A 65,208-nucleotide genomic window follows, 5' to 3' on the forward strand; every position below is an offset into this window, starting at 1 on the left:
GTCGAGCAGGAACAAGCGTCGTCCGAGTGCTTTCTTGAGCGAAACCGTGCAGCGCTTCGTAAGATCTTCGTGTGGTGTGTACCTTTTTGAAGAAAAAAGTACCCCCATTTGGATGTAGCCCCCGAGCCTCTTGCTGTTTGGCACAAGGAGCTTGAGGGTCTTTTCTTGAAATCTCCCTGATTCTTTGTCAAAAGGCTCCCGAGCATATACCCGGTTTCTTTGTTGAAAAGAGCTCTGATTTAGCTATGTTCGGGTTCTTTTTGTCGAAAAGAGCTCGGATATAGCTATGTTCGGGTTCTTTTTATCTTGTGGCTTTGAAGTCATCTGTCTTGAAGAAGTGTTCTGAGTGACGTGCACTTTTTCGAAGGAAAAAAGTGCACTCACTGAGTGTAGCCCCCGAGCCTCTTGCTATTTGGAACAAAAAGTTGGAGGGTCTTGAATCTGAGTTGTTCGAAAGAACTGTATACCTTTCCTTTTGCAGCCCCCGAGCATATATCCAGGTTGTTTTGTTCAGCAAGAACTCAGATGCAGGGTCTTGGCGTATTCTCTGGTAGTCTGCTGTTGTCAGATGTAGTTGTATGGTGGTGGTTGAGTGTAAATGCCTTTTGTTCATGGGTTGTACTGTGTTGATATATTCTTCTGAATATGCTCGTCTTCGAGTACTGTTCCCTCTCGCCTGAGTCTTCCATTATTGAGCCCTGTCTTTTCACTATGTCCTTTGTTAGGCTTGTTTCGTTGGTACTCCTAGTCCATGTGCACCGCTCCTTCGATCTATAAATACCCTCCCGGAGTGCTTATTTTCATCCATTGAACATTCTGTTGAAACCTTCGTAGTCATAAATATGGTAGTTTGTGAAGTAGAGCAACCCCCGGACGTGTTTTGTAGTTCCTGTGTGTCTTGTCGTAGCTGGAGGAAGTCTTGTGATAGGGATTAGAGGTAGGCTAATCCCGCAGCAGCAATGTACCAGGATGTACGTGGCGGTAGTTGAAGGAAGTCTTGTGATGTGGGCTTCGTTCCTTCATCTGGCAGTTCTGGGTTGATCCTCGTCGCCTGTCCTAAGACTGTCCGGTGTAGATCAACACCATATTCAGCATCACATCAGTCTTGGGTAGATAGATGCCTGCCGACCTTCTCTGCTCTATGTTGTCCCACCGTGCTGCTGATTTCCGCCTTGGATGCACTGCATCCGTCCTTTGAAGAAAACAGTGTAGCCGAGGGCGGTTTGTCCTACCGAGTAGCAATTTGGGACATGTAGTCATTCCAGAGCCTAGCCGTGTCCGGGTTCCTCTTTGCTACTTTGCTTTTCGTGGTACCGAGTTCGTTGAGTCTTGTGAGATTTGTAATCTTCTATTTTTGAAGTCGCTTGTAGTGGAAAGAATCTTGTCTTCTAAGTTGTCATTTATTTTTCTGCTGTAGTTTTGGTTGTTCATGAGATTCCTGAGTTCTTTCCATAAGAATCGAGTTCTTATGTTCCTTGTGAGGTAGCCCTTCTTTTCTTCATGGTTGACGGGTTGTTTTTTGCAGTAATCTGATAACTCCACCGTAGTGCTGGATGGATAAGTCTGAAATCTGCCCGTTGAATTATACCGTTGTGTGGATTTGTGCCCTCCGTCATTTTAGCTGTGTCAGTAAATGGACCGTTGCGTTCTCACACGGTGCTTTAACGGGCCTGGTGGGCCATTTTTATCGCTGTAAAATCTATTTAAAGACCCTTCATCTTCTTTTTCTTTACTGCCCTTCTCTTGCCTTGAAAACCCTAGCTTTCAGAAATCCGCCGCCGCCATCTTAGCACCGCCGTCCAAATCTTCTCTTCCCCTAGTTCCTTCTTGCCTCCGTTAGTACATGGGTAGGAAGAAGGCTACGAGCAAGTCTCAGGCAACCTTCATGGACGAGGAGTCCTCTCTTTCCGTGATCGAGAACCAGGAGTTCATGGCCATGAGGGCTGCTAGAAAGCTTGGCCGGCTCCGACAACAACTAAAGACCAGCTTTGTGAGCTTGCCAGCGATGGTCTGATCCAGAGCAAGGGCATTACTGAATGGAGAGTTCTAGGTGAGCATCGGGTCCCTGCTCCAGGTCCTGGTGAGATTATCCTTTTTGTCTCCTTTATCCGTGCCGGTCTTTGCCTTCCTGCTTCCGCCTTTCTTCATCAATTTCTTGGTTATTTTGGGGTTAGTTTGAACCATCTAACTCCCAATGCCGTCCTCCATCTTTCTATTTTCGTACATCTCTGTGAAGCTTTCCTTGGAATTCCTCCTTCTCTTTCTCTTTTCCGTCACTTCTTTCGCTTGAAGCCTCAACCCCGCCGTGAAGACACCAACGCTCTTGGTGGCTGTGGGATTCAGTTTCGCTAGGGTCTTAAAAGCAAGTTCTTTGACTATGACCTGGTTGATTCTGTGAGAGATTGGCGTGCTGATTGGTTCTATGCTGCCAATTTGATTCCTTCTCTTGTCGTACATTCTGGATCTGGTCCCTCGGTTAATGACTGGTGGGAAAAGAACTCTCTGACGCCAGCTGAGGTTTAGGCGATCCAGCCATTTCTCGATAGGATAAGTACTCTAAAACAGTAGGGTTTGACCGGCTTTGGTATTGTCTCGAGCTTTCTTCGTCACCGTGTTCAGCCTCTGAAGGAGCGAGAGAACCTTGGCTTCGAGTACTCTGGGGCTGAGGATCCTTCACGCATGGTCCCTGCCCTTGAGTTGACCGATGAGGAGGTACTCGAGCATCTCCAGAAGATGCTGAAAGGAGCAAGCGTCGTCCCACTTACTATCTCCGAGTACTCTGCCAACAACCCGCCTCCAGCTATAAGTCGTTTTCTCTTCGTACGGGTACTTTCTGTATTTCTTTTGGTGTATCCATTTTTGCTTAATTTTCCTTGTCTTGTTGTTTTATTCTTTTTGTAGGAATTGGGGCGCAACTTTGTTGACCCGATCCCCCTTGATGTCCTCCCTGCCATGGTGAATCCTGGGGAGAACCTTGTTGGGGCTTCTGTAACCAGTAAGTTCCCAATCGCCACAGCGTTTTCTGGAGTTTCTTCTGGATTTGTTGATGTATATGAAGAATATATTCCTCGTCCAGTCCCTCGAGGTCCTCGTAGTGTCTCGAAGAGGGGGCGAGCGGATGGTTCTTCATCTGGTTTACCTGCTTCCAAGAAGTCTCGCCAGCCAAGTACTCATCCAGGTACTCCAGTTGTAGCTAGCATGGTCTTAGTTGAGCATATTAATACACTATGTCCCTTTGTCTTCTTGTTTTTGTCTTGAACTGAGTACTTTTGTTCTTTTTTCAGCTGGTGCTATGGTGGCCTTGGTCGAGACTGTGGAAGAAGAGGGCGATGATGCACCCCTTATCACGCGGCGGTGAGTTATTTTCTTATTTTGCTACTGCTGAATCCCTCCTCTTTGTTTTGACTTTGGTCTTGATCTTTTTATAGTAAGCGATCATCGGGTACGAGTTCTTCTGAGGCTCCTGTACCGGGTTCTTCTATGGCTCTGGTGCCGGGTTCTTCCGTAGCTCTGGTACCGAGTTCTTCTAGGGCTCTAGTACCGGCTATACCGCTCCTGCCGCCTAGTGGCGGGGACGTTTTTGCTGCCGTGGTTCCTCCTATGAGGTCTTCTTTTTGTTTTACAAAGAAGAAGATAGCTGGGTGAGTGGATTCTGGTTTCGTCTCTTTGCTTCTGTTCTCCTTTTCTCTTGTTCTTATTGGCGAGTTCTTTTATCAACTTTCAGGCCTTCGTCTTCTCTCGTCCCTCCGTCGACTTCTTGCCAGCCCTCTGTTGTGCCACCGAGTACTGAGCCTCAGGACTCGCAGCGCACTGTTAGTGAAGTGGTTGTGGGGGCGACAAGGCCTTCTGGTGACGATGCTGCTGCTGTCTTGGTTGCCCCGAAGGTGACCGTGGCCATTACGGTGGACTCATCTAGGGAGGCAGCCGGGACTTCCCAAGATGTGTCTTTGGCCTTGTCTTCTCCGCATCGGTCATCTTCTCCCTCCGCTCCTCTTTCTACTGAAGATGTGGTTCATCAATTTGATGCCACTCATCGGTTGTTAGAGTTGACCGCTTCTTGGGGAGACTTCGCGACCTTTGCGACTTCTTTTGGAGAAAAACTCCAAGTAAGTTTTTTGAAGTTCTTTCTTTGGATGTCCATATTTCTCCTGTTCTTATGCGTTCTTTCTCTCTTTCTTTTTTGTTCAGTCCTTCTCTCGGGACCATAATAGCTTCTTCTTCTCGTCGGAAACCGAGAAGAAGTTGTCTTCTGAGTTGAGCGCCCTAAAGGCAGAGCTAGATCTCTGCTAGGCCGAGATGGAGGCTGAGCGCAAAACGCATCAGAAGGAGGAACAAGGTCTTCGTGCCTAGGTTGTTAAGGCTGAGAAGCAGAGGGATGCTGCTATCTAGGAGGCTTTAAAGAATTTGGAGGCCATGAAGAACTTGGAGGCCGTGAAGAAGGAGTGCAACGATATTGCGGGTTCTTTTTGTTTCCTTCTGCATTCAAACTCTCCTTTCTGCTGACTTGTTGTTTGTTGCCTTGTCCAACTCTCCAAGTTGAAAAGCAGAAGCTCTCGGAGGGCGTTGATGAAATGAAGACTCTTGTTCGTTCTAGTCACAACAAGGCTGAGGAGGTAATTACTCATGCTAAGGAAGAACTTGCGCTTGCTATGTTGATTAGGCATGGAGCTGATAGAGATCTTGTGCAGGCCCAAAAAACTATTGAAGACTTGTCTGGCAAGTTGACGACGGCTACTGAAAACTGGAAAGCTTTGTGGAAATCCTTTCGTTCAGTAGCCGACGTTCTCCGAACTCCAGCGGATGATGGGCAATCTTGGGCTTAGTTAATTCCTCGAATTCCGACTCGTTTCTAAGAGTTCGTGAAGAGGTGCGCCCAACTGTGTACCAAGAATGTCCTGGCCCAGGTCCGGGTTCTTGCTTCAGTGGCTCCTTTGTCCAAGATAGCAGAGGAAGCCGATAGTCAAGAATACATTGATGCCGTTGAGAGGATGGAGCCTGAGGTTGAAGACTTAGCTAGTAGAATTGTAGATAATCTTAATATTGTTATCTCTTCTCCTGATGATGACGCTTGATGTATTTGACCTTTATGCCCGTGCCTTGTAGTATGACATTATACTTCTTTTTGAATGAAGATTTTTTGTTGATGTCTTCTTTGCCTGGATGTCTTGTTTATTCCTTGGATGATTTGTCCAATTGGTCAGAGTTACTTGACTTGCCGAATACTTTGTCTTGCTTTCGTCTTTGCCTTGTAAACAACTCTGCGCGCTATCTTGACAAACTTTCTTGATTTGTCGAGTACTTTTCTATCCCCTGTAAACAACTCGTTATATATAGATCTTTGTGTTGACAACCTTTCTTGATCTGTCGAGTGCTTGTCTGGCCTTCTTTTGTGCCATGTAAACAACTCGTTATATGTAGATCTTTGTGTTGACAACCTTTCTTGATCTGTCGAGTGCTTGTCTGGCCTTCTTTTGTGCCATGTAAACAACTCGTTATATGTAGATCTTTGTGTTCTTAGGTATCTCCAGTGTAGCCCTCGAGCCTCTTGCTATTTGGAACAAGTAGCTGGAGGGTCTTGTCTTGAAATTGTGTGGTCTATGCTCAGGCTTAGTTTCAGTCATTTTGCTTTTTGTTTCGGGTGTTAGCTTGTTAGCTACCCTCATCGGTGGGCTCAAGCATCTTTTTAGCTATTTTGCTTCGGCCGGGATGCTCAGGCGTATTTTCAGCCATTTTGCTTTTTATTTCTGGTGTTAGCTTGTTAGCTACCCTCATCGGCGGGCTCAAGCGTCTTTTCAGCTATTTTGCTCTCGGACGGGATGCTCAGGCGTCTTTTCAGCAATTTTGCTTTTTATTTCGGGTGTTAGCTTGTTAGCTACCCTCATCGGCGGGCTCAAGCGTCTTTTTAGCTATTTTGCTCTCGGTCGGGATGCTCAGGTGTCTTTTCAGCCATTTTGCTTTTTATTTCGGATGTTAGCTTGTTAGCTACCCTTATCGGCGGGCTCAAGCGTCTTTTCAGCTATTTTGCTCTCGGCCGGGATGCTCAGGCGTCTTTTTAGCCATTTTGCTTTTAAGAAACAACTCGGGGAAAGCCATGATGAGACATATGTTTGTCGAGAAAGAATCATCTTTATTGATCATGAATATTGATGTGTCACAATGATACATATGTTTTTGGTGAGCGCTATCTTTGTTGATCATGAACGTTGATCTCTTGTGTCTTGTATACATATTTTCCCTTGAGTTGTTTTCATGCGTAGAATCTTCATAGCTGACTGATGTGCCATGTATTGTTGACTTCTTTTTCGTCTTCAGTTATGAGCTTGTATGTGCCCAGTTCGATGACTTTTGTGATGATAAAAGGACCTTCCCATGGACTGAGTAGTTTGTGGCGTCCGTCGGTTTTTTGTATTCTTCTTAGTACTAGGTCTCCGACTTGTAATGGTCGAGACTAGGTATTCTTGTTGTAGTGGCGCCTTAGTCCTTGGAGGTATCTTGCTGATTGCAGGGTAGCGTTTACTCTGACTTCTTATGTACTGTCAAGTTCTAATCTTCGGGTGTGTTCTGCTTCTCCTTCGTCGTATTGCTCTATCCTTGGTGATGTCCAGATCAAGTCTACGGGTAGTATGGCTTCTGATTCGTACACCAGGAAGAAAGGTGAGTATCCAGTGGCTCTGCTTATTTGAGTCCGTAGCCCCCATACAACCTTGGGTAATTCTTCAATCCATTTTGATCCATAGTCTACTAGTTCTTCATACAGTCTTGGTTTTAATCCAGCTAGTATGAGTCCATTTGCCCTTTCGACCTGTCCGTTGGCCTCTGGGTGTGCGACTGATGCATAATCTATTTTAAAACCGCAGTCCTGTGCCCAACTTTTGAATTCTGTGGCCGTGAAGGGAGAACTCAAATCCGTGATGATTCGATTGGGTATGCCGAAGCGGTGCATAATGTCTTGGATGAACTCAACTGCTTTGGCTGCGCTGTATTTTGCTAGTGGTTTGAATTCAATCCATTTGGTGAACTTATCAATTGCCACGAAGATGTACTCGAATCCGCCTTTTGCTTTCTTGAGAGGTCCTACTTGATCTAGCCCCCAGCAGGAGAAGGGCCAAGCAGGTGGTATGCAGATGAGGTTGTGGGCTGGCACATGAGCCTATCTTGCGAACATCTGACAACTTTTGCATCTTCTGATGAGTTCTTCTACGTTTTTCAAAGTGGTTGGCCAGTAGAAACTGGTGCAAAATGCTTTGCCGACTTGTGTTCTTGAAGCGGCGTGATTTCCACAGCAACCTGAGTGTATTTCGTCTAGGATGTGTTTGCCTTCTTCAAATAAGACGCATTTTAGGAGTACTCTTGATGATGTGGCTCTTCTGTAGAGCTTGTCTCCTACTAGGATGTAATTCTTGCTTCTGTGAACAACTCGTGTGGCTTCCTATTTTTTCGCTGGCAACTTATTCTCTTTCATGTAATCAATAAAAACCTAGGTCCATGAAGTGGTGATTACCAAGATCTGGGTGTCTTTGGCTGAGATTTGAGGGGTTATTTCACCGGGTTGTTTGATAGAGGGGGCTGATAACTCCTCTATGAACACACCGGGTGGGACTTCTGCCCTATCTGATCCAAGCTTGGCAAGGACATCTGCTGCAATGTTGGAATCCCGCAGGACATGTAGAATTTCTAATCCTTGGAAATGTTTTTCGAGTTTTCGGATTTCAGCACAGTAAGCACCCATGTTTTCTTTGGTGCAATCCCAATCTTTGTTGACTTGGTTGATGACTACTGCCGAATCACCGTATACGAGTAATCGCTTGATTCCGAGGGTAATTACCACTCGTAGCCCGTGGATGAGAGCTTCATATTATGCTTCATTGTTGGTAGCTTGCCATAATATCTGAAGGACATACTTGAGTTGTTTTCTGTCTGGAGAAATTAGGAGGACGCCTGCATCGGCTCCGCCTAGCTTGAGTGATCCATCAAAGTACATCTTCCAATGATCAAGAATGGTGCTTGACACGGGTTGTTGAATTTCTGTCCATTCGGCAACAAAATCAGCAAGGGCTTGAGATTTAATTACTTTCCGCGGGGTGAAATCAATGTTGAGAGCACCGAGTTCAACCGCCCACTTAGATATGTGCCCTGTTGCGTCTCTGTTGTGTAAGATGTCTCCGAGTGGGAAATCTGTCACCACGGTAATCTGGTGGCTTTCAAAATAGTGACGAAGCTTGCGTGAGGTGATCAGTAGTGCGTAGAGTAGTTTTTGCACATGCGGGTACCGGATTTTTGATTCTGACAGTACTTCGCTGATGTAGTATACTGGGCGTTGTACTTTATACACGCGCCCTTCTTCTTCTCTTTCTACTACTATCGCCGTGCTGACTATAGTAGAAGTTGCTGTAATGTATAGCATCATGTCTTCGTCTTTCTTTTGATGTGTGAGGACTGGTGAGGAGGTGAGGTATGCCTTAAGTTTCTTGAAAGCTTCATTGGCTTCTTCCATCCACTCGAACTTGTCTGTCTTCTTTAGTAGTTTAAAGAAAGGTAACCCTTTTTCGCCGAGTCTTGATATGAAACGGTTGAGTGCCGCCATGCAGCCTATTAGTTTTTGTACATCTTTGACGCTTCGAGGAGGGCCCATCTCTGTTATGGCTCGAATTTGCTTGGCGCTTGCTTCGATTCCGCGATGACTGACCAAGAATCCGAGTAGTTGTCCGGAAGGAACTCCGAATACACACTTGTTTGGGTTCAATTTCCACCTCCACCTTTTTAGATTCTCGAAGGTTTGTTTTAAGTCTTCAATCCGTGCATCCGGGTTCTTTGTTTTTTACAACCACATCATCCACGTATGCTTCTACGTTTTCACCGATCTGATCACCAAGGCATGTTTGGATAGCTCTTTGGTAAGTGGCTCCAGCATTCTTGAGTCCAAACGACATGGTCTTGTAGCAGTAGGCGCCGAACGGAGTGATGAAAGATGTCTTGCTTTGGTCCTATTCTTTTAATGCGATCTGGTGATATTCGGAATAGCAATCAAGAAAGGATAATAGGGCAGATCCTGCTGTTGAGTCAACTATCTGATCAATGCGTGGTAGCCCGAATGGATCTTTCGGACAGTGTTTGTTGAGATCTGTGTAGTCGACACACATGTGCCACTCGTCCGTATTATTTTTCTATACTAGAACTGGGTTTGCTAGCCAATCTGGATGAAGGATTTCTCTGATGAATCCGGCTGCCATTAGTTTTGTAATTTCCTTTTTAATTGCTGCCTTCTTGTCGGGAGAGAATCGTCGTAGTCGTTGTTTCATAGGCCTAGAGCCTTCATTGATATCAATTCTGTGCTCAGCCAACTCTCTTGGGACCCCTAGCATGTCGGCCGGCTTCCAAGCAAAGATATCCTTGTTGTCCCGAAGAAAGTTGGTGAGCGCGAGTTCCTATTTTGCTGATAGGTGTGCACTGATGGTTGCCGTTTTTGAGGGATCGTCGGTGCCCAAGTCGATTTGCTTGACGTCGACTTCTTTTGGTGGTGCTAGGATGGTTGGTCTTTTAGCCGGTATCTCTAGTTCTTCTTGGCTTATTTCTGCGGCGATAGTGGCTATTTCTTTTCTTCCATCGTTTGCCTGTGCTTTTGCTGCAATTTGGATTGCCTGAACATCACAGTCAAATGCGCGCTTTAAATCACTTCAGAGAGAAAGAACACCATTAGGCCCTAGCATCTTGAGCAGTAGGTACGGATAATGCGGTATTGCCATGAATTTTGCTAGCGCTGGGCGCCCGAGGATTGCATGGTATGATGAATCGAAGTCCGCAACCTCAAACTTGATGAACTCTGTACGGTAGTTCGAGGGAGTTCTAAAAGTAACTGGTAGAGTAATCTGTCCGAGTGGCATGGCTGCCTTGTCGGGTACTATTCCATAAAAAGGTGTACTTGTTGGTGTAATCACCCCGGCGAGTTGTAGTCCTATCTTCCTTAGCGTTTCTGAAAAGATGATGTTGAGTCCGGCTCCCCCGTCGATTAGTACCTTGGTGACAGTCATACCGGCAATAGTTGGATCTAGAACCAGTGGGTAATGGCCTGCGTTTCCTACGCTGGTCCATTGGTCTTATCTTAAAAATTGGATTGGATACTCTGACCAATTGAGATATCTTGGTGTAGCAGGTTCTGCTGCCATGATGGTTCGTAACGCTAGTGTTTCTTGATGTTTGCTTCTAGAATCTGGAACCCTGGCAAAGATTACTGCCACTGTCCCTCTGGATTTTTAGAATCCCTTGTCTTCATGGTTGTCTCCTTCTTTTTTCTGATTGTCTTCTTTATTGTTTCCCTTGCTATCTTTTCTAGTGTATCTTTCGTTGAAGGTGTAGCAATTTCTGATGGTGTGCTTTCCATTGGGGTGCAAGGGGCAACGTATGTTCTCAATGTCGTCATATCTTCTGGGCTTGGTAAATTTCTTTGATTTGTCAGCCGTTGCTATTGTGTTGTCTGGACCACGCTTTCTCTCCTGATGTCTGTTGTTTTGAGGGTTTTGCATATCCGGGTTGTCTCTGTTGTTTCTATCCGGGAATCTTTCCCTTGTTTTTTCCTCTGCAGTAATCATATTTTCCACTATCCATCTGAATTCTTCATTGTTTCTTGGGTTTTCTTTGCAGAAGTCTTGAAATTGCCACCTGACCATGATTTCGTGTGAGAAAGCTTCGATTACTTCTCGTTGGGTGATGTCATGTACTTGAGCTCGTAGTTCGCCAAATCATCGATAGTAATTTCTTAGACTTTCCCCTCCCTTCTACTTGAGTCCTTTTAACTCTATGTGGGTGATTGGATGTGTAATAATTCCTGTGAAATTTTCGCAGAAAGCTCTTTGCAAGTCTTCCCAATTTCTGATTGATCCTAGATTCAATTTGTCAAACCATTGAAGTGGCATGGTTTCTAGGGCCATGGGAAAGAACAAGGTTTTGATGTCATTGTCTCCTCTGGCCAATTCAATCGATTGTGAGTAAATCCTGAGCCATTGCTTTGGTTCAGTCTTGCCATCATACTTGGAGTGGTTGGATGGCTTGAACTTGTGAGGTAGTCGTATTGAAGCAAGTCTGTTTGCAAAACAGGGGAATCTATCATGCGTTCTGGCTTCTGTATATTCTGATTCTGCGCCCCCTTCTTGCCAACTGTCGTCTTGGTGAGAGTAGTTTTGCGTGGCTGTCCGAGTAGGTGCTTTGCTTCTGGCCTTTCTTGGTTGTTCGACTCGGTTGTTTTGACTATGATTTCTTCGGCTCTCTTCGTTGTGACTTCCACTTGGTCCAAGTCTTTTGAAAGCGGACTTCCTTTGATTTTGATCTTTCTGTTCATGAGATGTTGCCCTTCCATCGTGCGTTCTAAAGACTGTTGATCGAAGAAATTCCCAGAGCTGTTCTTGTTTTTCATTGGGATATGAAGTCGCCCTGAGTTCTTCTAGTGCTTCTCGGATCTTATCGTAGGGTGTATTCGCTGCTCGTCCTTCTTCGACCTCTTGTTCTAATTTTCTTCTATTATACTCGGCTAGGTCTGATTCATATTTGATCCAAGTGTCCTTTCGCTGCTTAGCATGGCGTTGACGTCCTTGTTTCAATTTGTTTTTTCTTTCTCTCGCTTGCCTTTGACTCTCAGTCTCACCATCGTGCCCCTGGATAAATGGTGATATGTTGGATTTGGATTCATCTGAAGACCTCACGTCGGGTACTTCTGGGGGGTTCAATGGTGATCAAGGACGGCGAATCATGAATACTTCTCTAGCGTGAGTTGTTCTATCATCGTCGTTGATTTCCGTACTGCCAGAGCTGTTGATAACTTCAGTAGAGGTTTCAAGGTCATAGATCGAATCTCCTTCTTGGTAGGGTAGAGTTGTTGTTGTCGTATTGTCGACTAGTTGGGTGCCGTCATCCTTAGGAACGGTACCTGGCCAGTGAACGATGCAGTCTTGAGATGTTATAGTTAAAACGAGACCTTCCTAGGCTCCCTTCAGTGGCATTCTGAGCATCAGATCGAGGAATCCTTTGGGCCGTGTCTGATAAGACGTTGCCATGTTGTGGAGTCCGAATGGAAGAGGACCCGACTTCTTTGAAGTACTCTGAGTATACTCCGAGTAGTATTCTTGATAGGTTGACGTTATGTCCCGAAGCTTTGTCAGGAAAGAACTCGGTTTTCCAAAAGAACTCAGATAAGACTTCGTCTCGGAAGCGGAATTTGAGTTTGAATCGGATGCGTGAAGTCATGGAATCCGAGTTGGATTGGACATTACGAGCTGCGCGAATCTTCCGGCAAGCTGATCTGTTGTTGTCGCCGAAATGGAAAAGTTCTGATGATGATCTGAATCTTCGAGGAGACGGCTTTGGAGCTTGCCATCATCGCCTGCCTTGCAGATTCATGAACCGAAGATGAAAGTTGATCCTGTCGAGAAGATCATGCTGTCAAGGTCCATCGAGCTCTCGAATGCAAAGTCACCAAAAGCCCCTACCTGGCACGCCAGCTTTCGATGTTTGACCACCGATAGCCTGCCACGGGGGTCCCCGGGGCAGTATGTTCGGGCTTCAGCGTATGCGGAACTCGACGGTTAACGCAAGAGGTAGTCGATTTATCCTGGTTCGGGCCCTCGATCTTTGATCGAGTAATAGCCCTACGTCCAGTCGGTGTTAGCCTTTGCGTTGGATTGATTGTAAAGTGTTGTGTTGTACAATTGTTGTCTGAACCCCCGATCCAAGGAGCCATGTCTTCCTTTATATAGTCAGGAGGCCAAAGTCCTAGTCGGTTTACAATGAGAGTTTCTAGTAGGATTACAGAATAATACTACTACTAAGATTACAGGGGAAGAATCTTAGTTAGGCTAGTTCTTCTCCCTTCCTTGCGGGGTATCCCGTGGGTCCTGCACCGACACAAACCAAGTTAAATATCTTTGGCAAATATTCTAAGTTTGAACCAAATTTGAGAGTATGATCATCACCCCATTGATTGACATTGATAATCTTAACCTATCTACATTTTGAACCTTTGTGGTCATTGATGACAAAGGGGGAGAAAATATTGTACAAAGATAGTGAAAAGATAAAGGGGGAGAATTTCACATAGAATTTCACATAGGGGGAGAAAAACAAAGATACAAAAAGATATTAGTACATGGGGACAAAATAGTGAACAAAGATAGTATAAAGATATGACAAAGGAAAGGGATCAATTAAAATCTTGAGCACACAAGTAGGGGGAGCAAGCTCATGAACTTGTATGGTGCATTTGAATGTGCATTTCATATGTTTGCTTGCATGGCACAAGTTTTACATTTAAATATCCATGCTTGTGTGGTGTATGCTAGTTGTAAGATTGAATAATGAAATGAAAATCTAGCATGCATAGGTCATCTAGTGATTTTATTTCCAAGTAAGTTTTTACAAGTGGTATCTAGCTATCAAGTAGTATCTAGCTAACCATGGTGCTAAGGATGGTATAATAGTGCACTCCGATTGGTATCACGCTTCAAAGGTCCATCTTTTATACCTTAGCATCATTTGGTAGACATTGACTCCTATATTTCTTATCTAATCATATGTGCAAGCTACAATCCAAACTCTTAGCAAATATGTAGGGGGAGCAATTGCTACCATATGGAGTTCATGAAACTTGTCCATATCCTTTTACATATGGTAAATATGTTTGGGCAAGCAACATGATTTCAATTGAATTTTAATTCATATATTTGTATAAGGGTTGTCATCAATTACCAAAAAGGGAGGGATTGAAAGCTCTAGTTTAGTTTTGGTGAATTGATGAAACCCTAAGTGCTAACCTAGTTTATCAAGTGATCATGAGATAGGTAGCACACTCCAAGTAGTGAAGCAAATGAAGATCATAACATGATGATGATGATGCCATGGTGATGATCAAGTGCTTGGACTTGGAAAGAAGAAAGAGAAAAACAAAAAGCTCAAGGCAAAGGTATAAATTGTAGGAGCTATTTTATTTTGGTGATCAAGACACTTAGAGAGTGTGATCACATTTAGGTTCGATAGCCGTACTATTAAGAGGGGTGAAACTCGTATCGAAATGCGGTTGTCAAAGTGCCACTAGATGCTCTAACTCATTGCATATCCATTTAGGATCTAGTGAAATGCTAACACCCTTGAAAATGTTTGTGAAAATATGCTAACACATGTGAACAAGGTGATACACTTGGTAGTTGGCACATTTGAGCAAGGGTGAAGAAGTTAGAGGTGAAAAGGAGTTACTCTCACTGGTCACAAGGTGACTGGACGCTGGTCTCAAAGGGACCGGCGCGTCCGGTCAGTTGTAGCAGCGTGGATGCTGGTGTCGGACAACTGATCGAACGCTGGATCACTCAGCGACCGGACGCTGGAAGGCTGCATCATGTCGTGTTGTCGGACAGCGCAGAAGAAAGTCACCGTGTGATCAGACGCTGGCTGTGTCGGGTCAAGCATGACCGGACGCGTCCGGTCGAAGAAATTTGTTTCTGGAACCTTACTGGAAACGACCGGACGCTGGAGGCTCAGCGTCCGGTCACTTTGACCTGCTGCGTCCGGTCGACTGTTGACCGTTGAGATCGAGCGAACATTATTGAAAGAGAGGGGACACGTGGCGTGTATCATGTGACCGGACGCTGAGGGCTATCGTCCGGTCAATCCGACCGGAGCGTCCGGTCACCCTAAGTTGTGCCCAGTGAAGGGGTACAACGGCTCTATTTCATGGGGGCTTTTATTTAAGCCCCATGGCCAGTTGAAGCTCATACCTTTGGCCATTTTCATCGAGATAGCAACCTTGTGAGCTTAGCCAAAGCCCTCCCACTGATCTCCATCATTGATTCATCATCTTTGTGAGATTCGGAGAGAATCCAAGTGCATTGCTTGAGTATTTGCATCTAGAGGCACTTGGTGTTCGTGTTTCGCTGCGGGATTCGCTTGTTACTCTTGGTGGTTGCCGCCACCTAGACGGCTTGGAGCAGCGAGGATCGTCGAGCGGAGGTTGGTGATTGTCTCCGGCTCTGATCGTGGTGATTGTGAGGGGTTCTTGACCTTTTCCCGGCGGAGAGCCAAAAGGTACTCTAGTGGATTGCTCGTGGCTTGTGTGATCCTCATCTTGTGTTGGTTGTGCGACACCCTATTCAAGGTTTGGCGTGTGAAGCCAATTAGCGCGTGAACCTCCAAGTGAGTGAATCGCCACAACGAGGACTAGCTTGCCGACAAGCAAGTGAACCTCGGTAAAAAATCATTGTGTTCATCATTGATTCTGAGGTGATTGGTCTTCATTGTTATTCATCCTTATGATTGATTGGCTCCTTCATCTACACGGCGGTATAACTATCTTGCTTACTCTCTTTATATTACCGCAAACTAGTTGCCAAGCTCTTTAGTGTAGCTAGTTGTGAGAGCTTGTTAGTTTGGTTAGTGTGGCTCTTTAGTTAGCCTTTGAGAGCACACTAATTTAGTGTAGTGACATAGCTATTGTGTGGATAGAAACTATATCAACTAGAATTGTGGTAGGTGGCTTGCATTATTAGAAGGCTAGCGCAACACTTACTTCGCCTCATAATTGTCTAACCGGTTTGCTAAGTGTTGTTGTAGAAATTTTTATTAGGTTATTCACCCCCTCTAGCCATTAGGACCTTTCACATGGTTCCACAAGTTAGGATGAATACAATGGGACCATCCCTAGTACTTGGTAGTCAGTGGGTTAGAAAGAAAATAGGTGGAAGGAAGTACCCCGTTGCCACCCTTAAAAAATGAGGGGTCAACTGCGACGCCTCCTGTGGTCGAGTCACGGCCTAGGCCAGTGTGGGTTTGAAGGTCGCGCCAAGCGAAATATGACCGCTTCAGGTCATTCAACTTGTTCTGCAGCTGTTTCTTGTCATAACCCAGCTTTGTTTTGTTTTCGAATGCTGGATACAGATTTGACCACCCGACGGATGTGAGGCCTCGTTGGTTCCAGTGCAAGAGGTTTTTCTATTCTATGACTAATTCCAGAAAGGTCCTCCTCAAGGTGGCTTTATCCCAGTTAGCACGGTCAGTGGACATCTGTTGCCATTTGCAAAATGTATGGTATGATGAATGCAGCATACAAGAAAATTTGCAGCACTTATAAGAGTATCAAACATGGGAGTTAGGGCGTAAGAGATGGGGACTTGCCTTGCTAGAAGTCTTCGCGCGTTTTGAACGGTGGATGCAGTGCCTGCCTTCAGGAGAGGAGTAGGATGAAGCGGACGACGCTGCCCGTGTGGCGGATCCGACGAAAAGGCTGGCGAATCCGACGAACTGAGAGGCGGATCCATTGGCGGCGGGCGGGCTCACCTGCAATAGGAGCACGTGGGGGTCAGATCCAGTCGGGGGTGGGGGGGGGGGGGGGGACGACGGCGGCGTCGGATCCGGATGGCGGGTACGACGGCGGTGTCAGAACAGGTGGGGAGGGAGGGAGGTAACCTCGATCTGGGGGTACCTGCTTGCGGTCGGACGAGCGTCAACGTCGACGGGTTGAAGGGGGGGATGCGGCGCTCTAGTTCGACGAACTTGATGCTTTCGACGGTGCCGGGATAGGAACGGAGAAGCGGAGCTCACGCCGGCGACGACCTGCTCGGCAGAAACCCTAGGCATGGGGGGCGCGGGGGACGGGTGAGGGAGGGAGGAGAACGCAGCCGTTCGGAGTGAGTGAGTGAGGAACTGACGGGCGCGGCGAAAACCAGGTTGGCTTTACAGCGGTCGGCTGGACTTGGACCGTCGAACGGCTGGGCTGAGGAGCCCAGCCAGCCGATTTAGCCCCAGCTGATTAGCCCAGCCAGCCGATTTAGCCCCAGCTGATTGTTGCTTGCTGGCCACTCCAAGGACACGCACGCACGCATCATGTCAGCCCAGCTGCACTGCCCTTGGCCCTTGCGACTTGCGAGCTGGAAGTGGTAGAGCCTGGAATTCCGGCTTTTCACTGACCCCCAAAATCTCTGCCCCTTCATGCAGTAGTACTAGACATTAGTGCGTACAGTAGAAAAAAAAATACTCCGTAGATGGTAAATGCAGGCTTCCCGTATGCGTTCACTGAACAAAGCTCTTCCAAGGACATGCGCGTGGTCAGTGCGCGCGAACCGGCCGCGCCCGCACGAGACGAGGGCCCCGTGGGTTCACGTGAAGAGAAGCGGCCGCGCAGTACGCATACGCAGGTGGTGGCTGCACGCCTAGCTGCAGAGCTCACTCACGGCCACCTAGCCATCTAGGCGAGCGGCACATGCCATTGACGGCGGTTGGCCGGCCGGGGAAGGCCGGGGCGCGGTGGTGTTTGAATTCAGGGGCTAAAATTTAGGAATGTCATATCAAAGGTATAGCTGATCTCGCAATACGTCTCATTCAGCAAATTAATCAGGTAATAACCTGTCTGCAATAAATTTAGCCAACTTTGGCCGTGCATGCAAGTGCAAAATCCTCCGTCGAACGTCTTGTGCGCATCTAGGCACCAAGATCAACTCAAAGCCAACACATAGTCGGCCAGAACGATTTCGCACGACGACCCGCGCGTCGACCCCGCTGGTGTCTATCTGCCTACCACGTTCACGGCCGCGGAGCGCGCGACCGTCCCGTCGGCACGCGCGCGACCGCGCAGAATTTGGCGACGCCCGCGGCCTCCGCCAAACCGGCCGCGGATACATGAGGATTGAGGACCCGTGGTTTCACTTTCACGTGAATTGAAAGGGCCGCCGGGTGGAGGGATCGGGGCATCGGGCATCGGGCATCGGGCATCGGGCATCGGGCACGGGCAGGTCGGTCTTGGCTGAGGCGGCAGCGAGCGGATGGCCGTGGGGTTCAAAAACGGTGGCCTTTTTGTACGTTTCCGGGCGCCCGCCGGCTTACACGCGGCTCCGGCTGCGCAGGTGGCTGGAGGGCCCGCCACGGTCAGCCGAGCGGCCGAGCGGCCGAGCGCGCACATGCTTGGCGGCGGTTGGCCGGGGAGGAGGGGGCGTGATGGTTGTCGGATAACGTTGCGCCAGCTCGTGATTGCCTGAGCTTTGGCAGAATCTTGCGAGTTCGTCATCCCATTAGCTTGCCTGTCTCGGCCACAGACGTCTTCAGCCATACGCAGGGTGATCGTACAGTCCTCTTCTGTTGAATAATTGAACAGTGTATGCACCAGCCTGCGAGGCGCCCAGGCATATATCTCCCGGCCGAGTTGACAGCTGCTCCCTTCATTTTACAATAGTTTTCGAGCCTGTTCGCTGGGTCGTAAACGATCGTGGATTATAAGCTAAAACAGTATTTTTCTCTCACATTAAACTAGTCCGTAGTAATAATCCATGATCGTAAACGATCGTGGATTATAAGCCAGAACAGTATTTTTCTCTCACACCAAATCAGCCAGCAATAATAATCTACGATCGTTTCAGCCGAAACGAACAGACTGTTCATTCTAAGATTCAAAATTTTTCTCAAATTACTCATCATTTTCGCACGTTTAACCTAATAACCTTTTACCCTTCCTCAATATAGCCGCAGCTCCTATTCACATCTCCCAACTAGCCGATGGGGATACAAAACATCAAGAATCGTGTTGTACTTAACGAGGAAAGAGTAATGCTCCTTGTTTTAATTTGTATAACTTATTAAAGTTGCAACATCAGTGAGTTGTTTGATTTTGCATAAATAAGTCTAAAAATGGCTCAAAAGTAACACATTTCAATAACTTTTTTTTTGGAAACGGGCCTGCAAGAGAGCTGCCCGCCATATTCAACCTGTTCGCTTGGTCGTATTTGGCTTATAAGCCATGACTTATCAGCTAACGAACAATATTTTTCTCTCACACCAAACCAGTCAACAGTACTTTCAGCCATGGCTTATAAGCTAAACCAGCCCAAATGAACAGGGCTATTAAAAAGAAGTAATGCCCGGGTGGGCGCTGTACAGCCACACCAAAATATAACAAACACAAAAAAAGGCGAGAGAGTAAAAAAGAGGTCCACTAGGGGAGGAGCCACATTTCAACAACTCCAAAATTAGATATGCATTGCACTCCCTTTTCTGATGTAACGTCAGTTTAGTTTTGTTCTAAGTCAAACTATTTTAGTTCTGACATGTGGTTAATGTCTTCGGCTCCTATTAGTTAAAAAAAACCTGCCTCCTTAGTGATATCAGGAGCAAAACCATGTTTTAGAATCCATTTAATAAGGCATGTTGAGAAGCCGGAGTCGGTGACCTTTTAAAAGCCTTAACCAAGGGCCCTCAATCTAGCACCATATAGTTTTCATTAAGGTGCTAAATCATTCTCAGCGAAGTTTATTTTCCACTAGTTTTCTGCTTCACTTCTTGCATCTTCATTCATAATCTGAAAGCCCCTTTCCCACAAATTGATAAGCCATCTATCCTTGATAGAGAAGATTAATTTGCTCTGCGGACGACTTAAGCTCGACCAGTCGCATTTTTCAAAACTGGCTGAAAATTGATAGAATGATAGTAGCATTTAGCATCAGAAATGGACGAACATACCCTTTTTACGCTTGTTAAGAAGCAGGCTGGTCCTCACCTGCTCTGCTAATGTCGCAGGTACTGATTAATCCCTAGTCTCAGGCTGTGTTAATCTCAAGCTGCGACCATACATCATGTTCGCTTGTTAGTTTCAGCCAGGGCTTATCAGCTAGTCAACAGTATTTTTCTCTCACAACAAATCAGCACCGGTCGAACTTATCAGCGTAGAAACCAACCAGCAAACATGCCGATAAAATATTTCGATAATTGTGTCTAACCTGCTCGTGTTGCGATGTCTAGATCAATCATCATTTGGTAGGGATGCTCTAGCTATAAAGTAGCTGGCATTTTATTTTTCCATAGTATTCTTCTCTCTCTCTTTTATTTGTTCCAAACTGGATATTTCTATGGTATATACTGTATCACGGCTCGAACTCACATGAATGTTTGATTAGTATATGTGGTAGCTTAATCATCAATCACTAGTCTAATCTGTCCTGTGCTCTGTACTGCTAATTGCTAGCTACTCAATAATACCAGCATAGATTTACTATCATGTGCTCTACTAATGCTTGACTGGGGAAAATAATTATAAAATTGACGGACATGGTGTCCCACTGTCTGTAATCGCAGGCACATATATACATCTTTCAGTTTAATAACAAGTGTTGTTTTGGATGTTTTAAAAATGTTTTTGACTGCCAAAATACAGTAATATGTTTTTTTGGAATATATAATTTGAGAGTTTATGGACCCAGACAAAAAAATAATAATCAAACTTTCAGAGATCGCTTATCAAAATGTAACATAAGTTTTCTTTATAAAAATGGAACTGTCTTCTGATCCGGTCACTATATAAGTTTTATATGCAGCCATCTAATATTAGAAAATTAGCCTCAGGTTAAAATAAGCATGCTCTCAAAGAGCACACAAAAATAAATAGCTGTCAATTATGCACTAAAGGCCCATTTGAATGAGCTATGGTTAGTTACTAGTCGGAGCTAAAAATTAACCCAAATTATTTGTGGTTGACCAGTTGGAGGCTTGACTAAAAAATTAGCGCACCTATTAATCCTTGAATCAAGATCTAATTTTAGCTAGCTAACCATTATCTCTTGGTATCCAAATATGTTCTAAGTCTACTTATACTCCTAGAAGGCAGTCACACCCATTCCCAACAAAAAAGTCTGTGTATTCTTGCAACCTAAGTAAAACGCACTTTAGTTGTCCCATTTTCTCACTTGGCGCCACATCCCTCTTGCAAGTGATGACACTTGTCCCACTCTGCGAGATATAAGGGTGAGAAAACCTCTTCTCCACGTTCTTCAAGTTCAAGATTCAGCAACACATTTCTGTGTGTCGGTGAGAAAGCCTCTTCTTCGTCTTCTTAAAAAAAATCTGCAAAAAAGATTTGTCGTGTGTATATTGACCATATCAAACGAAATCAAATGAAAATACACTGAAAGCTGGTACAGCATTGTGCCTGAGCACTGACAGCACACCACACACAGCAGCATCTCCAAACACATTTAAAAAATCTTCCATTTTTTTTGTTTACGAAACCAAGAAAAAGAACTTGCTGACGCAAAGGCGATGTCAGCCACGTAGTTTCCTAGGGCTTCGTTGGAGCAGTTGGTTTATTCTGGTGGGAGCAATCAGCCGGTAGTAAACAAACAGTGACCCCAGTGGAGGAACCATGCAAAAACAAAGCACGGTCACATGGCATTACATGTGCACATCTGTCAAAAACACATGTAACCACGCGAAGATCTATATACGGTTTCACCGACTGGATTGTTGACACCTCGGCGAGGGAATAGAGAAAGGGTCGGCTACGTGGAGGACCATGGAATTGCAGCTCTCCCATTGGTCATGTCAGATCACACCGTGCATCTTCAATACTGTATGCTGTTGTATGGTAGTAATAAGAGTACATATATATGACACGCCTGGATTTTCTAAGAAATCAAACTGGTTTGCCAGATTGGCCGATAAAGCAGGCAACAGCTTAGTGACAAATTAAAGGCAGTAGTCGTACTCTTTAGAGCTGTGGATAAAGTTTGGAATTTCTAGTCACATGCTCGGCGTCGTCGATCTCGATGTACCGTTGCATCAGCGGGATGGGATGGCACCCAGTGAGATTTGTTAGGTATTCATCCATTGGACTGTGATAGTTTTTTATTTATTTACAGTTATCATGTAAGTATCAACTATCTTGCTCTTAAATACTGTTGTAGTGTGATTCATCTGTTTACTGTTATCATATTATTATCCAGCGTAGCTCGGTTAATTAGGTTTCTCGTTGCGGAACATGTTCCATCGAGTTTAAATCCTTGACTCAATATATGTGCTCGTATTTTTCTAAATTTATTTTAAAATTAATGGCATTGCTCTTTTAGGTAGATGATGTGCCCTTCGACGACAAGGCATTTGTGTTGACTATCAAATCTCGAAATATGTCAACAAAATCGTTCGAAGCTTATAGGGTAGGGGCATTTTCGAAATGCAGAAATGTCGCAGGAATTGCTTAGGAATTTCATAGAAAAAATAATTCTGCATTTGAAATATGCCCTAGATGTGTATGTGTGCATTCATGTGGGTGGATGTGTGTTTAAGCTTGTGTGTATTCATTGGGTGTATGTGCGTATATGTATATGAGCTTCTACGTCTGTAATAATAATTCGCAAAAGTTTTTACTATCAGTCTTGCTCTGAAATATTATTGTCATGTGATTATTTTTGGTATCATAATATTATCTAGTATTAGTAATGGTAAAATGAGCATAGAACGTGTCCACCGGGCTAAAGTACTAGACTTAACGGGGGTACTTGCATTTTTTCTAGATTTATGCTAAGATTCACGAGCATTGTTTCTTTGGAGTTTTCAGTGATAGACGACATGCCCATCATGACTTCGTCAATTTTAAGATCGACCGGCTCAGTTTCAGTATTGTAAAGGTGTGCTCATGGAATGAGTACCGTGATTCGCAAAATCTAATATTAGTAGTGGCAAGTAGTTTTTTTTTCACTCTGTACAGAATCCTCGGACTCAGCGGCTTACACCATGTGTGGAGAAGTTATGGCATAAAAAGGCACAAGGAATCATAATGAAAAGTATATTTTGTCTAATGACCTTTTCTTGCCAGGAAAGTTTTCTCTCATTGCTGCCATCATACAAACTTTATCATTAGCTAGGTGTGATATCGCCACAAATTCTAGCCTAATAGCTGACACCTCTTTTAGTTTTTATTTGCCATTGCTTCCTCCATAAACATGACATGGACCTAAATTTACTTGAGGGGGTAAATAAAAGACAGCAACTCGTGACCTACCAAAACCACTTCCGGGGGAAACCAAACCACCAACCAAGGAATTAGGCGTGTGTTCGGCTGGGCTAGTTTTGGCTGGGCTGAACAACCCAGCCGTTCGGCGGCCCAGCACCAGCCGAACAGTTGATCTACAAGCCGACCCTCAGCTCCACTTCGCACTCCCTCCCGTCGTCCCATTCCCCCGATAGCCGCTAGGGTTCCGCTCGCGCGTCGCTCAGCCTCTCACCTCCGTGCTAGCCGCGGCAGCCGTGACCTCCGCTTCGCCGTGCCTACCTCGGCCGCCGTAAGCAGATCCGTCCCTGCCCGCCTCGCAACGCCGTAATGGCGCACCGTCGCCGTCGATAGCCTTCCTAGCCGACCGTCTGCTCCGCATCCCTCTCCGAACCCGTCGCCATCGACGCCCGTCCACCGGTGACAGGTAAACCCGATTACGCGTCCGGCGTCGTCCCTCCCCTTCGGATCTGACCCCCACGTTCTCGTTTTGTAGGTGAGTCCGGACCGCTGCCCACGGATGTCCATCTTACCAGTCCAAAATCGCCTTTCGCCCACAAGTGCCGCATCTCAGCTCATCAAAATCGCCTGCCGTCTCGCCGGATCCGGTGACCCTAGGTTTATTCTCATTAACCTACATCCCAACTCTCCCTACTCATTGCCTCCGTACCGTGCCCCACCGTCACTTTCCCCATGCCCCTTCCGTCCTTCCCCTCTGCTGCCGCCTCCCAGGATTCGAACTCCTAGCCATCCATCGGTTCATAGGTTTTGTCGACCTATGTTCTCTCGCGCCCCTTTTGTTCTTATTCATTGTTTGTTTTGTGTGGTGGTCTACTTTTGGTTTGATGTGAATGTTGTTTTGCCATCTCAAATTTGTAACTCATGTTCACTTTGTAGGTTCAATTGTAGTTTGGTTTCATTTTGTTTTCTAGGGTTTGTCTGTGGGGAGGGGGGAAGGGTACACGGGGGATCCGAGCTCCCATGTTCGTCTCACCTCCCTGGAGCGACATGCATAGACTCGTGGTGGACCCCTTTTCTTTAAGTGTACCATTTTTTAATTTGGTTGTGGTAGTATGAGTAGTACCTATGTAATCTTGCATTACCTGACACTTGCCATTTGCTACTGTAATGGATCAATTGATGGATTGTGCACCTTGCTTTAGTTTATCCTTTGATATTAGTGATGATTATATACCCTTCAAAGCCAAACAAAATACTCCTGTTTCTTTGAAAAAGGTGAAAAGAACAGAAGCAGTGCATCTTGCTTAAGTTGATCGTTTGATATTATTATGATTATTACTGATGATTATACACCCTTCAATGCTTAAGGGCCTGTTCGGTGCACCCCTCTTAAAGTTTAGTCACAATACTTTAGTCAGTTTTACTGCAAAATTGATATGGCTGAGTGGGCATCCCTATGCGGCGTAATGCTTGCTAATTGCTAGCAATGGTGCATGTCATCATTACATACTCTGATTACTTTTGGCAGTGATGAAAACCTTCATATTTGCCTGTTCAAATTATGATTTGTCGACCTTAAAATCTTATGAGCTGCTTTTTGCTATTTCGTACTGCTTCACCTTATCACCATGTGGCAGAACCGCCCGAAATAACACGCTTACGGAGGTGCTCGCCTTCCACCAGACACTAAGCACCCCAAAAGTAAGCTACAGCGGGCGGTATCCGTCGGGCACACCCCAAGGGAGAGCCCGAAAGATCCACATTTTTCCCAAGGAACCAATAATGAGAACGAGTTACAATACAGGTCCATTTCATACATAAGAGTTTCTTAAAAATTACATTATTATATTACCAAATGTCAGAGTACGGAATGATAAACAGCGAAATTTAAAATAAACATCTAGCAATAAGAACGAGGATCTGTCTGAACCCACCAGAAGAATCCTCCACATAAAGGTACTTCTCATGCATCACCTGCAATAGGGGTAAATAAACCCTGAGTATACAATGTACTCGTAAGACTTATCTGACTAGTGAGAATAATTTTCCAACTCCAAAGAATATGATAAGCTTTATGGTTTACTGGTTTTCTTTTAGCAGAAAGCAATACTAATAGTGAGTCCTTATTTATGTTATTATTATCAGCCGTATTAAGTTATTATCTATCCAGTCTATATAAGCACGTGTTCTACTATCAAGCAAGAGTTGAGCAATCAGTTCTATTTCTTCTTCTTTCAACTTTCAGTTCTTACTACGATGCTAGAGGTAAGACAAGTCGTACCGACTCGGTGGCGATTCACGAACCAATGTGTCCAGCTAGGTGCCCCGAAAACACACGCCCCGCTTGTACCCCAGGCACAAGCAGGACAAACCCATCGCCCTCCTGTCCTGGGTGTCTAGGTCCCCGTCCAAACTTAGACTCCAAGCCCCCGCTTCTGAGTCTCGGACTCAGTGCGGTGCAAGGACCTCCACCATCTCCGCCTCCAATCAGTCGGTCCGGAAAGAGCCAGATCCACGACAAGAGAGTAACAAGTCTTCCCTATGCCCATACCCAAGTATGTGATTGGGACAATAGATATGTGACTTACCTCACATCCATTGCAATGACCGGTCCTTAACTGACCAAATGGGGAAAAGTGTAACCAAGCTATGCCCCGTAGGCCGCAGGACACAACCTCTTACACCCACCAGTACCCAAACCATATCCCTGCCCGGTCACCATTTTTCCTTTCCACCATTTTATCATGAGTGATCATATTTATCACCTATTTGTGAGTAACGACAGGTTACCCACGCTACCGACATCCTGAGCATAGCAGCTACTCGACCTATACTAGTAGGACTCATGGGTGGATATATTTATGCACATAGTTTCCATAAAATGCTTGTAACTTAAATGCACATCATATATATATTCCATAAAATGCTTATAACTTTTTCCCTGTTTGGTCAGTTAAGGATCGGTCGTTGCAATGGACGTGAGGTAAGTCACAGATATATTGTCCCAAGCATATACTTGGGTATGGGCATAGGGAAGACTTGTTGCTCTCTTGTCGTGGATCTGGCTCTTTCCGGACCGACTGATTGGGGGCGGAGATGGTGGAGGTCCTTGCACCGCACTGAGTCCGGGACTCAGGAGTGGGGGCTTGGAGTCCAAGTTTGGACAGGAACCTGGACACCCAGGACAGGAGGGCGATGTGTTTGTCCTGCTTGTGCCTGGGGTACAAGCGGGGCGTGTGTTTTTGGAGCACCTAGCTGGGCACATTGGTTCGTGAATCACCGTCGAGTCGGTACGACTTGTCTTACCTCTAGCATCGCAGTAAGAACTGAAAGTTGAAAGAAGAAGAGATGGAACTGATTGCTCAACTCTTGCTTGATAGTAGAACTGGTGCTTATATAGACTGGATAGATAATAACTTAATACGGCTGATAATAATAACATAAATAAGGACTCACTATATATTCAGCGATCATAAAATAGGGGTTATTCACCGGGACATGTCTTGGGCAGGCGACGGGTCAGTAAGGTCAGCACCAAAAGGCTCTGGGGCTCCCTCCTACATGAGGATCTCCTCCTCGTACTCCTCAATGACTTCGTCGTACTCCTGTTCGTCGACGGTCACAAATTCTACTAGCTCGTGATCTACATGCATGAAATGATGATGCAATGCTTAGTAATATAGCAACAACAACTCTTAAAATAAAAGTACATCTGTTTAACTACTAAGCTAGTGCTACTGACCACAGTACTAAGCTATCTAGTGTTACCGATAACAAGTTTGAAGTATGGCCTACATTATTATAGCAACTACATGTATTCTTACTCCTAATGCTGATTTACGCTATATACGATAAAGCAAGGGTAATAGCTACTCTATTTATCAACTCACTCTAAGGCTACAAAAATTATAGCAAGTACATAATAACCTAGTGAGCCTACTGTAAAATTTTCATAGCTATAGCTATCACCAATTTACCATAAAAATTTCTACAATTATTAATCTACATAATACTAAGCTCTTTGGTTTGAATTTATGAACCTACCATTGTTACAGCTAACTGTAATCTAACTACACTAACAAGTAGATGGTATTTTTGTGAACCTAACAAACTTGGTCTTATTATTTTTGGACAACTACATAATTTACTACAATTTATCAAAGTTCAGCTAGAAATTATATTGAATAAACATTGGTAATTCACTGGAGAATTGAAAAACAAATTCACCGCGCGGCCCGCGAGCGACGGCTCGGCCCACCCCGGCGTCCCGCCCGTGCGCATGTGCAGCAACCGACGCGGCCCATTCAGTGGCGCGCGACTCGGCCCACATCACGCAGCCCACAGCAGAACCCCGTGCGCGGCTCGCTCTTTTATGAAAGAGCCCCCATTCTCTACCCTATTCATGAAACTAACCCGAGCACTATTACACCGAGTCACATATTTTGCATATACCACCCTCCCCTTTCTCTTCTTCACCGCGGCCACATTCCCCGACACCCGTGCGCGCACCGGCGCGACAGCGCGGGCACCGGGCGGCTACGCCGGCCACACTCGACCCTCCAATTCTTATCTAAGGAGCCGATGCTCACCTTGACGTCAATGCGAAGCGGTTGGAGGCGATACGGCGAATGGGGACACTGTCTTGAGCTCCCTCCCCAACAGTGGACCTCTCCCTGCGACTGCGGATGCGTTCCTGTTAGCCAAAACATAGACAGCATGAACCAGCTCACGGATAGGCAATAGAGACTCACCTCGAGCCTACCGGTCACGGTGGCTTCACCGGAGACTGCCCAGTGAACCTGGCCATGCGCACACGGCAGGCCTTGCAACGGTGACGATGGCGCGACTGTGGCGGCAGCGCTGGGCAGGCCGTAGCAGGGTGAACTGGGGCGCGGACGTGGTAGACTGGAGCAGGGCGAAGGTTTAGTGCCAAGGAATTAGACAGCGGTGGACATGGGTTAGGGGAATTGCACGGTGCTGCTACGGGTCTTAAAATGATGGATGGCGATGGCACCGTCAAATTTAGGCTTGGCAACGGCCGGCAGCAGCAGTGGATTCTTTCAGCGTGTGGCTAAGTCTTCACTCCATCCCTAGGCGCACACAATCTTACTGCTTTGGTCGACGATGCGTGCTATCTCGGTGCGGCCCGACGACAGAGGAACAGGGGAAAGTAGGCACATTGGCTCGGCGCTGTCGTGGCACATTCACTAGTTGGGGAAGGATGGCAGCGCGTTGGTGGTGACTCCTCGTGCACGTATGAGCCCAGGACTCGACGTGCGACCCTAGCTCCGCAACACGTGAGGCGAGGGCGGCATGGCACTGCGCTGTAAAGACAGGCATGCCTGGGAACACAGCGGCATGACATGGCACCAAACGTGGCATGAAAGCGAAGGCAAGCAGTCGACCCACATGTGCGCAGCCACGACAGGTCCACGGGAGCAGTGCCGCGCGGCAGCGACGGACGGCATGCAGTGGCGTAAACGGACGTGATGGAGGGGCGGAGCATCTAGGCCCGCTGGACTCCAGTGCGCGTGTGTGCATGTGAGTCGCGAGCTAGGCGCTCAACAGCAGTGTGGATCGGAAGCAGTGACGACTAAACGGCCAGCGCGCGACGATGATGGGCGGGCAGTGGCGACTGGGCGCGTGCGAGCTGCGCCAAAGCGTGGTGCTAGGAGGCCGTGGCCAGCAGCGTAGGTGAAAGGTCCTAGTATGGCTAGAGGGGGGTGAATAGCCTATTTAAAAATCTACAAATCAACTAGAACAATTTGATTAGTATGACAAATAGCGAAATGCAAACTTGCTCTAGCTCTACAAGGGTTGCAAGCTACCTATCCAACAATTATAGTTGCAATGATTATTAGGCACACAACTTGCAAAGTTACTACTCACTAAGAGCTCTCAATCTTGCTACTCTAAAGAGCTCCACTAGATGAATTTAAAATAACAAAGCAAGCTCTCAATTCTAATTACACTAAAGAGCTTACCACAACTAGTTTGCAAGAATATAAATGAGTGAGTAGGGTGATTATATCGTCGTGTAGAGGAGTGAACTAATCACAAGATGAATACTAAATCAATCACCGGGAGAATACCAAAGGGCAAGAGACAACTAATTTTTCTCCTGTGGTTCACATGCTTGCCGGCACGCTAGTCCCCATTGTGTCGACCAACACTTGGTGGTTCTGCGGCTAAGAGGTGTTATAGGAACCTCGTCCACATAATTAGACACCGCAAGAGCCTACCCACAAGTGAGGTAACTCAATGACATGAGTAATCCACTAGAGTTACCTTTCGGCTCTCTGCTAGGGAAGGCACAAGACCCCTCACAATCACCACGATCGGAGCCGGAGACAATCACCAACCTCCGCTCAACGATCCTCAATGCTCCAAGCTATCTAGGTGATGGCAACCACCAAGAGTAACAAGTGAATCCTGCAGCGAAACACGAATGCCAAGTGCCACTAGATGCAATCACTCAAGCAATGCACTTGGATTCTCTCCCAATCTCACAATGATGATGAAACAATGATGGAGATGAGTAGGAGGGCTTTGGCTAAGCACACAAGGTTGCTATGTCAATGCAAATGGCCAAGAGAGTGAACTTGAACCGGCCATGGGGCTCAAATAGAAGCCCCCATGAAATAGAGCCGTTGGGCTCCTCACTGCACTGAACACGGGCCGACCGGACGCTCTGATCATATTGACCGGACGCTAGACCCCAGTGTCCGGTCGCGCGATGCACGCCACGTGTCCCCTCTCTTCAAATACTGAGCGCCCAATCCCAACGGTTAAGTGATGACCGGACGCGCTGCTGTGAAGTGACCGAACGCTGCACCCCAGCGTCCGGTCGTTTCCAGTAAGGTTCCATTCGCACAAAATCACGACCGGACTCACCCAACGTCCGATCACTCAAAGTCTCCACTGTGTGCCACACGTCAGCATTGACCGGACGCACCCTGCCAGCATCCGGTCACTCTTCGCGCCAGCGTCCGGTCACAAGACCGAGACGCGTGCTCACTGCTGCTACTGACCGAACGTAGGACCTCATCGTCTGGTCACTGTGCCACCAGCGTCCGGTCACTCTGTGAACCCCTGTCTTTTCTATATAGGGCGCCGGTGGCACCGTCGGACTGTCCGCACTCTACGGGCGGACACTCCGCCGGTGAAGTTTCTAACCCTTGCTCAAATGTGCCAACCACCAAGTGTATCACCTTGTGCATATGTGTTAGCATATTTTCACAAAATACTTTCAAGGGTGTTAGCTCTCCACTAGATCCTAAATGCATATGCAATGAGTTAGAGCATCTAGTGGCACTTTGATAACCGCATTTCAATATGAGTTTCACCCCTCTTAATAGTACGGCTATCGATCCTAAATGTGATCACACTCCTCTGTAATGAAGTTTTTTTAAATGCTCCTCTGTCTGTGTTCAATAACTTAGACATATATACCTTTTGATTATTTGATTTGTATGGTTATATGTCGACGTAGCGATAGCACGGGCATTATACTAGTTACTACTTGTGCGCCTGTTTGCATGGGATATTTGGTAGTGACAAAGCTGCATTATTTTATATGCTAGTGCTATAAAAAATGGTTTTTATGTTGAATGCGGAAAAATGGTTTGCCATAGCATTGTCAACTCCATAGAATAATCAAAGATTTCTTGTTCAGGTTGGTCACTTGTTGGTTTTTCTACCACACGCTAGTACTGCAACCATCAGTTTTATTTGTTAGTACAGAGCTTGACTAGTGCAATCCTAGAATAATCAACTTTGATTGTTTCCTGATAAATAGATAGCATTTGTTTTTCGAATATTTGCTCAGAACTAACTTATTTCATATTCACATTGATTTTCAGGTAGCTCTAAGAGGTGCTTGGTAGCACATCATATGGACAACAAGCCAATTGAATTTTTAGAGATGAAATCTTAGTTCATATGTTTGTTTATTTTAGACTCCTTAGAGATGAAATCTTAGTTCAGACGTACTTGTTAGTTTGGCTGTGAATTGATTGTCCTCAAACTATACGTGACAATAGTGAACATGTCAAGAAATGAAAGAATCAATGTTTGTTTGTATAATTGGTGTATTATGAGATGTGCTGTATGTTAATGCAGTGATGATTTCACACTAATATGTGATGTTCTTTTTCGTCACTATGGTTTAGATCTAGGCTTGGATATGGGCTGGGTACAATAAACGGACAACTAATCCATGACGAACTCAAATGTCAATCTATGACGACTTAATTTGGACGAACAAATGTATGATGCGGGATACATGACGTTTTTTCCGATCGTCATGGTGAGCTATCTGTGACGTATTTTTGCTTATCTATAACTAAAGTAAATCGTCGTGTATAAGGGTATTTTTTTAGTGGGTTGCCTGACTGATCCGGCTGATTTGGCTGAATTTATTAACTATAGCATAATCAGCCGGTGACATATTCAGCCAGCCTTGTATGAGGCGAACAGAGCCTTGCCAGCTGCTCATTTTCACCGCTCATCACACCATACTAGCACAGGGGGGCGCGCTCCGCTGCGCCGGTTCCTGCTGGGCATCCGTTGGTGAGGATCTTATGCTGAAGGGCCTTCTGAAGTTGGCAGGGTTCGTCGGTTCTATGATGCACGTGGTAAGTCCTGGCCATTTGAGAGGAAACAGATCGTGTTGTTTCTACACATTATTTGGTCCGCGGGTGGCTGGAGGGGGATTCACCAAACCTACCATTGCTTATAGGAACGTAACGTGCCGATACCGGTGCATTCTGGCATACTGTACCGGAGCCTAAATTAATAATATATGTGTATAATGAATTAGTATATATAGTATAAGAAGTCTGAAGTAAACTGAACATGAAATGAAAGAAAAGTAAGATGCATTCCGAAGGACCAGTAACAGCCCAACATGAAACACTATTGGCCTGCAAACCAAACACGCTGTAAAGCGGTGGAATGACTCATGCAATACAACTCAAATCAGTAAGATACTAAGAGGACATGCAAAAAACGAAGATCATCTTTAACCTGCCAATTTGCCAACCAGACATGATGACCAAAATACCATTCCAAATTGAAAGGATCCAAGTTTGAAAACAATCTCAGCGAAGGAAGATGAATAATGAACTGTACAAAGAACTATGGCTTTGTGTTCAATAACAATGATACATTTTTCATGGGCGAATAGAGGGTAATATGTGAGGCCTGTATAGGTACACTGAGCTGACAACTGAAAAAACATATAGACCTAACATTTTGTGTAGAAAACATGATTTATGAGTGCTTTTGAGTTTCTGGTTCCAGGAAGTATAGATCTGCAAAACTGAAACCATAAACCAGAAAACTGGGACCATTAAGAGAGAATCATATAGTTAAGAATCATATTGAGAACATATCTGTCAGGAAATTTTTTCAGTATAGAACTCTGATAGTTCCCCAAAAAAGGTAATGTTGAAGATAAGAAGTCTAAACTCTGTGATGGCCAAAGAATCCATGAATGTGGTCCCCTTATAGCCTCTTTTTCGCAGCAAGCCCATATACAGAGTTGTATGACATACATGTATACCTTAAGATTTAATTTGGCACATAATTCCTACAAATCTTATATATGATATATGTTCAATAACCACCAGCAAGCTGTTAAAAAGAAATAAATTGACATACCCAGTGCTTGTTAGCCGTGTAACCCGTAATCCTGAAGTTTGTGATGTCATAAGCTCCAAGGCATCGAAATCTGAGGTGAATAAATAAAGATTTACATGTCCCTTTGAACTGGGAAGGAGGGAGATGCTAATATTTTTAATCATTTGTATATCCCTGTCATTTTGCAGGCTACTTTTAAAGGAAAAGGTGCAGACACAAATAAACCTAACATCTATTTCTTTAAAAACAATCTATATCAATATTCTTAAAACCTTGATACCAATTAAGATTCAGAATGGAATACATTAGTTACATTTACACACTGTAACTTTTATGGAGGCCACTTACCAAATCCATCACTATTTGGTTTACTCAAACCTGAAGGTAGCATGTAACTGCCAAAAATTGTAGGTGGCAGGGCTGCATAAAACATGAAGTCGTCAACAATTAGCAATTCGAAATGTCATTGACAGAGGGAGAATAGTTTTTGATCCAATATTAAGATTTCGGATGCTTACTTCTAAAACATATCGAGTTTGATACAGAACAAAGAAGCACTGAATTAAATAACCTAGATGCATTTTTCCTTTCTTTTAGCTAACCAGAAGGTGAAATAACAGGTTAGGATGTTTTTTTTTCCTATTCAAAGGCAACATACAAATCACACATGCAGGAAGAGCACATGAACATATAACCGGATAGAAGAGCTAGGTGTTTTAACTAAGATTATAGCCTAAGGTGATTTGCATTATTAGAATGGAAATAATTATGAGTAGCTGGTAATCAAAAGGTATGAAATTAAAGACAACTTGCGCAAACCCATATCAATTGTTCCAGTGAAATAAAAAGACTAAACTCCTGATATTGTAAGGTATCCATATAATTTTAGGCAGATCAAAATAAGTATTATAGAAGGCATGCACAAGGCGAACCCATATCATCTTATCTAGTATGTTTGCAAATGAATGTCAAATGCAATGACCAGTCCACCTCCATATGTAAAATAGCAAAGGGGTAATACGCGTAAAGTTTCCATTGGCTGTATACTTCTTTGTATTACATGTAAATAAATTTGTAACTATACTTGCTATTTGATAAAAACATGAACGGACCTGCTATTAGTGTACTTGTACAGCCGTGTGTTGTACCATTCAGTAATAATTAGTAGCTGGATATGCAACAGACTAAGTAACGGTTCAGGCACAAAGTAGCAGTGCACTAACTAATAAACAAAGACTGTAGGCATGAAAACCCAAAACAACAGTGTACCTTAGCATAACTCTCAATTAGCATATAGAAAACAGAGCAAAGGAGCAGAGGACAGAAGGGACACATGGTGTAAAATAGTAAAGTGGATTGAAGGGGAGGAGAGGTGGTAACTTGGTGTTGCTGACTGCTGGTGGAAGCTGTCTTGATGGATGCATACCAAAATCTGTAGCCTATGGGATCCAGAAAACCTCTCCAAATATGAGACAACAAAAGAATAAAAGTATATGCAAGAGTCTGGTATTGTTGGCAAAGTGAGAGGCATAGGGATTTAAGAACCTGGTTAAAGGTTGGCTATTTCAAATGCCATGATTTAAGTTGTCCAAGGCTGGGCCTTAGCTTGAGGAAGCCCTTGGCTGTCGTTCGCTGACAACAATCTGCAAAGATCTATTTCTTTAAAAACAATCTATATCAATATTCTTAAAACCTTGATACCAATTAAGATTCAGAATGGAATACATTAGTTACATTTACACACTGTAACTTTTATGGAGGCCACTTACCAAATCCATCACTATTTGGTTTACTCAAACCTGAAGGTAGCATGTAACTGCCAAAAATTGTAGGTGGCAGGGCTGCATAAAACATGAAGTCGTCAACAATTAGCAATTTGAAATGTCATTGACAGAGGGAGAATAGTTTTTGATCCAATATTAAGATTTCGGATGCTTACTTCTAAAACATATCGAGTTTGATACAGAACAAAGAAGCACTGAATTAAATAACCTAGATGCATTTTTCCTTTCTTTTAGCTAACCAGAAGGTGAAATAACAGGTTAGGATGTTTTATTTTTTCCTATTCAAAGCCAACATACAAATCACACATGCAGGAAGAGCACATGAACATATAACCGGATAGAAGAGCTAGGTGTTTTAACTAAGATTATAGCCTAAGGTGATTTGCATTATTAGAATGGAAATAATTATGAGTAGCTGGTAATCAAAAGGTATGAAATTAAAGACAACTTGCGCAAACCCATATCAATTGTTCCAGTGAAATAAAAAGACTAAACTCCTGATATTGTAAGGTATCCATATAATTTTAGGCAGATCAAAATAAGTATTATAGAAGGCATGCACAAGGCGAACCCATATCATCTTATCTAGTATGTTTGCAAATGAATGTCAAATGCAATGACCAGTCCACCTCCATATGTAAAATAGCAAAGGGGTAATACGCGTAAAGTTTCCATTGGCTGTATACTTCTTTGTATTACATGTAAATAAATTTGTAACTATACTTGCTATTTGATAAAAACATGAACGGACCTGCTATTAGTGTACTTGTACAGCCGTGTGTTGTACCATTCAGTAATAATTAGTAGCTGGATATGCAACAGACTAAGTAACGGTTCAGGCACAAAGTAGCAGTGCACTAACTAATAAACAAAGACTGTAGGCATGAAAACCCAAAACAACAGTGTACCTTAGCATAACTCTCAATTAGCATATAGAAAACAGAGCAAAGGAGCAGAGGACAGAAGGGACACATGGTGTAAAATAGTAAAGTGGATTGAAGGGGAGGAGAGGTGGTAACTTGGTGTTGCTGACTGCTGGTGGAAGCTGTCTTGATGGATGCATACCAAAATCTGTAGCCTATGGGATCCAGAAAACCTCTCCAAATATGAGACAACAAAAGAATAAAAGTATATGCAAGAGTCTGGTATTGTTGGCAAAGTGAGAGGCATAGGGATTTAAGAACCTGGTTAAAGGTTGGCTATTTCAAATGCCATGATTTAAGTTGTCCAAGGCTGGGCCTTAGCTTGAGGAAGCCCTTGGCTGTCGTTCGCTGACAACAATCTGCAAAGAAATCAAGGCAAGATAGCAATTACCCGGTACTCTATCTCCATGTTGAAGTAAATAGCCAACTTTGAAGAAACAATGCAAAGCCGAATACAATACAGCCTGAAGGCAGGGAGCTGCATATTACCTAAGAGAAGGGCATGTTCATTAACTTGTTACGAAAGATGTATACACCATGTATAGATATGTAGTAAAAACAACGTATCTAGAAAAGCCAAAATGGCTTATAATTAGGAATGGAGGGAGTACAATATTAGGATTAATGACCAAGTGAACAATAGGAGGATGGCTGGTTTCCTGAAACAGGGCCTCCAGGGCGGTTGTTGCTGGAAGTCCAGAAGCGCTTGTTGCTGGAAGTCCAGACAAAGGCTAGTTAGGCTTAAAGCAAAAGGAAAACTATAATTGAAACTTTAGAGAGAGAGGTGCAGACTTCTCAACTTTTCCTAGGAAGAATATAGATGTATTGCAATTATGTGCAGGAGCAAATTGCAGAGTACAAATTTCTTGGATACTCAAAACTATCATTTTTATGGATGCAGTCGACGATCCTGATGAGACGCAAATGCAAGGTATCATGAGAGATAGATGAATGGCTCATTCGATTCAGGATCTGCAGATTGCTCTTAAATTAGCAAAAGTAAGACTGACAATCATGTTTGCATTGGGTTCCTTTCTGCAATAGTGCACATGAAGCAATGTCCTCTAGCTCTATTAATAAAAGATATAGCCTGATTCATTCGACTGGTGAGGGCAGGCATTGGATTGACGACAACGCACTTGAGGGCTGGGATGACATTGGTATGGACCTGACCTTGTTGCGACTTCATTTGCTGTTCCTGCTGCAGCTATGCCGTTAGAGACCTCATATGCGAAAGGAAACAACAAATTAGTAGCAAACCGGCACTAACAATCTAGAAGGTTTCGCTAGCAATGTCTACACAGGCACTGCCTTCATCAGACTGCCTGAATCCCCCATGGTGTCGACGTAGGGGAAAACGTCTGAAATACGGCGATGCAGTACGGAACAGGGAACAGGCCATCTTAATCAGCAAGCTGCTGAGAGGCAGGCCAAAATCGGCAAATCCGAGCTGGAATCGCTGGGTAGGCGAGGAGGAAGGACAGGAGCGAATGTTAGGGAGCGGTCGTCCACCAATGCGTGGGCGCCTTGGGCGCTGGCGCGATCCGCGAGGTGGGCATCCCGGCCGCTGGCGCCGGCGTGAGGTCGACGGCACAGCCGCCCTGCCGTCCTCTGCCGCAGCCGGGGAGCGACCGGCCCGAGCACCGACGACGGGCGCCGATGCGCGTCCATCGTGCTGGACGCAGGGAGGGGCGGTGGTAGGGCCGGCCGGCACCAGCCGCTGCTGAAGAGGTGAGAACCCCACGGATCCTGCAGAGATGACGTTGCTGGCCGGATGCGGAGGAGAGGGAGGAGCGGCGTGCTAGCGCTAGCCTATGCAGCGGCCGGATTCGGAGTAAGCAGGAATGAACGAAGCAGAGGACGACGCGATGACGCAGGAAGCGGCAGATTAAAGAAAGACACCTCAAAAGCACGGCGGAGAACGGTGGCGACGGAGCCGAGGGCGGCCCCGCTGATCCCGACGGCACCCACGCGGACGCACGAGTCGAGCGGAGCACCCAGACAACGGCGGCGGCGCTTCCGAGAAAGGCGACGGAGGCGAGGGCGGCGTCCACTGATCCCGACGGCACCACCGAGGAGGCGGGTGAAGCAGCCGAGAGCAGCGCCCCACGACTGCAGGCGGCAGCCCAGGCGGTGCGACGACGGCTCCGACACTGGATACTAAGACTGGGCCAGAGCAGACCTGGGCCCATGAATCATGAGAGAGGGAAATCAGGCGTGCACACGCACGAGCTTGAGGCGCCGCGCGGGTGGTGGGCCTGATGGGCGTGGGTGTTGGGATGACCACGAGGAAGAGAGCCCCGCAGCTGCGAGCGGCGTGGCCACGCGGCGGGCGGGGGCTGGACAGCCGGACAGGGAACAGTAACCAAAGCCCTGAGAGAGCGCGGAATCTAGGAGCTTTATGGAGTTGTATATACACCAACCAATGTGTATGTGCTACGAGTACTACTGTACTCCCCCAACTGGAACCAGGAAATTCCACTAATAACACGTCTCCAGAAATGGCACCAACAATGGGTGCCTACAGCGATACCAAAAAAGCATCGCCATCTCGGAGATGGCATCGGAATACTACGGCTAAAAAAGACGATTAATTAATGCACAGCGCAACGCAGTCCACTCCAAGATCTCATCACCCCTTCCCGTCCAGCGGCGGACCTCCCTCTCCCACCCGGCACCCGCCAGCCCTCCTCGAGCTATTAGTACCCGCCACGCCTTCGTCCCCGCTTCGCCGCCTGCCTGCCTCTCCGGACTCCCACTCTCCAAGCCACCTTTCTTCCACACCCAAAAACCCAACTACCTACCTGCACCGAGCCCAAGCCACGACGGCTCGGACTCCGCCGTCGACGCGTCCTCCTCCTCTGGAGCAGTGAAGCTACTACACTAGGCAGGCACCATGGGCCCCGCGCCGAGGGAGCCCATGAAGCAGCGAGTGAACCGCTGCCTGCTGCGGCTCTCGGACCGTGACACGGAGGCGATAGCGGCGGCGGAGCTGGACGCGATCGCGCGGGACCTGGACGCCGACGAGCTCCCCGTCTTCGTGGCGGCAAGTCTCCGACGCGCGGCCCACCGACAGGACGCCGCTGCGTCGGCACTCGCTGCGCCTGCTCGCGCTCGTGGCGGGCGAGCACCCGCGGGGCGCCGTCGCGCCGCTCGTCCCGCGCCTCCTGGCCGCCGCACTGCGCCGCGTCAGGGACCCGGACTCCTCCGTGCGCGCCGCGCTCGTCGACGCGGCGCGCGCCGCGGCGGGCGCCGCGTCCTCGCCGCCGGCGGCGCTGGCCCCGCTCGCGGACGCGCTGCTCCACGAGCAGGACCAGTGCTCGCAGCTCGCCGCCGCGCTCGCCGCCGCGGCGGCGGTCGAGGCCTCGGAGCCCACCGACGACCTCGCCGCGTACCTCCGGGGCCTCCTCCCGCGGCTCTACAAGCTCCTCCGCAGCGCCGCGTTCAAGGCCAAGCCCGCGCTCATCTCCCTCATCGGCACCGCCTCGGCTGCCTCCGGCGGGGGAGCTGCCTCCGCCGCCGTGCCTTGCCTCCGCGACGCGCTCGCTGGCGATGATTGGGCCTGCCAGGAAGGCTGCCGCCGAGGCGCTCGCTTTGTTGGCCCTCGAGCACGGAGACGACCTCGTCTCACACAAATCTTCCTGCATTGCCGTCTTCGAAGCCAAGAGATTCGATAAGGTCGGGCGCATAACTAAACTTCGGATCTTGACCATGGCAGCAGCCTCGTAGATATGCTGCGGCTGCTTGACATTTCTGACACCTTCTTGGCATAATGCAGGTGAAAATAGTGCGCGAGTCCATGAATCGGATGATCAAAGCATGGAAGGAGATCCCAGATTTGGATGAGGAGGTCTGCTCCTTCGACGCGCCACCATCGTCCCAGTCGAGATCCTCTCTCACAGGTGATGTGGCTGTTCATGAGGGTCGGTCTAGTCACTATTTTTAATTTCATGAGGGTCGGTTTAGCCACAGAAACGATAAGCGAACAGGGCGAGTCTGGGCTTGGTTCAGGGTTTGACTGCATACCGTAAGTACACTTAAAAAATAACCTAATACTTGGTAAAAGACAGAAATAGTCCTTGCTTGGTACTACTAGTAAAACACACTGAAGAATAAATAGTTCTTTGCTAAGAAAAAAAGTATTTCGCATTTTTATAACCTTTTCTTTTTGATACATACCGCAATATGCATGATATTACATTTGTTGGATTTAGTTGTCTGGATGAGAGTTATTCAGACTATGGATGTTCTTTTCTAACATTGTTTGATTGTATAATTGGACAGAGACTGCAAGTGATGGCCGATGCCCCGCCGATTCCTTGGGCTCCACCTCTACTACCCCTTCAATTACGAGGAACTCATGGCCGACTAATAGGCAGCCCGCACCGGATGCATCGCACAATGCCATCAACAGAAAAGGCAGCCCTCCTTCCATCGTAAGCAAGAAAAATTTGCCCCCTTCGCGCCGCAACACAGACCCGTCCAAGAAATTTGAGGACAGGGTTGACGTTACTGTCGCTCCTGATGCTACGCCAATCAAAATGGTGACCGAGGAGAAGCTCCTGAAAGAGGGCAGCAGTGTTAGAGAGAGGCTTGAAGCGCGGAGGGTGCTGTTTCAGAAGACTGGTGAGAAAGGTTACAAGAAGCTGGCTGGTCCCAAGTCAGGATCAAGAGTTGTTCCATACAGTGGGGATGGTGACTTGGAAGAGACGGCTGAGACTGAGGATGCGCCTGAGGAATTTCAGTCAGCTCACAAAGATGAGGACCTGTCGAAGATCAGGATGCAGCTGGTTCAGATTGAGAATCAGCAGGCTAGTTTGCTTAATCTTCTCCAGGTAGTTATCCCTTGTTACCATGTATCATACGTCAATAATTTGTTGAAATTCTTTATTCTTCATAATAGATTGGATATTCCATTTTCAATTTTTTATTTATTTTTCTCCCTGTTTGCTTAAGAGTCTCCTCAGTGCGTGAGCAGATGAGATGTCCTACATGATGACATAGAAGCTAAATATAACAAAAAAAAGATAAAAATTTTGTTGCTTGGAAAAATTTTACACGAAGCAAACTTTGGCCCCGATTAGATGCTACCCAACAGCCAAAATTTTTTTGCATAGTACCTGTCACATCGAATCTTGCGGCACATGTATGGAGTACTAAATGTAGACGAAAAAAAAACTAATTGCACAGTTAGGTGAGAAATCGCGAGACGAACCTTTCGAACCTAATTAGTCTATAATTAGACACTAATTGTCAAATAAAAACGAAAGTGCTACCGTAGCCAAAATCCAAATTTTTTTGATCTAAACAGGACCTTTGTTGCAAGCTCAATCATTCCCTATGTAAAAGAACCAGGACCTACCAGTACCTACTGGAGTTTTTTTTTCCTTTTTTGGTGCAATGTGGACTGATTTGTGCATGAAGTGGGGTCTCATCCTGTTCTTGCATCAGGATATTTAATAGGGGCTTATTATATTATTTGGTCTCGGTGAGCAGCACTGACCGTTTGTTACGAATCATGCATCCAGGCCTTTTAATCCAGCGTGTAAAGTTTTAAGGTGTCACATCGAATATTATATATGAAGGTTACATGAGATGTTCGGATATTAATAAAAAAACAAATTACAGAATCCGTCAATAAACCACGAAACGAATTTATTAAGCCTAATTAATTTGTCATTAGCACATGTGTTACTCTAGCATTTTTATTGTCAAATTATGAACTAATCAGGCTTAAAAGATTCGTCTCGTAAATTAGTCGCAAACTGTGTAATTGGTTATTTTTTAGTCTATATTTAATACTACATTCGAAGGGTGGGCCTGGTGCAAGCGGTAGAGTCTTACCGCCTGTGATCGGAAGGTCTCGGGTTTGAGTCGCGGTCTCCTCGCATTACACATGCGAGGGTAAGGCTTGCCACTAACACCCTTTCCCAGACCCCGCACAGAGTGGGAGCTCTTTGCACTGAATACGTCCTTTTTTTTATTTAATACTATATTCATATGTCAAACATTCGATGTGAGAGGTGTAAAATTTTGTGCGTGGGAACTACACAAGGGCTCATTCAATGTGTCCTCCAAGCACTAGTCAAATCAGTATGCATTCAGGCCTGATCAGTGGCATGGTGTGGGGGAAACCTGGACCACAGTACAGTCGCTAGCAATAAGGCAATGTTTTAAGCATTACCAACTTCTTTTAAACATCGTCCTGTTCGTTTGGGCTTGTTTGGCTTATAAGCCATTCTTAAAAGTACTGTTGGTGGTTGGTTGGTTTGGTGTGAGAAAAATATTGTTCGTTGGCTGATAAGCCATGGCTTCTAAGCCAAATACGACCGAGCGAACATGCTGCATTTCTTTATGTGTCACACATACCGCGGGCTATCAGGAACATCCATAGTGTTTACCTGCATCTGTAAAAAAGCATCAGCCAATGTTCTGATCACATATTATATAGGCAATATACCATTTTTTTACAACAATTCAGTTTTTGTACTGACATTTTATGTCCAAACAACTATCCATGTTACATGTAAGATGCTCTAAAACATGCATAGCATTGAATCATTCCCAGTTACTCCTTGTAAACAGAAAACATATCTGACCCTTTAATTACTTTTGTCTCGTCAGAAATTCATGGGGAGCTCCCAGAATGGGATACGTTCCTTGGAGACTAGGGTGAATGGGCTGGAGATGGTATTGGACGAGATATCCCGTGATTTAGCTGCTTCCTCAGGAAGGATTCCAAACAGCGAACCTGACACAAATGTTTGCTGCATTCTGAGCCCAAAGTTCTGGAGAAGACATGATGGAGGTAGATACACTTCCAGGTACTCTGTATCGGATGCACCAAACTACACCGAGGAGAGCAAAAGTTCTTACAAGTGGGACAGGCAGAAGTTTGGAGTTCATAGCGGTTTTGTCACCAATCCTTTAGCAGAGCCAAATGATTCGTCTGTAAGAAGCATAGCTGTTTCCCAGGAAGGGAGGAGAAGAGACTCGGCTCAATACAGATCAAGGTAAGGTAATAGATACCAAACCAAGAAACTTTTTTGTTCATGCGATTATGTTAGGTAGGCCAATCAAATGTGCTCAGGACGTCTTAGAGACTGACAGTAACATAGTAACATCAAAGTAGTTGGTTTCTTGTATAGCAAATTAGAATGACTTCAGTTATGTTGCCAACCCATTACGCAATGCATCATTGGCTATTTGTTACTTCCTATCACAGATATCTATGTTCATTGTTGAATTTGCATGAGCTTCTTAACATTTTTTTCCCTTATTCAGTCAATTGTTTACTAATTCTCACTCCCCTTTCCATCTTCAGGTTGAGTTAGGTGTGGCAGGAAGCTGTTCATGTGAAGTGAGAACTACTTGCTTTAGCAAGAAGGCGGAGCGTTTGAAGATCCCACTGTTGGTGCATTTTCGAACTTCTTTTCTTAGAGCTGAGATCATACGAATTATGAGGTTTTATTCATGAATTTTCCAGGGTTCAGACCCTGATATACAAGTCTAAACTCTAAGGCAAGACCCACACCGCTGGCTCGGTAATCATACGATGGACATGGATTGCTGGTGGACATTCGCCGAGGGTAATGCATATGTAGAGTTTGGCAATGAGAAAATTTGGGAATCGACTCTCTATGTTCAATCAGTCGTGGATGTACCTTGTACTGCTTGTAAATAGTTTAGATACAGTGATGATTCATGTGCTCGCGAGTCGCAAGGTGTCACGCGAAATTTCCTTGCCTGTGCTGAGATCATGAAAGCAGGTAAAAGGTTCAGAGCCGCTGACAAATGTGTAGGGTAACGGCAGGTGGCTATACTTAACTAATCTCTTTATGGCACATTTCCTCCCATTGTGTGGCAAGAAAGTATGGCAAACCAAAAGTGTAGCATCTATCAAACACATGTCAAAACTCAAAAACCACCAAACCAAGGGCTTGCCAAACGCCGCAACAAACCGATCACGTACCACCGCGCGCCTTAGGTGATGTAACGAATCATACAGTATGTTCCGGCAAAAAGGAACCATACAGTAGCAAACAGAACTTTTGTTGACAATCAGGTTTGACAAAATGTGGCAGCAAATACAGTATCAAACAACGGTAAAGCTGGTGAGCTTTGTAGCCAGGACCCATGAAGATGGCCCCGAAAAAGAACCCGGGCGAAGCATTCCAGCAATCCTCGTATGCTTACAAGCAGAATTTTGTACATATAATATGAAGATCTGTAAAGCAAGAACCATGTACCTAAACTATCTCAGGTTTTTGCCAGCAGGATAATGGCACTACAAAAAAGATGCAAGCAAAACAGAATTATACAAAACTTGCTCTGATACAAGTTATTGTCGTGTTAGCATTGGCCGGAGCAACACAGTAATTCTGCGAACACGCAAGTCTACCCTAATCAAATTAGCTGTGCTTCAATGTGCCCCAAATCATCCAATCTGTTGAGCATAATACTAAGAACAAGAAGTGTATGCACCTTCGTGGATGGCAAGGTTGCCTCAGCTGCAACTTCGAGAGGTTCAATCACTAACTGTATGCCAAGAGAATGACACATATACACGCAGCACTGCTGTTCCAGTACAATGTAGCTGGCTAGCTGCCACTATCAAGTATTTCGGGAAGATCCATCTTCACTGTCTTGTAGGACTGTATGCATGTACTGTTTTGCCAAACTACTCTTCCTGCGATGATGGTGGCTGTAGGTCTAACTTGTATGCCTGAATCTCCATTGGTGAGATAAGAACGTTTCCCTCCAGAGCAACATCACCGATCTGCTCAAGGTAACCTAGCATTTCAGGGTCATCATGTAAGAGGTTCAGCGAAGTCGCCTTCACATTCATAGCTGACAAATCTTTGAACATATAGAACAGATTTACTGGCTCTTCCCCAACTGTTGAACACTGCAGTCCACCCCTTTTGCAGTATGATGCGTCCCAGCCTCTCCTCTGCAACAGAACAGCAAATCTTGGTTCTGCTGCTTCGGTGTGAGGAAATCTTAGGGGCTGAGGGACCTTCAGGTTCACAATATGTACATCGCAAGGCAAAGAAGCAGTTAATGGAGCAAATGACTGTTGAGCCAGCTTGAAGGATTTTTCATGAGTTTTTTTGCTCATAAAAGCATGCATTGGGTAGTTCAGGTGCGCCCCAACACGGTGCGAGAGGAGAGAAGGTTGAAGAGTAAGCAAACTGTGGGTTTTAGGCAAAGCTGAGACATTGAACTCCCTGAGGAGATGAAATATAACATTCATGGGCCGGTTGTCCATTACTCCCTGCCCCAGACCACGGCCATCATCCTGAACCAACCTACGATCCAACATAATCTCCAGCCATCCATTTTTCAAGCTTGCTGCGCCCAATGACTGCTTGGAGTGTACAGAAAACCGATTACCATGTGAATCCTGCAAGAAGGCAAGTGATGGCATTGGGTAATAATTTCCCTGTAGAGGAATCTTATCATATGTCTGCCTCCTACTCATCTGAAACCCATTTAGATCAGAATAGAAGATCCTTTGGTTGTCAATATCTGTCTTGTATCTGACAATCAGTTCCTTATCATTAAAAACATGGCCAACAAGCTCAACATGGTATTCCTTCTCGATCAGCATGTCCTGTATAGAGTCTCCACAATTGTACATACGTGTACTATGTGAGAGAGGTGACTTATGCCACTCTGTCTTTGGAAGAGAATGGGCTTCTTGAACCAATGGTCCTTCAGTTAGGATGAAATGTCCTCCTTCCTCGACAATTGAACGAGCTTCCCCAATTGGTTTGAACAAGTATGCCCCGCTTCCATGGCTTCTGTACATGCCAATTTCTTCACCTATCACAGTTTGTTCCCCATCCTTGTGACGGGTTGCTGTCTGAAGGAGACCATGACTTGTATCAAAAGAAAGAGTGTAATTGGAATTTTTCATCTCCACTGATTTGCCTTCCAGCTTTGAACAATGATATGGTTCAGGGCAAGGAAATTCCTGGTATGTTTTTACTACAGCAGGAATAGCTTTTTCACAATCCTGCCCAGTAACCACATAGTAGGTCTCCAAACCTAGTGGAGGAACAGAAGCTCTCCAATAAAGGCGGTGCCGACCAGTCGAAATCTTTTCATCACTGACAAACTGCCACTCAGGGGAAACTTGACTTGGCAAACAGGACCCATTCGAATTGAGAACAGAAACATCTGGAGTACTTACAACAACCATAACAACCTCATCCCTTGTCTGTTCTAATGGGTTAAAAAAGACAACTGACTGTGCCTTACCTTCAAGAGGGTGAAGAACCCTATGCACCGGCTGAACATCATACTTTGACCGTTCCTGCACAGGCTCAAAATGTGATAACAATGTAGGGTCAGATCTATCATGGAAATCTCCTAAAAGCACTTCGACTGCCCTGGACATAAATAACTGTAGATCTTGCAGTGAAGTGTGCATTCGAGTCCCATAGTCCACCACAACATGATCTTTAGCTGTGCCAGTTACCCCATCATGATGCTGAAAAAGCGCCAAATTCCTCCTTGCTGCTGTCAGTTTGTGTGAGAAGCTGATGGGGAGTTTTGCACACTGAAACTTCTGACAGTATCCTAGAACAAATGAACCCAGAATCTCTGAGGCACGGAGCGTCTGTTCTAGTACACGGTCAACAGCTTTGAAGAATGGCCTTGACACATAGTAGCCACTCCAGTAGTCCTGATTTCTATCAGCATATGTAAAGAAATCCCCTGAAAGTGTTGGAAAACCTTGCAGCTCAGCAGAACCCAATTCACCTGGCCGTGTATAGTTTATCTTTTCAGCTTCATCTCTCAATGTGGAGAAGTAATCCTCCAGGGTACCAAATTTGACTTCAGCGTTAAGATGCGGATTTGAGTTTATGTAATCAAAGAGTTTCTCGTAATTGCGAAATTGTACTTCTGCTTCCTCCATACTAACATATCGGAAATCATCACCCAAAGGAATCAGAAGTGTATTCGTTCTGTACAGGGTTGATTTTTTCCTGTACTGGTCTAGAAGCTTTGTTGCTCTCTCTTGCACATTGTCAGGATTTGTCTCAACAGGATCAAATCTCCATGGGCAGGATTCATAACTGAAACCACGCATTCGAGCGAAGTCAAACTGGCAGCAGATAGCTGGTTCTGGTCCACACGTGTGTGGAATATCATAAGAATAGAAGGGCATCATGTGAACAAATATGTCAGTTGTTTCTTCAATATCCCAGTTCTGCCTCCACAAATATTCAAGATTTTTTTTCATTGCAAGCTCCTTTTTCACCTCATAGTGCGTTCTCTGGATTAACATGTTATGGAAACCCATTCTCCTAAGCAAATATGCCATTGTAGATGAATAACCAAATGGATCAATTGACCAAGAATTCTTAGGAATAACTCCAATAGTATCATTGAGCCACATGTTCCCCTCCATCATCTGTTAAAGAAAATCATAAAGATCAATAAATTTCATCATGACTGAATAATTGTCCAAGTCATGTATTCTAAATTATAATCATATCCAACAAGTATCAATTTGGTATTTAAATATTATCAGCCTCCAGATTAGTTCTAATGCAATAGGAAATAAAATAAGCCAAACTTTGCTCCTACGGACCAATATCAAATGAGACACGGGCCATTTGCCCAGGATCGATCCCCGTGCACCCCAGTTTGTAAGGAAAAAATGGTGTCATATGGGGCCAAGTATACCGATACTGAGCACCGTGCACGGCAGGACGAGCCATGGGAATGTCCAGTTCAAGTAGTTAGGGAGTTGAAGTTGCTTAGTGATGAAGTTAAATTCAGATTCTTATCCAGGTTGTTAGGAGTTTGTTTCTTAGAAGATATAGTAGCTGAGTTGGCAAGAGAGAGACTAGATGTACTCAGGATGTATGCATGAATCAATCAAGAAGTTAAACCCCAAACCAGTTCTTTACCCTGAGTCTTGTTAGTGGGCCAGACGCCATGGCGCCACCCAAGTTCAATTGTTCGGTTCAGTTCTTGCCTGATTCGCACTCATACAACCTCGAACCTTGCCACTTTCCCCTCCATCGTTGCGGCAAAAGTATGTGTTCTCTTCCTTGGAATATGTATAGGAGCAACCACGTGGCAAGTGTGGTTAGCCCGTCTCAAACTTATTTAATCATGCTTCATTACATCAAAGAAACAAATCACCGCAAACAACAAAAACTAGGGGAGAATCAAAGAAATAATTAGCCGCCTAGATTTCAACATCAAAGTGATAAGACCCAAGGCCTGCATATCATTCACATTGAAATGATGCATCATCAATTGACACATCAATCATTACAATGTTACTGAAGGTTTTTTTTTTTCAGTACAAAGGAATTTAATGAGTTTGTATTTCTTTTCTAGTCCATGCTATAGAGCTGCCCAATTAGCAGGTTTTTTAAAACCTTTCCAAATTGAGGAGTTCATACAGTGGGCATAAGTAAGGTGTGTCATCCGACAAACCTATGCTCATTAGGTTTAGTATATTCAAAGATAGGCAAACCTGTATTATTCTTGATTCATAAGTATTATTATGCACTAGCAATGAACTGCGCAATGAAATATACTGGAAAAAAGCAATAGCATGTCCCATTTATGACAGATATTCCCATAAGTTCTTCCTGCCATCATCTCAAACCAAGAGTATGATGTTAGCCTTTTCGGTTATACTATCCTGTAAGTGGTGGTGTGTCTTGCTCATGCATGAGAAATAATGGAGAAAACTTGAGCCCGGCTTTAGAACATGAGAAAAAAAAATATTACAATAGTAAATAGCATCATTTCATCAAACCGGAGTCTATATGACATCCTCTTAGCGTCTTTTAATTTGATATGTAACGTTCCATGTGTTCTTCAACATGGTGTATGTGAAATAAGAAAGAGATAAATAATGCATTTCGTTTATGCATCAGCTACAGACAATCATGATACAACATTTAGCGAAGAGCAAAGATATAAATAGCCATTTTGTGTGTACTTGCCTGTTCTATGATCGCAAAGTAGTGGGAGTTTGCCTGCATTGAGAAACAAAGGGAAATTCAATGTAGCTCCCTTTTAAAGAGAGTTAATATGACAAAATACTTTGCTAGAAAAGATTAAACAACAGAAACAATACAGTGTTATAAAACACAATAATTAATATATCTCCAAAGGAGAGGTTCATTAATATAGAACAAAGGAGCACAATATCTGTTGAACAATGAATGGCTTAATAAAAACAAGCTCACAGCGGAAGCAACATACTAAAGGAAAAAAATAAAGTAAACATGCCAGTGTTGTTTGTGATCATTTAGCCATAATCCTGACTGTTGAATCTCCTTAGCATGTGCACTAATGTATGCAAATTCTAGAGCAACAAAGCCTGGCACGATAGATCATGTAACATGAAACGCATGCCTAGTTGCCCACATAATCTGTAGATTTTCGATTTTCTAAGCTTGGAGTGGTCAGGTAGCACAAGAGTCACAACTACACATCAACACCTGACGCTAGGCCTGACCCGAATTGACACCTAAGCATGGAAACTACAAGTGCACAAGCCAACGACATACAAAACCAAAATAAGTTACACCCAGTTCATGCCTAAATATGAAACAGCATCAATCGCATACCTCCCTAAGATTTGAGATCACAATGTGGGCAAGGAGAAACAATGAAATTCCATATTAGTCCTACAAGCACAGCACGTCCAGATTCATTTGTAATCAACTAGACAACCAGGTAATAAAACGTGAAATGAAATTCCATTTCGTTCATGGCCTAGACAAATGATGGACGCATAGCATGCCAATGGAAAACACAAGCAAGGAAACAGAAGCTACGGTTTATTCCTTCACCCCATCTAAACCACAAAGTTTTACTCCCCTCTCACCTCGTCGTTCATGACCCATCCGCCGCTCACGATTTCGAGCTGCCCGTCACGGACAAGCTTAGCGAATGCCTCTTGCTTCTTGGGCGGCGCGTCGCGCCACCACCTCTCCAGGTACGACATCTCCTCCCATATGAACTTCCTCCGCGAATCCTATACCACAGCAGAATCCTGACGATCGTCAAAAGGAGAAGAGCACCAAGACCCAAAAGCAAATCTCGAGTGGGGAGAACACTAGGAGGACCTTGGAGAGGGACTCGACGATGGTGTCGAGGATGTGGCGCGACTGGCGCTCGTAGTACTCCTCGACAGTGCGGATCCAGCCGGGGTCGTTGTGTGAGTGCGGCGCGACGAAGACCTTGAGCTTCTCGGCGTCCCACTCGTCGCCCCTGTACTTGACCTCCCACCCCTGCTTCCACGCGCCGCCGTCTTCGTCGCTGAACTCGATCCGGTCGTAGAGGTCCCTCGTCGTGATATCCACGGGCGCCTCGCGCCCGATCCGGGCCGCCACGGCGGCCGCCGCGGCCGAGTCCCGGAGGCGGAAGGCGGGCCTGCGGGTGACGCGGGGGCGGGTGGGGGAAGACAGCGCGGCGGAGCGGGACGAGGGGAAGCCGAGGCGGAGGAAGGCGAGGATGAAGAGCGCCGCGAAGGCGGTCACGGCGAGGCATAGGGCGCGGCGGGAGTAGGGGGATGACGCGGAGTGGAGGCCGCCCCCGCGGCGGCGGGAGGAGGCGGGAGCGGAGAGGGAGGACTTGGAACGGAGGTGGTGGTGCGCCTTCGGCTTGGAGGTGGTGGGGAGTAGCGCGCCGGAGCGGCCCCCGCCGCTGCCGGAGAAGAAGTGCATCGCCGCCGGTTTCGGGGTCGGACCTCTGTCGTCTCGAGTGGGTGCGCGGTGCGCCTTTCCACCCGTGCCCGGCCCGGCCCAGCGATATTTTTGGGCGCTCCGTTTGTTTCGAAGGTCGGGTGGGGGGGACTGGAGAGTGGGGAGAGCTCTGTACGAATGGTATGCTTCAATGACATGTGGGGCTACTTCGAGCCTTCTAGATGGGCCAGTGGGGCGTTAAGCTGGCGCTGTCCGCTGTGAAATGGCTGGTGGGCTTAAGGCATGGTGAACAGTGAACAGCGAACTGGTTCGTTACGACTTTAGTAGGCCGGTGAAATGGCTAGCGAAAGGGACGTACGGTCGTACGGATGATTAATTACAGTAATGTAATTGCAAATTTAACGCTTCAGATATATTATTACTTCTTGTCTAATATGGCTTCAGATATATTATTACTTCTTGTCTAATATGGTTATGTCATTAGGTCGGTCTCAGTGGGGATGAAAGGTTTTATGTCTATGTTTTCGAAACTCCAACGTTGAAAACGGTGTAAACAAGTTTCATTCCCATGTAACTCATTTTCATTCATAAAACTTTTATCACCGTTCTCTTTATTTAAATTACGTCATGTCAGCTTATTTAATGCTGAGTTAAATACGTGAGAGGCCCTTGAACTTAGCATGGGATGTCACTTAGGCCCATAACTTGAAAAATGCATTTATGGGTATATAAACTTGTTAAATCAGGTTCATACTTGCCACGTGGCAATAAAATATGCACCTAACACCTTGAAAAAAAAATATGCCCCTAAACAAATAAGCCCAGTGATGGGGAAGACGAAGCTGTCGCTGCTGCTCGTGGCGATGCTCGTGTCGCTGCTGCTCGTGTGTGCGCTGCCTCCCTCTGCTACGTCCTTGCCAAGGCCATCGCCGTGTCACTGACGCAGGACTCGAGTGGCAGGGGAAGGGACACCTCGTCGTCGTCGAGGCCATGTTCCTCATGGCGGTCGTGCTCGTCGTCGCTGAAAGGATCTTGATGTCGCCTAAAGGAGGGGTGAATAGGCCTGTTTAAAACAAACTCGTAGCAGAAATTAAATTCTAAGTATAGCACTGCTGCTCCTAAGGTGCAGCACTGCCACACTGAAAATGCAGCACTGCTATGCCTACAGAAATCTTGAACTATAATTCAAAAACTACCCAAGGAAAAGTAGATCGAGCAAATTACTAATGTTTCTGGAATAGTGTAGAGCCTATTCCACCACCTGTATTTTGGCAGAAGTGTATGAGCAAGTAGATCGGGACCAAACCCTAGAATCACCACAAATACAAGTATAGCAATGCAAATCATAAGAACACAAGTGAGACATTGATTTATCCCATGGTTCAGCTTGCCACTAAAACTTGCCTATTTCAATGTTGTTGAGGTAGCCACAAAGGCTTTGGTCTCTTTCAACCTTATCCTTGTTCTCAAGTCAAGAGAATAAACTCTTGAGATGAGGGGTGATTTCACTAGATGATTGAGGTGATTACAAACTTCTCGGGGCTACCACACAAGTTGGCAAGTTCCACGGGCGACGCTCTAACCGGAGCAAGCTCTAAAAGTAACAAACACTATCCACCGGCTTGAACGCGAACCAAGTGCTCTAGGAGATAAAGAACAGTTAGGGTTGCTCTCTAATGCAGTTTAGAGGCTCAAACTCTCATGGATTTGTAAGGGAAGCAAATGAGAAGCTTGAGGAGCTCCAATGGTGAGTGAGGGAGAGAGAGAGCCGGTCGCACTTGGGAAGGGAATGGTCGATCTAAAAATCAAGTTACCATTGTGAGGGAGAAGAGAAGGTATAAATACCCCCTGCTCCCAATGGTCAGTTAAGTCGTGGTAGTGCTGCGGCTGAACTGCGGTAGTGCCTTAGTGCGGTAGTGCCTCGCCTGAACCGCGGCAGTGCCTCAGTGCAGCAGTGCTTTGCCTTAGCGCGGCAACGCCTCACCTGCTAGGCAGCACAAAAGATAAGATTGCAAAGCTTGCTGTCTTGGCTAAGGCTTTAAGGATATTTGGTGGGTAAATGAGCACTTGGTTGCACATAAAAGCTTGTGTCTTGTATCCCCCTTTATAGTACGGCTTTTTCCTATACTCAATCTCAAAATATGAAATAAATTAAACTCCATTGAGTCAGGATGCCACTACCTTTTGTAATTTAGGGTTTCCACCATCACATGTATTATCCTCTTTCTTAATATCACCTTCATAAGGGGATTGCAATCATCTTTGTCTCCTCTCTTTGAGCAAACACACCTTGAGCATGTGAGTTGAACCATTTCTATATATATGAGTTTACCTCATGGCTTCAAGTCACTTCTACTAATGATTTGATCCTCAACACAATATGACTCCTCATAGCTTGATTAGTTCATCGACTCAAATGCAAGTACTCTCTTCTTCACCTTAGCCATGGTACCTTATGTCCTCTTTATTTTGGCTTGACACTCCTAACACTCACTTCAATATCTATCAAGCTTCAATTGGATTCACATAGATTGAGATATATGAATCAACATCAATATGGTCAAGCCAATTTATGATTCCTTATGTCCTCTTCATTTTGGTTTGACACTCCTAACACTCACTTCAATATCTATCTTCATACTTCTAGCTTGATCAAATCAATGCAAAGTGATTTTTCAAATTTTTATCCATACAAGCAAACCAACATAGAGACTGACTTATATCCAATATGAGTTGTGTCCTTTGTCATTTAACCTTTACTTGGTATTTCTTCACTTATGCATTCTTGACTCATTCTTCAATCCTCGATCAAAGCTAATCCGTTATTAAACTCTTCTTGTTCATGCAAAGCAAGCCATTATTGAGACCAATCCAAAATCATCAACTCATGTCTCATTTACCATTTGCCAAATATGCTTGCTTTCACATGATACTATGATATCCCATAACATAGAAGCCATTTCATTAATTCTTTTTGCATTGTTGTCTTCTTCTTGAACTAGATTGTTTACATAATCTTCCAACACAACAATATTCAACTTTGGCCTTCATTTCAACACTATGTGTAATACCATCAAGCTTGCCTTCTTGTTAAACCTTTGATACATCTTGTTATGGCAATATTCATGTGTATGCAATATACTTAATTTTCTATTCAACACTTAGCAAACTTGTTAGACCTTTAATTGTGTTGTCATTCAATTCACCTAAAACCCACTAAAGGGCTAGATGCACTTACAATCTTCGCCCTTTTTGGTGATTGATGACAATACAATTAAAGCTTATAAGAGATTGATAAATAATAAGATTTTGAATCCTATGATATAGTGAGCTCCCCCTAAATGTGTTCATAAAATGGAATTTTCAATTTTTGGCCTCAAATGTCAAATACACATATTCAAGATGAAGTGTGGGAACTCTCCTATATCTTAGCATCCGTGGGGTGCAAGGTGTCATCATGATAAATGTGATGCTCATGATAGTTTATGCACTCAAGAAGTTTCTGAAGCTGTCATGTGCGGTACTTCCATGATTGAGCGCTGGCACTGCCACATAGTGGCAGTCAAGAGAAAATAAATAATACACCATTCAAGGCATGAACATCACACACTAACATATATGGTCCTTATCAAGAGCATCAATTTAAATTATCCTTGCACACACCACACAATAAAAATTGAAAAATCTTATATGCCTCCCTTTTACCCCTTTAAATCCACATATCAATCTCTCCTCCCTTACACTCTCCCCCAATATTTCTCCCCCTTTGGCATTAATCTCCAAAAAGGATCTCTCCACCAAAAGGAAGAAATGATGGTAGACAAGTGAGGGCAAGAGGTAGGTAAAAGTTTAGCATTATAGGATTTCTCTTCTAAGTTTTGTACCAAACAAAGTATGCAAAAATTTAAGTCAAGATTCTTGAGAAGTTAACATATTTAGCTCATACCTCACTTAGATGACACTTTTAACATGAGACTAACTCACGCCATCACCACAAGAGGTATCAACCAAATGTAATGATTCTCTAATCGGCACCACTAAGAACAAACTCATGGTGTGACTCAAAATATTGCATGCACATGCACACACTAGCATGTAAGGGCCTAGATGCACAAAGGTAATACAAGAGTTCATGGAGCAATGTACCTTTTTCTAAGCCTCACTAATCTTCATCATGATCATGAACTTTTGAATTTAGTGCTTTGATGGGCTTGACACTTCTTTTCATAAAATTGTTTCATATATGCCCATCTCTCTTCATCGTGACCTTCATGTGAAGATTTCCCAAACTTGTGCTTGATCTCGGCTGAGAGTCCATTTCTAGCTCTTGTTGTCATTTTGACATACCAATTGAAGATATATTTCTTGATATACCACATTGAAAGATTATCCACCAATATCAATCGAAATATGATCTTCACAATTTGACACCAATTGAACGAGTCTTCACGAATTGATGCCAATTGGAATGGATTCTTGTATCTCATGATTTCATCTAGGGAATGCTCATAAAGACAAAGAGTAGCATTAAATTGCACAAGCTAGAGTTTCATAACTAGTGACCATTTTGGATGTGGAAGGCAAGTTGATCACTAATTGCAAAACCTCATAACATAGACTAAATTCCCCTTTTTTGATAGTGCATACATATATGTGTGGAAGGCAAGAATATATGCACTTATGGTCAATTAAGTCCAAATAAGGGAATTTAAGCTATATTATGGAGAGTAGCTACTTAAGAGATAACATTGCAATCCAAATGAACATAAGAGATAACTTTACCTAATTTGGATTGAGTTAATGTAGCATACCCATGAGAAAACTCATTCTCACCAAGAGACTACACAAATCACTAGAAGAAAAAGTTAGTCTCAAAAGACACAAGACATAGAATGAGCTCCCCCCTTAATATGTGAATTAAGCAATCGGATTACTTGTGAAATGCACTTGGATCGGTTTAAGAGTCTAGAGGAGTTCATCCTATATATCTTGGTCAAGGCATAATAATCTTACAATAATTGAAATTGTGCCAAAGGAAACATACCATCACAAAGGTAGATAGATCACCACACAAATTTTATTGACATGACCATCTGTTGATGGTAGTTAACAACCATTATAAAACGTCAATAAAACATGCATAAGGGCACAATTGAGATCACCAACAATGGTCTAGGGGTTTAAACTAATAAACTTCATGAGTTTTGGTGAATTTGTGATTTCTGCAGGGTTTATTCAGAAAACCATCAAGGTGGACCTAGATGTCAGAGTTAACTACGCTTATCCACAGCGAAATGGACACCAAAAAACTCTAGAAGACTTGAGAGGATTCCATGCCAAGGCAGAGAGGCAGAGGCTACCACCGGCTCCACCTGTAGGCTTCCCGGCCCCTAGGTTGCAATGTCGGTTCTCCACTGCCTCCTAGGTTGCATCTGTGCCGTTCCTTAAGTCAGTTTGATCCAAGGACTCACGTTGGATGCTCCAGCCTATATAAAGCAGCCCCTGCCCCCCTAAAGGTATCAAGTCATTTGAGAAGATAGAAACCCTAATCATCCTTAGAGTTCTAGCATATTCTAGGGCATAGCTAGTTAGGCTAGGTCTAGAGGGAGGCAAGCAGGCTTCACTTGGATTCCTGATCATGTCAAGAGCGTGGTTCGATATAATCTTTGTACCCCATCTCTCTTTTGTATCTCTATTATTTTTATATGCTTGCTACAATTGTTATGACTAATATTAGTATTCATCTTATTCATGTTCTTCGTTATAATGCTCATCATCTACTTTGATTATATGCTTAGTATAGTTGGATTATCATCATATTCATGCATAAGTTCATATAGCGCTCACTCTAAGGTACCATGGGTGGGTGGTCGACATTGTGTAAGTGTGGTGCTTATACATTGTTTACCTACGAATATATATAATAAGTATTGATCAATGATAATGATAAATCACTCAGAGTACTCCTTTCTATGGCATTAGCATGGTCAAGTAGAATATTAGAGGAATAATTCCTAAGTCATCCTTAATTATAAGTCAAAGCATACATTGATTAGTGCAACTATACCTAATAGTCATTGCTGAGATCATCTCCATATCTACACATAAGGGATATTACTAAGAGGGGATTAAGAACAGAGCTTGTCTCCCTTCGTAACCAGATCCTACGTGCTATCTACATCAGGGAGTGGACTACAAAGGACTCAACAGGAGTGTCACGTGATCTACCACATGATATCCCATACCCAGGGCATTTCCCACTCGTGCTGGATCCCACCATCCTACAACGTGCAGTTCAAGAAGGTCCTCATCGACAATGGGAGTGCCCCTAATCTCCTCTTCATTAGAGCCCTAACTGACTTAGGCCTCACAAAGAACGATCTCATCCCTAGTTAATTCTCCACTCTGGGGATTGTACCTAGGCAGAGCGTCCCAACCTTTAGGGGCAGATCACCTTGCCAGTCTAGTTTGGCACCAGCCGACCACTTTCATACTGAGTACGTAAACTTCTTCAGTGGCAGACTTCGACACCGCCTACCACGCCATCCTTGGCCGACCAGCTCTCGCCAAGTTCATGGTCCGTGCCCCATTATGTCTACCTAGTGTTGAAGATCCCTGACGGAACAGGGCGTTCTCACCCTACAGTGCCAACATTCTCCACCAGCCTATGACTGCTAAGGAGAAGGACTCACCATCGCTAATGCGATGGATCTCTTGGCCTAAAATGGAGTCTTGCATTGCCGACTCCAAGAAGGTTCCAGCGGAGGAGCAGGCGATCTCGACTCAGGAGCCACCTCGGTCTGTGACTAAGTCCAAAGACACAAAGGAGGTTGAGCTCGTGATCGGCTACAGAAGCAAGATGACCCAGGATTGGGGCCCATCTCGACCCCAAATAGGAAGACGCGCTCAGTTAGCTTCCCTCATAGAAACATCAACATGTTTGCATGGAAACCTACTGACATGCCTAGCGTTCCTCGGGAGCTAATCGAGCACTCCTTAAATGTCTTGCCGACCGCCAAACCGATCAAGTAAAAGCTTCGATGATTCGCGCAAGACAAAAAGGAGGCTATTAGGGCAGAAAATAACTCGGCTATTAGCAGCCTGCCTTTATTAAAGAGGTGTATCACCCGGAGAGGCTCGCCAATTCGATCCTTGTACGAAAAAAGAATAATGAATGGAGAATGTGCGTTGATTACACCGATCACAACAAACACTGCCCTAAAGACCCCTTCGACTTACCTCGCATTGACGAGGTCATAGATTCAACAGCCAGTTGTGAGCTCTTGTGCTTTCTCGATTGCTATTATGGTTATCACTAGATCTCCTTAAAGGAGGAAGACCATATCAAAAGTTCATTCATCATACCCTTCGATGCCTATTGCTACACCACCATGTCCTTCGGGCTAAAGAATGTCGGCGCCACCTACCAGAGGGCTATCCAACGATGCCTCCAAGAGCAAATCGAGAAGAATGTCGAGGCCTATGTCGATGATGTGGTGGTTAAGTCTAAGACTACCGAATAACCTCATCAGCCGACCTCGAAGAAACCTTCCTAGAACCTGAAGAAATTCCAATGGAAGCTAAATCCCACTAAGTGCATATTCGGTGTTCCATCTGGTATACTCCTAGGCAACGTCGTTAGCCACCAGGCATCGAAGCAAACCCAAAGAAGATAGAAGCGGTCACCAAGATGAAACCACCGACCTACGTAAAGGATGTCCAGAAGCTAACAGGGATGCATGGCGGCTTTAAGCCATTTCATATCCCGATTAGGGGAAAAGTGTTTACCTTTCTTCAAGCTGCTCAAAGCTTTAGGGAAGTTCACCTAGATGCCTAAGCTGACAAGGTCTTTGACGAGCTCAAACAATTATTCATGACGCCTCTAGTTATGACAGCACCATAGCCTGGTGAAACCTTATTGGTCTACATCACCACAACCAACCGTGTCGTCAGTACGGCAATTATCGTCGAACAAGAAGAAGCTGGGCATGCCTATAAGGTTCAGCACCCTATATACTTCATCAGTAAAGTCCTGAATGAGTCTAGGGCTCGGTATCCTTAGGTCCAGAAACTATTGTACGCTATCCTTATTACGTCTAGGAAGCTCCGCCATTACTTTGAGACATATCAAGTAGCAGTGGTTACTGAGTATCCGCTGGGCAAGCATCCTACGTAATAAGGAAGCCAATGGCCTACATCATTAAATGGGCGGTAGAGCTTGGCACATACTCCATTGATTTTAGGGGGCGCTAGATGATAAAGTCTCAAGTGCTCGCCGACTTTATCGCTGAATGGACCAACATGCAAGCTCCCAGTCTCAATCCGATCGGCTCGAGCACTGGGTCATGTACTTTCGATGGCTCCCTCAACCCTAACAGTGCTAGGGGCAGGTATCTTTTTTATTTCTCCATCTAGGGATCACCTCTGATATGTCCTCTGAATTCATTTTCTAGCCTCCAATAACGTCGTCGAGTACTGAAGCTTGTCTCCTATGGTCTCTGTATTGCTATCGAACTTGGTGTTAAACGCCTCTTGGTATATGGTGACTCTACACTTGTCATTATTAGGTCAACAAAGATTGGTCTTGTACCAATAACAAGATGGATGCTTACTACTTGGAAATTAGAAAGTTGGAGGGACAAGTTCTACGGTATTGAATACCACCACGTCGTACGAGATCAGAACCAAGCAGCCAACAAGTTATCTATGCTAGGGTCGACCAACGCTGAGGTCCCAGCTAGTGTCTTTGTTCAGGATCTTCAAACTCCATCCATTAAGCAGGAGCAAGCAGCTCACGAATCTTTCCCTGCCAAGCAATTGGTCCTGGCAATTCCTGTGCCGAGCAGTGATTGGCGAGAGCCTTTTATCAAGTACTTGACACTGTAGATGTACCGGCTAACAAGACCAAGATGGAACGCCTAATTCACCACAACAAGCATTACATGCTAGTCGATGGCAAGCTAATGTGGAAGAATGCAAAGGAGGAATTGCTTTAGAAGTGCATATCTCAGGAAGGAGTGGCACTGCTTCAAGAAATCCATGCTGGATCCCACGACAACCACACGGACCTCTAGAAGTCTAGTCGGCAAAGCCTTTCGATCAGGTTTCTACTAGCCTTCAGTAGTAGTAGACACCGAAACACTTGTCCGACAGTGTGAGGGTTGCCAATTTTTTGCCAAACAGATCCACATTCTAGCTTAGGCTCTGTAGACGATTCCCGCCTCTTGGCCATTCGCATGCTAGGCACTAGGCATGATTGGGCCATTCAAGAATGCCCTCGATGGATTCTGATGGGTTTATGTCGCTATTGACAAATTCTCCAAGTAGATCGAGTACAAGCCGCTCGTCCAGTCCACAACAAAGAAAGCAGCCGAGCTCTTCAACGAAATTTATCCATAGGTTTGGGCTGCCGAATAGTATCATCACCGACCTTGGTTCTACATTTACCGGCAGCGACTTCTAGGATTTCTGTGAGGATCAGTGCATATCCATTAAGTATGTATCGGTCGCGCACCCAGGGCTAATGGCCAGGTTGAGCGAGCAAACAACATGATTTTAGACGCCCTGAAGAAGAGGTTATATGAGAAGGATTAGAAACATCTGAGCAAATGGCTCAAAGAACTACCAGCTGTGGTCTAGGAAATAAGGACCCAGCCTAGTCATAATACTAGAGTCTCCCCCTATTTCTTGGTGTTCGGATCAAAGGTTGTGTTACCCGCCGATGTCACTTTCCGAGCACCAAGGATAGAGAACTATGATGAAAAGAACAACGATCAGGCACGACAAGACGATGTCGACTGTGGCAGAACCTCCTAAGAAATCGGGCCCACGTGCACCTACCGTTGTCTTGACAGACCTTGGATAGCGTACACGAGTTCCCAACAACTCAACAGGTCTGTCGGGTGTCCTCAGGAAACCCGAATCATCCACGATTCTCTTTTCAAACAGGATCCCAATCATAGACATTGCAGATTACAACAGTTTATTCAAATATATACATCAGAGTAAAAGATAGCGGAAGTCTTAAGATAACATAGTTTACAAACCAGTTGTTTTCAAACTTACAATACCATAAGTGTCATACAACCATAGTAGCGGGATAATATTACATTAACTTTATTTATCATACAAACTAGTGCCTTGTCCAAAGGCCATTCATCACTCCTCATCGGCATTGACTTCAAACACAGACATGCAGCAGGGACCAAAACAAGCTTGCGCATGCGACTCACCTGCAACAAGGGTTAACAAACCCTGAGTACAAAGGTACTCAACAAGACTAACCCGACATAACGGGATATAAGACTTTAGAGATGCAGGGGTTTGGGACAAGGTAAGGATGTAGCAAAATTCAAAGTACTTTGCCAAAAGCTTTCTATTCTTATCCTATTTTCAAGTTTTACCCCTAAGTCCTTTTAGTTCATGATCTCAAACTAAATGTACATTTCCCATATTCCATTCCTTCTCATTTCATTCTTTTCTCATGTTTTAGTAATTCACCAGTCCTGCATTGCTTCTGTAATGAATCGAGTCTCCATATCCGCGGAGCACCGGCAATTCAAATTGATTCAAGTCCCAGCTGGGGATTCCTTATCACACGACATATGTAGAACTTAATCTTTCATATATCAACCTCGCTACTGGATCCTCCTATATTAAGCCGTCTCCACGCCACCCGAGAGCACAACACACCTCAAATCTGGCCACATTCCAGCCACGAGGGTACACGCTACTCCTACCATCTCTCCACTCCCAGTGCATGGGCATTCGTCTTAGTATCGGATTAGCCGAAGTAGGCTTACCGGAGTATGTGACCAGTACTTCAAAGTGTCTCGTTCAGAAGATCCACAATGAGTGGCCTTTAAGCGACATAGTCGGCAACATTACCCAAAAAATTCAAGATAAGTCACCCAACTAGTCTCTAATTCATTCTATCTTCTTTCTTTCTTTGGCCAGGATGCCATCTTTGATTGTATCAAAACTCTTACTTTGAAAGCCTACCATAAAGCATACTAAGCATACTATGCTTTTATAAATGAAAACATCTTCAAGGATGGTAAACAATTATCAAGGTAGGTAATGCATCAAGTAGGTAACATTTGAATTAAACAACTTAATGCAATAAGTAACATAGGTGATAAGCTTTTCAAAGTAAACAAGGTAATGGCTTAATGCATAAACCGGGGCTTGCCTTCGTTGACGATCTCAGGTTTCGGGTTAGTACCACAATTATCAAATCCCGTGACAACCGGGGATTCTTCCAGAACTTGCTCAACTAGAATCGCTTTGTTCTCGGGTTCTACACAAAATGATAACATATGCTTTAACATGATGATAATATAAACATGATGCTTTCACGGTACATGAAATGTAAAAACACCCGCAAATGATTTTATTTCACGGTACAGTTGCAAGCCAACAAAACCAACTTGCAACCCTACCATTAAGAACCACACATGTGACTTGACCAAATGGATCTTGGAACCCTACTAGTCACAAAACATGACCAAAACAAGATCCAACACTAATCAAACACTTAGGATTTGTCTTTATTTATTTTTGAATTAATTTGGAATTAAGCCCAAAAATGAACTTGTTCCAAATGACCTGAAAATTTTATGTAAGATTCCTCATGACAAATTAGTGTACCAAAACAAATTTCATGATTTTTGGAATTATACAGTGACCTACAAAAATCATGGAAATTGCATTTTTCAATTAATGGACTGAATATTTGAACATTAAAAATATATTCAAATTTCAAGTTTCAAATTTTTAAATCATACTAGAACATGTACAGAAGCTACACACAAAATTTCAGAATTTTTGGAGCTATCATGAATTTCCTACAAAATCCCAAAGTTTCAGTACTATTCATAAATTCAGAAAATAAAAATCATCACTGTTCTTCTTCCTCACTCACACTGACAGGCTGACCCCACTGTCAGTGACTCAAAGCAATCACGGCGGCGCTACCCTCACTGATCGGCCACAAAATGCGCCGATGGTGACGCTTCGGTGAAATAGACCTCACCAAAATGATCTACTACTTCCCCTGAACCAATCTCAGCTATCAGAAAGGAAAAAGGTGCACAGGAGACACCTCCACGCCGGGCATGGCGGACTGAGCACGACGGTGAACGGTGTAACCACGGTGATGCTGCAGTAGGGACTAAAGCGAAATGGTCTTCACATTCAGGAGCTCACCGTGATCACGTAGGAAGACTCGGTGAAGACAGAGGCGTACTAGATCGACGGGACCACGTGAGACTGAGGATGGCGGAGCTCCGGCCGGACTCGGGGAAGACGACATCGCGTGGCGGCGCTGGACTTCCAGGAGCGACACGATCAGGCTTGGGAGGAGCAGGAAGACGAGGCGGAGCTTCTGGCCAAAGCAATTGGCAATAGATACTACGGCGAGAACGAATTGCGCGAGTGCGGGCAAGACACCGGCGGCGAGCAATCGACGGGAAAACTCCGAATGACGACGGCGTACTCCTATTTATAGCAAGAAGGAGGGCGTACGGTGTTGACAGCACACGGGCGAACTCGCCACGGAGGTATTGGCGTGTCACTGCGCGTGAAAGCGGCGAAACCCGACCGGCGGTGATCTCCGCGTGGCGCCGGCGGTAAGCAAAGAGGTGGAGATAGATTTTTGAAAAATTTACAGAACTACCACTGCATCCATTTTTCAAATTACTCACAAATTTTCGAAAGAAGTTGAAAATCTCCAAAAATGAAAGTTGTTCAATTTTTCAAACTCTACAACTTTGCTTCTAGAAGTATTTTCAAATTCTGCCTCCATTTTGAAATTTGAATTTGGGGTGCATTTGAGCATTTGAATCATTTCATAATTACTCCAAATTTTATATGTAAGCTTGAAAAACTTTGAATACCAAAGTTGATCTACATAAAATAATCTCCAACTTTGCTTTTTGTCTTAACCCCAAATTCCTCATGGATTTTGAATTAGTCAAAAGGGGCAAAAAGGACTTTTATAATTTGAATATGAATTCAAATTTGATTTGTCTTCCTTTTACTTAAATTTTGATTTTTGACCAGTAACATGGCCCATTAGGGTTATTTAAGTCAAATGACACATGGCCTCACATGATCACATGAAATTTGACCCTTGTGGTCATGATCTTTATTTAGGGTTTTTGAAACACATCACATGAAATAATAACATTATGAAATAAACCTTATTTAGTGAATGCATTCAAAACTTTATACTATATGAATGCTTTGCAATGCACATGATGACATGTCAAATTTTAGTATTAGGTCAAAATACCAGAGGTGTTACATCGACCGACTTGAGGAAGAACACTTGGTCACATGTGTTCGAATGGCCAAGTACCTGGACAGTCTGTGTAAGTACTACAACTATAATATCCAGGAGTGATCCTTCGCGGTCGGCGATATGGTACTCCGCAGGAGACAGAAAACCGATGGTATGCACAAACTATCTTCACCTTGGGAGGGTCCATACATCATTAAGGCTGTGACCCAACCAGGGTCATATAGGCTCTATGATCAAGACGGCGTTGACATCCCTAATTCCTGGCACATCAAACACCTTAGGCATTTCTATCCTTGAGACGTTCTACAAAAGATATGTACCCTTTTATGTATATATGCATTTCAATAATGATTTTATCCGTGATGTTTTCTCCATTTGCTTTCCATAATTTCTCTTAAAATGCTTATTTCTCCATGCTAAACATCTTTGAGACAATGCATTCTATCGTCATTCGATTCGATGACCAGCCACATTCTCATTCGCGTTACCTAGAAGCAGCCCTGTCCTTGACCTATCATCTAAACATGCATGAGCAGTAGTGCTCTGCATTATGGGCGGTCAGCAGTGGCTCCTCGGTGATGCCTATATACCTAAACATGCATGAGCAGTAGCGCTCTGCGTCATGGGCAATCGGCAGTGGCTCCTTGGTGATGCTTATATACCTAAGCATGCACTAGAATCTTGGGATAGAATGCCCAAATTTTGCCACGTTCTCCAAATTTCACCATGGTATAGTGCTAAGCACTCTCCATGTTCTCCAAATTTTGCCATGGTATAGTGTTAAACACTCTCCATGTTCTTCAAATTTCACCACGGTATAGTGCTAAGCACTCTCCATGTTCTCCAAATTTCGCCACGTTCTCCAAATTTCACCACGGTATAGTGCTAAACACTCTCCATGTTCTCCAATTTTGCCATGGTATAGTGCTAAGCACTCTCCATGTTCTCCAAATTTCACCATGGTATAGCGCTAAGCACTCTCTATGTTCTCTAATTTCGCCACAGTATAGTGCTAAGCACTCTCCATGTTCTCTAATTTCGCCACGGTCAATTGCTAAGCATTCTCTCCATGGTTAAGTGCTAAGCACTCTCCAAATTTTACTACAATGTCCAGTGCTAAGCATGGGGATTTCGTCCTTTTCACTTGTTTCTTTGATCCTGCTACAAGATGATGCCCTATCTTACAATAGGCTCAGGGACTAAGTGTGTACACTTCACCTAGCGGTGAATGTACTATTTTTCCTCTTACTGGTCTTCGGCTAAGCTGGGGACTGGTTGTGTGCTCGGCTAAGCTGAGACTCAGTTATTCTAACTAAGTGATCATTGTAATTCTTTGATCCTGACACCAGGTGTATTCTTCATCTACTGTCAGGCTCAAGGACTACTGTCGGTGTTTTGGAACCGGGGGTCCCTCAACCAACGAGTGAATTTGTGCTGCGTGTCCCTAATCCCGGATGGTGATGCAAAGAGACACAAGGTTTATACTGGTTCGGGCAATCGAGGCCCTACGTCCAGTCTGAAAGATCGATCTTGTATTCCTTGCACCGGAGTGCTCGTAGTAGGGGGTTACAAGCTGGGTGAGAGAGGGGGCCAGCCCCAGGTCTCGGCGAGGGTGGTGCTGGCTGTTTGAGACATTGTTCTCAAGCAGCGTAGAGGTGTCTAGTTCTATCGGTGTGTTCGTCCTCCTCCCCCCCAGAAATGGCCCTGACTACCTCCTTTTATAGTTACAAGGAGGAAGCGAGGGGTACATGAGAAGGCTACTATTTACTGACGTATTCCGCTTCCTGGAGCAGCATGGCGTCGTGGGAGTTCCCGTCGATGTCTGGTCGGTATGGTCTTCAAGGCGGGCGACATGCTGCGCTCTTGTACTTTTGTTGACTCGGTGAAGTGTCGAGGTCTGGTGGCTGCTGTAGTAGGCGGTGCCGAGACCTGCCGTGCTGAGGCCGAGACCCACTATGCTGAGGCCTGCTGTGCCGAGGCCTTTAGTGGGTGGCAATGTGAGGTCTGGGCGGCCATCGTCGATAGTTGATTTAGGTGGAACAGTGCGGAACATGCGTCTACAGGATACGGTACCAGGTATTGCCAGTAAGGGATGGTAAAAAGGCGATTTGACCGTTGTCCTGTCGCT

The 65,208-nt window shown here is 44.9% G+C and overlaps 2 protein-coding genes and 1 pseudogene across 11 annotated transcripts; 1 reads left to right on the plus strand and 2 right to left on the minus strand.

The window, feature by feature from the left end:
• Nucleotides 1-31,958: 31,958 nt before the first annotated feature.
• LOC136521638 (uncharacterized) lies at nucleotides 31,959-37,321 on the minus strand. Of its 9 annotated transcripts, XM_066515389.1 has the most exons (9): nucleotides 36,258-37,321; nucleotides 35,574-35,796; nucleotides 35,346-35,443; nucleotides 35,181-35,239; nucleotides 34,147-34,218; nucleotides 33,758-34,020; nucleotides 32,726-32,797; nucleotides 32,399-32,468; nucleotides 31,959-32,057 (listed from the first exon to the last, which is right to left on the minus strand). In XM_066515389.1, the coding sequence occupies exons 6-9, from the start codon at nucleotides 33,906-33,908 to the stop codon at nucleotides 32,009-32,011; spliced, it is 342 nt and encodes a 113-aa protein (XP_066371486.1). In that variant the 5' UTR covers nucleotides 33,909-34,020; nucleotides 34,147-34,218; nucleotides 35,181-35,239; nucleotides 35,346-35,443; nucleotides 35,574-35,796; nucleotides 36,258-37,321; the 3' UTR covers nucleotides 31,959-32,008. The 9 variants fall into 9 exon arrangements, 1 of the variants encoding a protein (XP_066371486.1); XR_010775597.1 differs by lacking the exons at nucleotides 31,959-32,057; nucleotides 32,399-32,468; nucleotides 32,726-32,797; nucleotides 33,758-34,020; nucleotides 34,147-34,218 and adding an exon at nucleotides 35,885-35,994 and having other exon boundaries at nucleotides 34,485-35,443; nucleotides 36,987-37,321; XR_010775593.1 differs by lacking the exons at nucleotides 31,959-32,057; nucleotides 32,399-32,468; nucleotides 32,726-32,797; nucleotides 33,758-34,020; nucleotides 34,147-34,218 and having other exon boundaries at nucleotides 34,485-35,443; nucleotides 36,258-36,307; nucleotides 36,987-37,321.
• Nucleotides 37,322-37,742: 421 nt separating this feature from the next.
• Nucleotides 37,743-42,890, plus strand: LOC136520413 (TORTIFOLIA1-like protein 3; annotated as a pseudogene).
• Nucleotides 42,891-43,177: 287 nt separating this feature from the next.
• Nucleotides 43,178-49,898, minus strand: LOC136522945 (alpha-mannosidase 2). 2 transcript variants are annotated; one of them, XM_066516740.1, is made up of 4 exons: nucleotides 49,199-49,898; nucleotides 48,958-49,107; nucleotides 48,068-48,100; nucleotides 43,178-46,509 (listed from the first exon to the last, which is right to left on the minus strand). In XM_066516740.1, the coding sequence occupies exons 1-4, from the start codon at nucleotides 49,796-49,798 to the stop codon at nucleotides 43,765-43,767; spliced, it is 3,528 nt and encodes a 1,175-aa protein (XP_066372837.1). In that variant the 5' UTR covers nucleotides 49,799-49,898; the 3' UTR covers nucleotides 43,178-43,764. The 2 variants fall into 2 exon arrangements, with proteins under 2 accessions (XP_066372837.1, XP_066372838.1); XM_066516741.1 differs by lacking the exon at nucleotides 48,068-48,100.
• Nucleotides 49,899-65,208: the final 15,310 nt, after the last annotated feature.

Source organism: Miscanthus floridulus, chromosome 18 (assembly GCF_019320115.1).
Source record: "Miscanthus floridulus cultivar M001 chromosome 18, ASM1932011v1, whole genome shotgun sequence".
Classification (NCBI taxonomy): domain Eukaryota; kingdom Viridiplantae; phylum Streptophyta; class Magnoliopsida; order Poales; family Poaceae; genus Miscanthus; species Miscanthus floridulus.

Coding starts and splice junctions, on each gene's coding strand:
- LOC136521638 (XM_066515389.1), bottom strand. CDS start 33,908: ATGCCTCTCACTTTGCCAACAATACCAGACTCTTGCATATACTTTTAT. Junction 32,798..33,757: donor CCAGCAGTCAGCAACACCAA/GTTACCACCTCT, acceptor TGTTTTATGCAG/CCCTGCCACCTACAATTTTT. Junction 32,469..32,725: donor ACCAAATAGTGATGGATTTG/GTAAGTGGCCTC, acceptor TATTCACCTCAG/ATTTCGATGCCTTGGAGCTT.
- LOC136522945 (XM_066516740.1), bottom strand. CDS start 49,798: ATGCACTTCTTCTCCGGCAGCGGCGGGGGCCGCTCCGGCGCGCTACTC. Junction 49,108..49,198: donor TCGTCGAGTCCCTCTCCAAG/GTCCTCCTAGTG, acceptor GCTGTGGTATAG/GATTCGCGGAGGAAGTTCAT. Junction 48,101..48,957: donor GATGGGTCATGAACGACGAG/GTGAGAGGGGAG, acceptor TTCTCAATGCAG/GCAAACTCCCACTACTTTGC.